At 49.9% G+C, this 72,089-nt stretch overlaps 1 pseudogene; it reads right to left on the bottom strand.

Moving 5' to 3' along the window:
• Nucleotides 1-11,969: 11,969 nt before the first annotated feature.
• On the bottom strand, nt 11,970-22,019 carry LOC147738050 (uncharacterized; annotated as a pseudogene).
• Between the last annotated feature and the right edge of the window lie 50,070 nt (nt 22,020-72,089).

Raw genomic sequence — 72,089 nt, forward strand, 5'->3', positions numbered from 1 at the left:
CCACAGCATGAGGTACCATTACTGTGAGATCAGTATCAAGAACGAGCCCTGCCGATTGTCTGATAGAAACTGCAGCAGCCGCGGTAGCTCTCAGGAAGCTTGGGAGTGCACTGGCAACATTATCCAACACGACAGAGAAATAAGTACAGGGTCTCTGCTTAAAACCGAAACCCTGTGTTAACACAGAAAGCGAGCAACCATCCATCTCAGGCACATAGAGGACAAAGGGCTTTTGATAATCAGGGGTGCCAAGCACAGGAGCAGAGCAAAGCGCAACTTTTAATTGTTCAAAAGCATTCTGGCATTCAGGTGTCCAAGGCAGGGGTTCATGCACATCCTAGGTGGTCAGGTAAAGAAGGGGTTTCGTTAGTAAGGAGTAATTTGGAATCCAATGGCGACAATACGATGTTATCCCTATAACCGTGCGCACCTCACGTTGGGTCCTAGGAAAAGCCATACTGTTAATAGCAGCTATAGATTCAGGTGTTAGTCTGCGACCCTCTTTCGACAGTAGGTGACCTAAGTAGGTGACCTCCTGTTGACAATACTGAAATTTCAAAGGGAACTCCTTGTGTCCGTGGCGTGCCAAATGGTGCAATAATTTAACCGTGACCTCTTTGCAGCCCTCCTTAGCGTCTGATGCTACGAGGAGGTCATCAACATACTGCAACAAAACATTACCAAAAGCAAATTCCAGTAAATCCTATTGGGCTTTTGAAACTTGACTATAAATACTAGGGCTTTCTGTATAGCCCTGTGGAGCACGACATAATTTAAAACTTCGACCATCTATAGCAAAGCTGAAAAAGCAATCCGCTATCTGGATGTATTGGGATGCTGAAAAAAGCATTCTTTAAATCGATAACAGAAAATAATTTAGCCGAGGGCGGAATCATTGTCAGTATTGCAGTTATGTCTGGAACCACAGGATACTGAGGGATCACAATTTAATTAACCTCTCTCAGGTCAATCACAAAGCGGTACACATCTGGTTGGACATCAGAAGATTTCAAAGGGGCCTTTTTAAGAATTGGAAGAGTATGGCTATTGCATACATTAGACACTGTCTCTTCCACTACTCCAGTCTTAATCAAATCCTGTATAATCTGCAATAGGGCCTTTACTCCTGCTTGGGAAATCTTATACTGGGGAATACGGAGCAGTTTAACATTATCCTTCACACTGAGAGACACTGGTGGGATCTGGAGCAGCCCAGCATCTGTGTCTCCTCTGGCCTACTGCCTATGTGGGACACCCTCAAATTCTATTTGGAGGGGCACACCTTGTGAAAGACATTGTTTTGTAGGGGCCACTCTAGGTCAACTGTCCTAAAGACGCCGTCTGGAGAGCAAGATATTGTTGTGTGCAACCTTTTTAACAGATCCAGTCCCATTAAATTTTCACCACTGTTCATTGTCAATAAAAATGGTGAGTCGACAGTCAAAGCAAGCGGTTTAGAATTGGGGCTGATGACTGACACACCTGAAAACCCAACTGAAACATTATTTTGCCCAGACTGAGCTGCCCCAGGACCAGTGTACAGGAAGCAGAGCTATTCATAGACCCCGTATCCATCAAACATTTCTCCATGGTGCCCTGCAAATCAGCCGTGATATAAGGTCCACTCTGATTGACAGGCACCGGAACTGGCTGTCCTAGCTGTGAGACATCCCCGTCACCTCATCCATGTCGTAGTCCTCATTATAGTACTGTACTGTCTGCTCTGAGGGTCATCAAAATAATTCCCACTCTGTCTGTATCCTGAAGCATTCTCTGGCTTCATCTGTTCCCGGCCACCTCCTCCTGTTCCTATAAACCCACGACCTCCCGGTGCTGCATTGTTCTGCCACAATTCTGGGCAATCATTCTGCCAATGCCCCTCTTTTTTACAGTACGCACACTGGTCATACCCAATGGATGAGCCAGAACCACCATCTCTACCAGCCCCGTGACTGTTTGAGTGAGGTGGTCTCTGGACTAGCCCCTAACCCCTACCTCTTCCCCTCGCAATCTGTTGCAGCGACACCCTTGTCTTCAAAGGCTTTGTCTTTTTCTCCATTTTCTCCTTATCCTAATTGTCTCTATGTTCATAATACTGGGCCATACTCAAAATTACAGACGGGGATGCTGTTGTCCAAGTACTCTCCTAGGCCTGCAACCGCGATACAATTTCAGGAAGTAAATTAGTGACGAACCTGTTAACAACCGAAGCCACCCTCTAAAGATAGGTCCTACCCACTAAAATCCATAAACACCCCCTCAAACCTAGTAAAGAAGTCTGATATGCTCTCATCCTTTTTGTGACGACATGCAGTCAACTTATCCCAGTCCACCTTCCTCGGCGGGATAAGGGAGTGCATGTACGTTTTAATCCTGCCCGGCAATGCCATCAACTCTGTTTTTGGCTTGTCACCGAGCTTGCCCTCCTTGTCCCACGCCTTTATTTTGTCCCATGTCCCCCCCAGTTCCAGCGCATGATCCTGTGTATGTACCTGTGGCCAGGTATCTACCAGTAGCAACAGTCCAAAAAATAACTCTGTGTCAGCTAACGTCATAATTGTGGAGGAGGAAACTGGCTCTTTAGGGATATGACCTCATTCCTCTTCGAAGGAGTATATATCCATTGTTACTGAAATCAAACGTACACCCGCTGTCTAATTGTTGGTGGAATCACTCACTCTGGTACTTCGGGATAATATGGGATGAACTTCCCTCATATGGTGCTGCGTCCCTACTGTTGGAACCTTTTGAGGCAGCCATTCTCGATAACTTACTAATATCCTCACATTACTTAAAACTTCATCTGGGGCCATACCAGTAGCATACACCCTGTCTCGTTTGTCATAAATAGCTTGTGGTGCGGCACCCCTGTAACATTGTTCCCATAATGCTCGCAATGTGGCCGACATGTGCTTAAGAGCAATTTACTGCAAAAATGGCTCATAATCTTTCATCACACTCCACACGTCTTCCACAGTATAAATCGCATTCCAACCCCACTGGACCGCTTGATTCGCCACCATTGTCTTTTCTTCAGTACCCACAGCAGAACACACCAACACCTTCTCTATACGATCACGTGCTGCTGTCCAATCCCCCTCAAACATTCCACGCACAAGCGTATCCACATTCGGCAATGTATGGGGTGTCACATTCAAAGGAGAAAGAGCAGATGGAAAGACAGGTACCATGGCATGAGGGGATAGCACTACAGGGGTGAAAGGGATAGTAGTGGCCAAGGCAGCATCACCAGACAAGAGAGTAGGCAAAACAAGAGAACCGACTGCTCCCGCCCCTCCTGCGTGACAAGGCGGGGAGAGGGCGAGCTCAATCAGAGCTGATGCAACAGAGCTAGGTACTGGTGAGCCGGAGGGGGTGGACCCAGAGGTCAAGGACGAAGATGTCTGGACTAATGTATATATCTGTTCAGGGGCATAGGGGGTGGCGGACAAGAATCCAATACTTCTTCAAGAAAATCGTCCTTTTCTTCCATAGTAACATAATATTTTTCGGTCTGCAATCGAAACTTCCTGTCGGCCCATTCTATTTCTTACTTTATCTTCCCTCTCTCATATGCCACTGTTTTATGCGTAATTATTTGCGACTGTCACTTCCTTTCCTCCTTTTCTGCTCTCATACGTTTTTGTTTTGCTTCCTTCTGCCACACCCTTAACAAATCAAACATTGACTGCCTGCTTTTCTTAGCGAACAATTTATCTTGCAAGAAACCCAACTTTTGTTCATCAAGCAAGCCAGTAAGTGGCCATTGCAGGTCGGCATTGTCCCTCGTATAATTATGCCACAGCATGCTAAACATAATAGGGCCAATACCATGCATGACGTATATGTCAAGATTTGGGGTACCCTCCGGAGGTGCAGGCTGGCTCTCTTCCAATCGGGCATCAGAAGAACAGCATTGGCATCCAAACCACATACATTTACTAAAATAAGGCATCTTAACATAAGACACATACACCACCCCCAACAGGCAATAAAATCACCACTTTAACAAAAAAAGGTCTGAAAATCAGACCCATACTGTTCAAAAACTGTACCCCACAATCCAAAGACTATTCCAAGTTCAAGAGGACAGGCTCTACTCAAGACCTTTTCAAGCGCGGACCGAATACCCAGTTGGCCTGGCAGATTGTCTGCAAATGGTCCCAGACCTTTTCAAGAAGCCAATTACCAGTTGGCCCCGTAGACCACTCACAAGCACTCTGTGTCCCTCAAAGGACTGCAGACCCACCAAGTTCAAGACACTGCAAAATTCGGTTACTAATGTGCGACCCTTTACGAACACTTCCACACAAGCAAACAGCCTTCAAAAATAAACTCTCTGTGCCGAACAGGTCACTTTCGCACACTATCATCACACCTTTGGGTCATCCACAGACTGCCGTTCAAGGCACTCAGCCCATTGGCTGGTGTCGAACAAGTTACAGGGCACTCAGCACGCCGGCTGGTGTCATTCAAGACAGTCCGAAGACGTTACCAGGCACTGCCCACAGGCCCGTGTCGTTCAAATGTGGCACCACTTCCAAAGAACCAAAGGACAAAGAACCAAAGAACCAAACCACTCATCTGGTGCACTCAGAGTGAGGCAAAATATTCTCCACTGACAAATCTCTGGACCAAACAGTCAAATCCAGGGTTTGCTTTCTCAGGATCCCAGCTGGTGACCACTAGCCGTGGATAAGCCCGATCTGAAGGGCGGGGCAGCTGCGAGAACCAAGCTCGGTCTTCAGATGTGGGGCCACAATCCACCTAACCAACCAGACACCACCCTGGCCCCTGCGACCAGCTGATGGGTGAGGGGGCCACAAATGTGTGGGGTCCCTGTTTGGCCACCAACTGAAGGACAGGGACACCAAGGGCCCAATGGGTTATATGCACAACCACTTACTATGCCTTCCCAAATGAAGAGTTGGTCAGACAGTGGAGAATACAAACTTACTTTATTAGTATATCTCTGCAGAGCGAGCCCAGTCTGACCCACACCCTGTGGTGTTCGCCGAGGGACTGACCCCTAACGGTTAGTAATGCACAATTATCCCTCCTAAAAACCCCCAACCACGCCTACAATGGAAAACTAACAGCTCAGGCTGAACATGGAACAATGCGGGCACAGTAGGATGAGCTAACACCTTGCCAGATGGGCACACTATCAGGGGTTCAAGGCCAGGGTGCTGGGTCTCAGCATCCCCTTAACGTGGGAGCAGAAACCTCCCTACAGATAAACATTACACACATAATGGCTTATTCATTAGTACATCAGATAGCGGCCTCGGAAAGGCAGACAGAAAATAATAACGAAATGCAGTATACTGCTGAGGCAAGCAACGTGAACATTTTGCGGCCTTCTTTATGCCTAGTTAAAACAACCTAATAGGAACTGCAAAAGCTAATGGAGTCACAAGTATACATAGGGGTCTACTCATTACTCAAGATAGCTCAGTGGGTTGTACAACATGAAATGTGAATCTATTTAGTCACGCAATGCTAACCTAACATAATTATGACGTCATGTGACAGGAAGGATTACGCAAATGAGGATTTTAAGACTAACAGGACCAGTATCAAGAACACACTAGGAGAGACAAGGGACTAAAACTACTCTGGCTCCCTTACTGTCAATATCAACTCACTCAGCAGAGAAGTACTAATAAACACACTATACTCCCATCTATACAGAGTCTAGGACAAGTTGGAACTTATAGATCGAATAATGATCCACATAGGAACAGTACCTACTTGGACCTACAACAAAACAAGGGAAGACAATACATGTCTTAATACTGCCCTCACACACTTTGCAGTGTCATGCTTCATCATTGGGCCGCATCATACATCCAGGGGCAGACCAACACACTGGATGGAGCGCAATCTTTTTTGACCATGAATAGTGGTGAGATCAGAGAAGGAAAGAAAGTGTGATAGTGCACATACAACACGTAAAATGACGTGACGTACCAAAAACAAAGAACCAGAAGGGCCAGTAGCCTGTTCCCTAATAACCATGGGTTGCGTCCTGCACTTCAATATCCTGTCACAACACGCACATTCAGCGCATTCACGCACATGTACATCCATGGCAGCCCACCAATATGCTTCCCTGTTCCTTTCATTTGTCTTGGCAATGGCCATGTGCGAGGAGTGAGCACTATTTACTAGCTTATCCCTTAGTGCAAGGGGTGCAACCAACTAACTACCGCGCATGAGGAGACCATCCTCCACCACTGCCAGATCTTCCCTAACTTGCTAAAAGCCTTTGCCGCCCTCTTCATAGTCCTTCTTCTCACATCAACCACCTGTGACCATGGTTAGGACTTTCTGCAAGTCTAAATCGATCATGTGATGTTTCCTCCACTCACTCTCAGAAATCAACCCTTCACTAATCACACACACACATAAATTCCTTCCTCCAGTTCTTCACCTCCAAACCACTCAAAATCATCTGTCATTTCACACTCCTCACCCCCGAGCCTTGACAGACAGTCTGCCAGGATATTATTGGACCCAGCTATGTATGAGATGTTAAAGTCAAATTCATGTAGAGCAACAACCCACTTCCGTATCCTATGGGAGACAAAGTCAATGCCTTTCTTGGAGAAGACCTCCCTTAGAGGTTTGTGGTCAGTAAGAATTCTGAATCTTTTCCCCCACAAAACCTTTCTCAGCTTGGCACCGCCCAGAAAACTCCCAGCGCTTCTTTTTCCACAACAGAATAGTTGCATTCAGCACCCCTCAAGGGCTAGAGAAGAAAATAATTGTTGTATCCTCCATATCAACCTTCTGCAAAAGAACTGCCCCTAACTCCTTTGAGTTGGCATCAGTCATGAGATAAGATACCTTTGTGGGGTCAAAACTGTCTAGACAAGGTGCTTCATTCAGATGTTTCTTAATGCACTCAAACTCTTCAGCACAGCCCTTGGACCAAACAAATGTGTTTCCTTTCTGGAGGAGAGACCTCAAACAAGAGGTTTTCCCTGCAAAGTTCAGAACAAATTTTTGATAAAATTCAGCCATGCCCAGAAACTTTACAAACTCTTCTTTGTTTAAAGGGGTGCGCAAATTACAAAGGGTGTTTACCAATGAGTCATTGGAATTGATGCCTGCAGCGGACACAAAATGCCCTACGTACTCTAAATCTTTAACATCAAATTTGCACTTGTCAGCAATAAGGGTGAGGTAAGCATCACATAACTTCTTCAATACTGACCTCAGCCTCCCATCATGCTCCTCAAGATCCACACCAAAGATGAGCACATCATCTGGGTACACCTTGATATCCTGAAGGCTTCCAAGAATGCCCTCCCTCGCCCTCTGAAAAACTGAGGCTGCAGAAATCAGTCTGAAAGGCATTCTTAGAAATCTAAAGGTACCAATGTGTTACAAAGGAGGTAAGGTCCTGGGAAGAGGAGTGAGTGTTCTGAATGTTCTGAAGAGGAGTGAAGCCAGGCCAAGTGAAAGGCAGAGGTCAAGTCCAAGGATGAAAAATGCTTTGCCCCCTCAAGAGAACACAGCATTTTAGTTATGTTGTGTAAAGGGTAATGATCAACAATAACTGCTTTGTTGAGCTTCCTCGAGCCGACACAAAGCCTGGCCTCCGCATTGGCTTTGCGGGCCATAACAATAGGAGAGACCCACTCCGTTGCTCCAACTTCTTGAATGAAGCACTTGACTATGATATTGTCTAATTGAACTGTCATGCTCTCCCTTACTAACAGAGGTGCATTCCTAACCTTAGATGTTTTTGGAACAGCGTTAGATTTGACCTTTATCCGATGTACATTTTGAGACACACCCAGCTCACCAGCAAAGACCTCAGGGAATTCCTTGATCCAATCTCAATTAGCATTACTAGCAACCCTAACTGGTGGTAATTCCTTTAGGCAGACAGAGGGATTCTCATGAGGATCAAGGCAGATATGTAGATCACATTGATGGGACCAACTTATGAGCGAGTCCCGCTTCATCGAGACATAGATTTTACCAGGGATGACTCTCCCTTTGAAGTCAATTGTGTCCCAGAACTAACCCAGCAACTCAATAGTCAATTCCACCTTAACCTTTTGGTCTAATGTCTGGCTTCAACAGGGTGACCTTGCACAGCAGATAACATTCATAAAATGTTTTGGGGACTAGCAGTATCCTGGCCCCAGAGTCGAAGAGCATGCTCACGGGAGCATCATTGATTAAAACTAGCTCCTGAGGGCCATCACTAGCATTCCCTGTGATAGGGAGAATATTGATTCCTTCCAATTCTTCTTCATAGAGTTCAACTTCCCTGACTTTTTTATGCTTGTTGCCCGTTCTGCAGCTCTTTGAGACGGGACCATTTCTCTCAAAACTTTTTCACAAGGCCTTCCAGCCTGGGCGATCTTTAAAGTTGGCCATATGGCCAGGGTTGCCACATCTGAAGCACTTCACCTGAAAATTCTTTTTGTTAAAGGGCTTTGAAGTGGTGCTCGATTTGGGTTTAACAAATCTATCCACCACCACCTTGACATCAATGTTCTCCTTTTTATCACCTGAACTGTCTTTGCGTATAATATCAACACAAGCTTTTGAATGCTAGTGACTTTTGGTTATGGTCAGCACTTTTTGAAGCGATGGCTTTTCTTCTTGCCACAGGGCGTCTATCGTTTTGTCGAGGGCACATCCCAACATGAACTGATCTCTTAAACGCTCCTCTAAAGCTGCAACAAAATTGCATGTGGAAGCCAATTTGGGCATAGTAGTTATGTACTGTTCGACTGACTCATCATGCCTTTGCATCCTTCTCCCAAAGTGATATCGTTCAAGGACAGTACTCACTTTGGGGAGGTGCTGCAAGTCCAACTTTTTAAAGCAGATCTCGTATTCATTAAGAGTGGTAGAGTCACTATCAGAGAGTTCAGGAAGATGTTCAAAGAATTCTTGGTCCTCAGAGCTCAAACAATGCATTAACAATGAGGCTTTCCTCTCTGCGCTTAAGGAAGTGCCTCAGACACTAGCATAATGTGTGAAAACCTTCTTTCACTTCAGCCGCGAGAGAGGAGGAACTCCTGGAGATGTCAACAAGAAGGGAGGGGCAGTGACATTTTATATGATGTACGTACTACGTTTTGACCTAATTACTACTTAAGGGTGAACTTCAGTGATCTGCTTACAGTTTGCAATATCCACAAAGCTGTGCGCATCAGCGAAACTGTGTGAAACTTCAGAAATTAAAATTTAGGCCAATGAGCGCAATCCCAGAAACTGTATTTGCTGTGAGCATCATCAGAACCATCAGCCCGATTACTGATGGCACATATTTATACAGGGAGGAGTCACTTTAGTCTGGTGTTCAATTACATGTGTAGATGTGAGTCTTGTGATGCCTGATAACTGAAAGGCACACATTTGTTTACATACAATGTCATATATGACTGATTTATTATTCCTATTACAGCGCCTTCTACCTTGAGAAGGTCCATCCTGGACCAGTGTGTGGACAAAACACATGCCGACAAAGGGATTGGGACATGGTCTAGGAACACTCACAACAAATCCTACATCAAACCTCACGTTTAACTGATAGAGCGCTATACAGCAATATACTGAGAAAAAGTAACCTGGAGAATTGATGCAAATTAAAGTAAATTTAAAAAAAACTAATAAAGAACTACATAACAATAGCTGTGTGACCTGGAAGCCGATTAGTTCTCAATGTAGCCCTTGTTTGTGATTACCTTACAGTGCTCACATTTATCATCCGCTCAAGAAGAGATGGGAGACTGGGGTGTCTGATTACAGAAGCTCATTTACATACAAAGGGGGGTGACAGCCTGTTCACAACGCACAGCACAATTTGTTTACGTACAATACTTGTACACAAAATAGGGTAAAGTCTTGCGTCTCTTTTTTTCATTTTCTTTAATACATCCTGCACCTCGCTCTCTTCTTCTCTTCCTCTCATTTCAATTCATCGTAAAGTACTCAAAATCACCATTGCTTTATCAGCACGGCACTTGTCGGGGGTCGACAAAGTTTGATGGGGTCCCCCTACTATTATCTAGAAAAGGGACTCAGTTGCACCTAGCTCCTTAGCCTGCGACTGGGAAATGTTACTTTGCTTCTTGCATCTGCAAACACAGGCCTCAGAGTGTTTGTAACTATCTGTTCCACTAGCAGTGTTCCCTTTATTTATTTGTGTGAGTGGCGCAAGAGAGGAACAGAGAACTAAACAAAATTAGCCCTTCTATTGCTTAATACACTGTAAATGTGAAACACTTTGGGGCTTAGGGGCTGGATAAAGAACGTTAGTAAACAAACGCAAATTAAAAGCACATTTCATTTATTCGCTGAAAACTGTTTAAAAATGTAATTTCCAAGTTCCACATGTCTGTTTAAAAATATTTACACTTTCAGTCAATTCCGAGTTTAGTTAGAAACTGATAGTGGGAAAAACACATGATGTATAAAAACGGAAACCCAAAGCTTCTTTTTACATTATTTTATGTTTCTTGTTTTTTGTTTTTAAAACAGGCCGTCGACCTTTTCCGTGAAAATTATTATGAGGGCCTGACATCACTTCTTGTGACGTCACTACATGTGACGTCATTGTGATTTGCATATGATAATGGGCTCGATCACTATTTTCCTTACTTGTTCCCTGTTTATTTGCATGACAAGGGTCTATAGGTATTAAAAAGAAATATATAAATTCACAGGCATTCAGCCCGTTTCTCTGGTGATATCACACATTGACATGTATTCGGATGCTTCTTCCTTTTCTCTTTCTTTTTCTCTTTCTTTTTCTCCCCCTTTCTTTGTCTCTCTTGCTCTCTTGCTCTCTTTATCTCTCCCCCTCTCTATCTCCCACACTCTCCTGTTAACTTTAGCTTCATGAATGTCAATGCCACTTATGGCATTCATACGACAAATCATTCAGAATATTTGAGGACAAGGGACAATCAAGTGTGGAAGATGAGTTGCTGTGAGTGCAACTGATTGTCCTGGCACATATATGCTTTTCATGTGGGATTTCGCTATTTCACCACATTCTTCAAACAGAGTCTGCTGCTTACAATGACTAAATTCTGGTAAAAAGTAGAGTTTGGCAAGTCACAAAATGAATAGGGAGAGCCAAGTCAGAGAGGAGCCACGGGTCACACCTAGTAATCAGGCGTGAGGCACGAGCTGATCCATCAACCGATAACAGTCTGTGAAAGATGCACCAAACGTTACTTAAAAACAAGGTATATGCTCTTTTATATCTGAAAATAGGTTATTTCTTGAACACATGTGCTTCGCTTTAGTTCATTATATATGCTGCAGTGGCATTTGTTAATAGTAATACATGCATTTTACCAATGAAGCTTCCATCTCTAGAGCCCTGACAACATGTCCACTCTGGGTGTGTTGGGTTTATAGGTTCTATCACTAATCTGACAAGTTAGCTGAAAATACCGTTGTTAGTTCCAGTATTGTTCAGTGTTGCTTTTACAGGAAGTGTGATCAGGTGCGATTGAATGTTTTTCTTTGTATCTCTTCTTCAGCAAATAAAAATCAACAATGTTTCTTTTCTTTTAATCCACATTTTGCTTGTCTCCCACTGTGTATCCTGGTGCATCATGTCACTTTGCTATGTGTACGGAAGTGAACAATCACTTGAAACAAACACTTTTATAATTCTGCAAATACTGTTATCTATTTTTCTTCTTTACTGCTATTCAGGTCTTCTATCATTGGTATTTCAATGTCATACATAATTTGAATTTTATCTATTTCCGTAATTTATTCCTCTGACTATAACTGCACTGTTCTGCTCTTGTCTATGTCCTTAGACGGGTCAATATTATTTTTGATGTTCTTAAATTCTTTCCGGAATCTCTGCATCTCTAGGATTATTTCCATGTGAGTTAAATGAAGGAGTGTATTCACTGAGGGCTGTGTGGGATCGAAAATTGACAAAAGCCCTTCTCACTTTCAGTGCCCTTCTATGTTTTCCCCCTGTGTGTTCGCTGATGACTTTGTAACTCTGATCGTCGACTAAAGCTCTTCCCACATTCATTGCGCTTGAGTGGCTTTCCCCCTGTGTGTGTTCGCTGACGACTTTGAATGTGTGATAACCGACTAAAGCACTTTGCACATTCATTGCATTTGAATGGTTTTGTAAATGTAACTGTATTTGAGCTTGTAAAGCGCACTGCTACCCGTAGGTTTCCTGGCGATGTATAAAGCGCTGGGGAACCCGTCCTGGCTTTCCCTGTGGGATGGTCCCTGCTGGGAGTCCCCAAGGTGGAGCCAGGCATCCCCGGCGTTGATGGGGCCGTTGTGGAGATTAGGCAAGCTAATGCCCAGAGTTGCCGAGTGGGACCCCTGATTAGAATAGGCACCAAAGCGAGAATTATCGAGTCCGCTGACCCAAGTCCACAACCCCTGAGTGTGTTTGTTGATGTTTTCGTAGAGTTGTTAACTGACTAAAGCTCTTCAAACATTCACAGCAATAATATAGTTTTCCCTGTGTGTATTCGCTGATGTGTTTGTAGGTCTGATAATCGACTAAAGATCTTCCCACATTCATTGCACTTGAATGGTTTTTCTCCTGTGTGAGTTCGCTGATGATACCTTAATACTGAAGAGAAGCAAAAACTACTGTCACAAGCACCGCAATGATAGGGTTTTTCCCCTCTGTGTGTTCGCTGATGTGTTTGGAGGTTTGATAATCGACGAAGGCTCTTCCCACATTCATTGCACTTGAGTGGCTTTCCCCCTGTGTGTGTTTGTTGATGTTTTCGTAGGATTGATAATTGACTAATGCTCTTCCCATAATCATTGCACTTGAATGGTTTTTCTCCTGTGTGAGTTCGCTGATTATACCTTAATGCTGAAGAGTTGCGAAACTACTGTCACATTCACTACAATGATAAGGTTTTTCCCCCGTGTGTGTTCGCTGATGACTTTTTAGGTCTGATAGCTGGCTAAAGCTCTTCCCACATTCACTGCACTTGAATGGTTTTCCCCCGTGTGTGTTAGATTATGACTTTTTAGGTCTGATAACTGACTAAAGCTCTTTACACATTCATTGCACTTGAACGGTTTTTCTCCTGTGTGAGTTCGCTGATAAACCCTTAATGCTGAAGAGTCACAAAAACTACTGTCACATTCACTACAATGATAAGGGTTTTCCACGTGTGTGTTCACTGATGAAGTTTTAGGACTGATAACTGACTAAATCCCTTTTCATCAAGACATAGATTTTAACAGGCATGGCTCTCCCTTTGAAGTCAAGTGTGCCCCAGAAATAACCCAGCAACTCAATAGTCACCCCACCTTAACCTATTGGTCTAATGTCTGGCTTCAACAGGGTGACTTTGCCCAGTAAATTACGCTCATAAAATGTTTTTGGGACTAGAGTCTTGAATACTAGTGACTTTTAGCTATGGTCAGCACTTCTTGAAGCAATGGCTTTTCTTTTTGCGACAGGGTGTCTCTCGTTTTGTCGAGTACGCATCCCAACATGAACTGATATCTTAACCGCTCCTCTAAGCTGCACCAAAATTGAACGTGGAAGCCAATTTGTGCAAGTTAGTTATGTACTGTTTGACTGACTCATCGTGCCTTTGCATCCTTCTCCCAAAGTGATATCGTACAAGGACAGTACTCACTTTGGGGAGATAGTGCAAGTCCAACTTTCTGATGCAGATCTCATATTCATTAAGAGTGGCAGAGTCACTATCAGAGAGTTCAGGAAGGTGTTCAAAGAATTCTTGTCCCTCAGAGCAAAAACAATGCATTAACCATGAGGCTTTCCTCTGTGCAATTAAGGAAGTGCCAAAGACACCAGCATAATGTGTGAAAACCTTCTTTCACAAGAGAGGAGGAACTCCTGGAGATGTCAAAAAGAAGGGAGGGGCAGTAACATTTTGCATTATGTACGTACTATGTTTTAACCTAGTTTGAACTTCAGTGATCTGGTTACAGTGCACAATATCCACAAACCTTATAAGCTGAGCACATCAGCGACATTGTGTGAAACTTCAACAATTAAAATGTTGTCCAATGCGCACAGTCCCAGAAACTTTATTTGCTGTGAGCATCAGCGGAACCATCAGCCCGATTACTGATGGAACATATTTGTATAGGGAGGAGTCACTTTAGTCCGGTGCTCAATTCCATGTGTAGATGTGAGTCTGGTGGTGCCTGATAACTAAAAGGCACATATTTGTTTACATATAATTTCATAAATATATGATTTATTATTCCTATTACAGTGTCTTCTACCTTGAGAAGGTCCATCCTAGACCAGTGTGTGGACAAAACACATGCCGACAAATCGAGGACAAAGGGATTGAGACCTGGTCTAGGAACACTAAAAACAAATCCTACATCGAACCTCACCTTTAACTGATGGAACGCAAAGAGCGATATAAAGCAATATACTGAGAAAAAGTAACCTGGAGAATTGCTGCACATTAAAGTAAATTAACTAATAATGAACTACATAACCACAGCTGTGTGACCTGGAAGCCAATTATTTCTCAGTAGAGCCCTTGTTTGTGATCACCTTACAGTGCTCACATTATCATCCGCGCTAGAAGAGATGGGAGCCTGGGGTGTCTGGTTACAGAAGCTCATTTACATACAAAGGGGGTGACAGCCTGTTCACAACGCACAGCACAACTTGCTTACGTAAAGTGCTTGTACACAGAACAGGGTAAAATCTTGTGTCTCTTTTTTCTTTTTCTTCAATATGTCCTGCACCTCGCTCTCTTCTTCTCTTTCTCTCATTTAAATTCATCATAAATTACTCAAATTCACTATTGCTTTTTCAGCACGGCACAAGTCGGGGGTTGACACAGTTTGAAGGGGTCCCCCCACTATTATCTTGAAAAGGGACACAGTTCCACCTAGCTCTTTAGCCTGCGACTTGGAATTGTTACTTTGTTTCTTGCATCTGCAGACACAGGCCTCAGAGTGTTTGTAGCTGTCTGTCCCAGTAGCAGTGATCCCTTTATTTATTTGTGTGAGTGGCGCAAGAGAGGAACAGAGAAATCAGCCCCTCTATTGCTTAATACACTGTAAATGTGAAACACTTTGGGGCTTAGGGGCTGGATAAAGAACGTCAGGAAACAAACACAAATTAAGAGCACTTTTGATTTATTCGCTGAAAACTGTTTAAAAATGTAAGTTACAAGTTCCACATATCTGTTTAAAAATATTTACACTTTCAGTCATTTCCGAGTTTAGTTACAAACTGATAGTGGGAAAAACACATCATGTATAAAACCTGATACCAAAATCTTCTTTTTACAATATTTTATGTTTCTTACTTTTTGTTTTTAAAACAGGCCGTCGATCTTTCATGTGAAAATTATTAAAAGGGCCTGATATCACTTCTTGTGACGTCACTACTGGTGACATCAGTGTGATTTGCATATGATAATGGGCTCCTTCACTATTTTCCTTATTTGTGCCCTGTTTATTAAATGACATGGGTCTATAGATATTAAAAATAATTATATAAATTCACAGGTATTCAGCCCGTTTCTATGGTGATGTCACACATTGACAAGTTTTCGGCTGCTTCTTCTATTTGAATACAAATCACCTGCCGTTCCCCCTCCTTCCATTTCTTTTATACCCCCTTTCTTTGTCTCTCTCGCTCTCCGTATCTTTCCCACTCTCTATCTCCCACACACTCCTGTTAGTTTTAGCTTCATGAATGTCACTGCTGGCATTCATATGACAAATCCTGAGGCACATTTCAGGACAAAGGACAATCAGTGTGGAAGACGATTTGCTCGGAGTGTAACAGATTGTCCTGGCACATATATGCTTTTGATGTGGAATTTCGCTATTTCACCACATTCTTCAAACAGAGTCTGCTGCTAACAGTGGCTCAATTCTGGTAAAAAGTTGAGTTTGGCACAGCCGAAAATGAATAGGGAGAGCCAAGTCGGAGAGGAGCCATGGGTCACACTTAGTTATAAGACCTGAGACACGAACCGATCCATTTATTTATTTATTTATTTATTTATTTCAATTTTTAAAAGCGCGGCAATTACCCGTGGGTGTCTCGGCGCTAACAGCTAAAAGCTAACTAACCAGAGGTTAGACACTGAAACAGTGAATAAAAGTGATCTACGAAGAGTGTCATTGAGAAAACAGCCAGGTCTTTAGCTGCTTTCTGAAGACAATCAAAGATGGACTAATCTTTATGTTAAGGGGAAGGGAGTTCCACAATTTTGCCGCTGCTATGGTGAAACATCTGTCTCCCCAGGTCACTTTCCTTGTTCTAGGAATCTGAAGCATGTGAGCCGTGTTAGAACGCAACGTTCTAGGGGTTGCCAAAGGTTTAAAGGAACTTCTCAGAAATTTAGGGCCCGTGTTATTTATTGCCTTATAGACAATACAAAGGGTCTTGAACTTCGTGCGACTTCTGACTGGAAGCCAGTGCAGTTGGTCCAGATGTCCAGAAACAGAGCTATATTTGGGAATGCCTAATAGAATTCTGGCGGAGGCATTTTGTATTAGTTGCAGTTTGGAAATAACCTTTTTTTGAGCATTGAGGAAGAGGGCATTGCAGTAGTCAGTGCGAGAAAACACCAGTGTGGATATAAGTGTTTTTCCCAAAGCTATGGGAAGATACGGTAAAAGTTTCTTTATTTTCCTTAAGATGTTAAAGGAAGATGAAACTACCGAATTCGCATGATGATGGAAAAGGAGCTTGTTGTCAAATATCACTCCGAGGTTTCTGACTTTACTAACAGGTTGGGGTGGAATTCCCAATTCCTCAGGCCACCATGAAGGGGACCACAAAGGTTGAATATTTCCAAACAGCATAACTTCCGTCTTAGATGAGTTGAGTTTTAAGCAGTTGGAAGCCATCCAACTGCTAATGGCCCTCATACCATTCTTGAAATTTGCTGCGACCGTGGGTCCATCTTTGTGTATAGATAACACCAACTGAGTGTCGTCAGCGTAAGTTGTCAAATTGATGTTATGCTCTTTTATTACCCTCGCTAAGTCCGAGACATAGATATTGAAAAGGGTCGGACTTAGCGAGGAACCCTGAGGGACTCCACAGGGAAGGCTGAAAGTAGGTGAAGTAAAAATGCCCAGCTTGACGGCTTGTCTACGATCAGCCAAGAATGATGTAATGAGGTCCCTAGCTCTATGTTTGATGCCGATGACCTCGACACAGCCGATCAGAGTTGCATGATCGACCGTGTCGAATGCCGCCGACAGGTCCAGCAGGATCAAGACAGCCTGTCCACCCTTATCCATTGTGGCCCTGATTTCATCTGCCGCCTTGATCAGGGCAGTCTCTGTTCCATGACCTTGCCGGAAACCGAACTAGGTTTCGTCTAACAGGTCATTAATATGAATATAGTCCGATAGTTGTTTATTCATGACCGATTCAAAGATCTTGGCTGGAAACGGCAGAGAGGCAATGGGACGATAACTGGAAGATAGTGTGGGGTCCAGGGATGGTTTTTTGAGAAGCGGCCTGATAATGGTGTTTTTCCAGATGGTAGGATAAGAACCTGTAGCAAACATATTATTGCAGATATGTGTAAGTGGCATGGAAATAATGTCTGGAATGTTGTTGAGTATGGATGGATATATCACAACAACTAATATCTGGGGGTCAAAATTAGAAAAGCAAGTTTGACAGTAAGAACCACTATACCGGATGCACACAGAACAGTAACAGTGAGAGATGATAGTTGGAGAGTGGTCGAGTCAAGACTCAAGGGTACCAGGAGGGAAATATTGTTCCCATCAGAAGCCACACTGTACCGCCCTTGTTATCATCACATGGGATCTCCTTACCCAGGAGACAAGACGGCCGGTAAACATTACCGTGACCGAGATGTAGTATGAGGTATGAGAGCAGAACAGAGGAGTGTGGTAGTGGCTAATGAAAAAAGCAGTGTATAGTGATTTGGAGTGGAAAAGTGAAGGGTACTAAAATTAGGTGAATGGGTGGTAAAAAGAATTTTAATAATAAAGCCCAAACCCTAAGGTTAAAAGGCAGGTGTAGGTGCAGGTTTTAAATAATAACCGCACTTATTGGTGGTCGACATGTTTCAGCATATTATAAGATTTTCTTAATGCATTCCTCAGGACCTATATATAGTACACTACTGCTTTCGAAAAAATGAATTAAAAGATGTCACCTGAAAATCCAGGCGTGCTCAACCGTATACCTTACGTGTAGGCTGAGGAGCTTCACCCCACCTGGCTGCAGCGCAGGTAAAAGGAGCACCGCTCTAACCGTCGGCGTCTCCAGGCAGTCTTCAGTACTGCTCGGGGGGTCACAATCACCTAAGAAGCTCTCCCCGGTGATTGCGACTGGGGCTGCGAGCTAATCGCTCTATACCAGTGACATAATACTGAGATTGTTTTAATTGTGTTCTTCAGCGTTTCTGCACCAGGCTGAGACAAAAATTGCACTTAGTTCGTCAATTTAATTTGGGGGCTTTTAAATCAGAGATTGTAATGGGAATTTTTGTAGGCACTCTGACACCCTTGACACGCTCTTTTTAATACTTCCCTACCTCTGTCTGTGGCGATTTTATCACGCGTCTGGCAGCGGTGGGCGCCATCTTGGGGATAGCGGGGTCAGCGCTCTAGTCGCGCAGGACTCCCGCCCTCCCAGTACATTTAAGCCAGCCTCCCGGTGGCCGCGTTGCCTAAGAAGCTCTCCCCGGTGATTGCGACTGGGGCTGCGAGCTAATCACTCTATACCAGTGACATAATACTGAGATTGTTTTAATTGTGTTCTTCAGCGTTTCTGCACCAGGCTGAGACAAAAATTGCACTTAGTTCGTCAATTTAATTTGGGGGCTTTTAAATCAGAGATTGTAATGGGAATTTTTGTAGGCACTCTGACACCCTTGACACGCTCTTTTTAATACTTCCCTACCTCTGTCTGTGGCGATTTTATCACGCGTCTGGCAGCGGTGGGCGCCATCTTGGGGATAGCGGGGTCAGCGCTCTAGTCGCGCAGGACTCCCGCCCTCCCAGTACATTTAAGCCAGCCTCCCGGTGGCCGCGTTGCCTAAGAAGCTCTCCCCGGTGATCCATCAACCAAAAACAGTGTGTAAAAGATGCAGCAAACGTTACTTAAAAACAAGGTATATGCTCTGTTATATCTAAAAATAGGTTATTTCTTGAACACCTGTGCTTCACTTGAGTTCATTACATATACTGCAGTGGCATTTGTTAATAGTAATACATACATTTTACCAATGAAGCTTCCATCTCCATAGCCCTGACAACATGCCTACTTTGGGTGTGTTGGGTTTATAGATTTTATCACTAATCCTACAAGATAGCTGAAAATACAGTGGTTAGTCCCTGTATTGTTCAGTGTTGCTTTTACAGGAAGTGTGATCAGGTGTGATTGAAATTTTTTCTTTGTATCTCTTCTTCATCAAATAAAAATCAAGAATGTTTCTTTTCTTTTAATCCACATTGTGCTCGCTTCCCACTGTGTATCCTGGTGTATCATATTGTGTACGGAAGTGAACAATCTCTGGAAACAAACACTTTTATTACTCTGCAAATACTGTTATCTGTTTTTCTTCTTTACTGCTAGTCGGGTCTTCTATCAAAAGCCCTTCACACTTTCAGCGCCCTTCTATGTTTTCTCCCTGTGTGTTCGATGATGACTTTGTAGCTCTGATAATCGACTAAAGCTCTTCCCACATTCATTGCACTTAAATGGCTTTTCTCCTGTGTGAGTTCGCTGATGATACCTTAATGCTGAAGAGAAGCGAAAACAACTGTCACTTTCACTACAATGATAGGGGTTTTTCCCCGTGTGTGTTCGCTGATAACTCCGAAGTTGTGATAACCGACTAAAGCACTTTGCACATTCATTGCACTTGAATGTTTTTTCTCCTGTGTGAGTTCGCTGATGATACCTTAATGCTGAAGAGCTGAGAAAACTACTGTCACATTAGCTACAATTATAGGGTTTTTCCCCGTGTGTGTTCGCTGATGACTTTGTAGGTCTGATAACTGACTAATGCTCATCACACATTCACTGCACTTGAATGGTTTTTCCTCAGAGTGTGTTCGCTGATTTCTTTGTAGGTCTGATAATTGACTGAAGCTCTTCACACATTCACTGCATTTAAATGGCGTTTCTCCTGTGTGTGTTCGGTGGTGTCTTTGACGGCTTTATAATTGACTAAAGCTCTTCACACATTCATTGCAATGGTATGGCTTTTCCCGTGTGTGTTCGCTGATGTCTTTGTAGGTCTGATAATCGATTAAAAATGCTCTTCATACATTCATTGCACTTGAATTGTTTTTCTCCTGTGTGAGTCTGCTGATGATTCCTTTATGCTGAAGAGTCGCGAAAACTACTGTCACATTCACTACAATGATAGGGATTTTTCCCCCATGTGTGTTCGCTGATGACTTTGTAGGTCTGATAATCGACTATAGCTCTTCACACATTCACTGCATTTAAATTGTTTTTCCCCCATGTGTGTTCGATTATGTCTTTGAAGGTTTGATAATTGACTAAAGCACTTTGCACATTCACTGCACTTGAATGGCTTTTCCCCAGTGTGTGTTCGCAGATGTCTTTGAAGGTCTAATAACAGACTAAAGCTCTTCAAACATTCACTGCACTTGAATGGCTTTTCCCCTGTGTGTGTTCCTTGATGACGTTGAAGGTGTGATGACTGACTAAAGCTCTTTACACATTCACTGCACTTGAATGGCTTTTCCCCTGTGTGTGTTCGCAGATGTCTTTGAAGGTCTGATAACTGACTAAAGCTCTTCAAACATTCACTGCACTTGAATGGCTTTTCCCCTGTGTGTGTTCGCTGATGAAATTGAAGGTGTGATGACTGACTAAAGCTCTTTACACATTCACTGCACTTGAGTGGCTTTTCTCCTGTGTGAGTTTGCTGATGACTTTGAAGGTTTGATAACTGACTAAAGCTCTTCAAACATTCACTGCACTTGAATGGCTTTTCCCCTGTGTGTGTTCGCTGATGTTTTCGAAGGCTTGATAACTGACTAAAGCTCTTCAAACATTCACTGCACTTGAATGGCTTTTCCCCTGTGTGTGTTCGCTGGTGTTTTTGTAGGTCTGATAAGTGACTAAAGCTCTTTACACATTCACTGCACTTGAATCGCTTTTCCCCTGTGTGTGTTCGCTGATGTCTTCGAAAACTTGATAACTCACTAAAGCACTTTGCACATTCAGTGCACTTGAATGGTTTTTCCCCTGTGTGTGTTCGCTGATGAATTTTGAGGTTTGATAAGCAACTAAAGCTCTTTACACATTCACTGCACTTGAATGGCTTTTCTCCGGTGTGTGTTCGCAGATGAATTTGGAGGTTTGATAAGTGACTAAAGCTCTTTACACATTCATTGCACTTGAAGGGCTTTTCCCCTGTGTGTGTTCGCTGATGAATTTGGAGGTTTGATAAGTGACTAAAGCTCTTTACACATTCACTGCACTTGAATGGCTTTTCTCCTGTGTGTGTTCGCTGATGAAATTGAAGGTGTGATGACTGACTGAAGCTCTTTACACATTCACTGCACTTGAATGGCTTTTCTCCGGTGTGTGTTCGCAGATGAATTTGGAGGTTTGATAAGTGACTAAAGCTCTTTACACATTCATTGCACTTGAATGGCTTTTCCCCTGTGTGTGTTTGCTGATGAATTTGGAGGTTTGATAAGTGACTAAAGCACTTTGCACATTCACTGCACTTGAATGGCTTTTCCCCTGTGTGTGTTCGCTGGTGTCTTTGTAGTTCTGATAACCTAATAAAGCTCTTGACACATTCACTGCACTTGAATGGTTTTTCTCCTGTGTACGTGTGCTGATTAAGCTTGAGTAGTGATGACAAACGAAAGCTCTCGCTGTATGTGTATGATTCTTCTTTCTTGGTTAGTGTCTGTGGGTCGGGTATATATTTGTCTACATCCCATGACTGTATTTCCTGATGGGCCAACATGACTGATGAAGCACTTGGTTTTTTTTCACACACTTTATATGTGTGCAGTATTTTACATGTTTGATTTCTGTTTTAATAATAAAATGCAATAGCCACCAAATATTTGCTACACTCCTAATACGTAGAAGGTGTCTTTGTAGGTGATTGTGCCTTTAGATTGGATTATGGCTATGCACGCTTGCGGGTAAAGATGTATCTTCCTTCTGGCCGGTACAAATTGGGACAGTCTGTTGTATTGTAGATTGAAGAACTCCTCTTTCCTTTACCCATCAGTTTTCCGGCTCCACTCTGTTGTGCTCTTCTCTGGTTGCTGTGGTTTGTCCAGAGGGAGTTTACAATTCACCTAGAACACGGAATGATGGCTCGTCTTCATTTTAGAAAACAGAGCACTGCGGTAATCACATCATACCGATCCCATGATCAAAGCTGGTGTTGGACACTTGTTTATACAGGAGGAGGTTTGTTATTGATGTTTACTTAATTTTCCTAAGGTCATTTCTTCATCTTGTGGGTGGAGGAGCACAGCTCAGGCTCTTACAATCACTGAAATGCCCTTGATGCTTCATCCGGGATCTGTCAATTTGTGTGCAGGTTCCTCTGTCGCCGACTGCGCTGATGTTTTCCTGAATACTGTAGCTCAATATTTCTGCTATCATTGAAGATTTACAGCATTAGCTTCTTTCTTGATGGTCATTTCATACATTCAAGGCTTGTTTTCTGCAGGATGTAAAGATATTTAACATTACTAAATTGAAACGTAATGGAATGAGAATTCACAATGTTTAACTGGTTGTAAAAGTCATTTTGGGGGAGATTTACCAAATCTCCATGCAATGCAACGCAGCCCCACCGCGTGAGGCCACGCTGCATTGCGCGACAGGGAGGGAGCAGGAGAGCACCATATTTTCAAAGATATGGCTCTCTCCTTCCCTTTCCCTTGCGCCAGCACTGATTAAAGTGGCCCTGCGCCATGCACACACCTTAGCACCAGAGCGCTAGGGTGTGTGTGTGTCAAAGCCCAGCATAGGTTTTGTACAGGAAGTCCACTCTTCCTGTACAAAATACTATACCTAGACATGAGGGAAGGATTTTCCCATTTTGTATACGTGTTGCACAGTGCAGCATGCATGCAAAGTTAGAAAAGGAAGGACAAACTAAAGCATTTCTCCTTCCTTGCACCTAGGTTAAAAGGGTGCAGGTTTCTCACACTAAACCGAATCTACTGTATTTGGTAAATTGGGTTTAGCGTGAGAAACCAATGGTGGTTGCATGGGAACGCCCATGCACCCCCCTTTCCAGATTTGAGAAAAAGAGATGGATGAGGCTGGGTTGCAAAATGTCCAGTAACTCTTTGCACAGTATACAACAAAAGTAACTCCAGTCACACACTTCTTCTTATTCCTTTCCTATTCACTTAAGATCATCTCACATACCAACTCCTGTCTTTACCTTGCTGTTCATAAGTCACCTTCGACACTTTCAACAGCTCCCTTGGTTCAAGCATTTCTGGTTTCTTCTAACCTGGAAGATTGGAACATTATTGTGAGTTGAGGGGGGTTTCCTATCGCTATAACATCTGTCCATCTCCCTGAAACTAGTGCAGATAAAAGAGCCTGGTTCTGGCCTTGGAAGACAACTTTAAAAAGCAGGTCTTTAGTTCTTCCTAAAGTAGATAAAGTTCTGTAAGATGCACCTCCTTCCAGGGCTTTTGTGCCAAACAGAGCAAGGGGTTCACTGTAAGGCCTGTCCTTTACATTATAAGCGCAGATAAGGCAAACAGACGTTGATTCATATAATTTAATATTCAACGAGATCAGTCATTTAGTACTTATAGAGAATCCATCACAACCAATAATTTACCTGACATATCCCTGCAGCAGATGTGGGCATATTACTCTTTTCCCGCCTTTTCCAACATTACATGGCATCTGGCATGGCGTTGTCCGTTTGGGGCCAATTTCAGATACCGCCGGGATTACAACGCTACCGGTCTGCTCTTTTGATACAAATCACGATAAAAGACGCCGGGAACCTTCGGCAGCCGGTTTGTCTTAACCGACATCTATACAGTAAAGACGATCGCATCTGGGACGTTTAATTAAACTACCAACACGTGGCATCTCATAACAACCATACCGCTGAAGATTTTTAAACTTGGATCTAGAGAAAAGCTTCCAACCAGGGACGTTCGTTCCAACAAGTGCCTTTCAGTGCCTTACAGAAACCATTACCGCAGAGAACAGAGTCATTTTTATTTGGTAATTTAATCATCTGCTTCTACCTATATATCGGCACAATCCTTTCCCATGCTAGTATCTGATGTTAACCGTTATAATTAGTCCACCTAGAGATATGATGGTACAGTCCTGAGGAAGACACACCTGTGTCGAAACGCGTAGACAGGAAACCATCTTTTAATATACTTAAAGTGTATTTAATATATGTCTGAATTTATGCATATGCTATAATGCAGAAATATTTTTATCATGTATGTACCAATTTTATTTAATTATGTTTTACAAAAGGAATTAAAATGTATCCTATGTGCAAAATCGTTTGTTGATTACTGTTATTTTGGTTGGCAAATGCCATTTTTAATGTGCTAGTGGTTATAAGAGATTTGCCTGGGTATTATATTCACACAAAACAAGTTGTCCGTTTGGGGCCCAGGATGCCACTTTGTGACCGGATGGGCATTTGGAAGAGCGGGAGGAGGTGTCAGTTATCCACAGGTGATGCAGCATTTCCAGCTTTCCATATTTCTCATATTCAAGTTGACCTAATTTCATGTCCTTCGGCCCCCCAACTGCCTTCTGACTGCACACTCACTCTGTGGGGTTCATCAGAAGTCAGATAACTGCCTCATACTCACACGGCCATGGATCTCACTTCTTCTACAACACTTATTGCAGACAACGGGCCTAGTTAGGAGTTTGTCCAACAGATTATTGTCTCAAAACTAGGGGTGGGTGAAGAATTCCGCTCTGCCGGTGGAGCTCGCGAAGTTTTGCCCACTCCGCACTCTGTGCAGATTTGGTCCAAAAAACCCGATGCAGAACGGAGTTCTTTTATCAAGCGGTTCGCCAACGGTAAGGTGACGAGCGCTTGTGAGAAAATATAACATGCTAGACCTCCTCCTGGTGAGATTTCTCATTGCGGGAGGTCACGGCAGGTCGCGATCACTCAAGTGTTAAAATCTGCCATTCTTGTTGATGAAGCTGCCATTAGATTAGAATATCAATTAGAGCGGCAGAAAGCAGCAGTGCCCTACGACGTGTAGTGCTGTTCGTGCTGATTTTACAGTGGGGGTTAAACTCTTGGCACTAAAAATCGGTATGAGAAGTGCAACTTACACTCTAACACTGGCGGAAGTCTGCAGAGTACGCCGGAGTTTCCCTGACACTTCATGGAGTTCCGCGGGGTAAACTCTGCAAACTACACCAAGGCATTATCAAAACGTGACAGATATCCTGTCTGGCTTATTATAATTGTTAGACATGGGATCTCTGGCTGGCCAAAGGCTTGCGCCAAAGTCAGTCAGAGACCACCACTCTAAGTCAGGGCAAGGGAGTTACACACCAAGATAACCCCTGCTCACCCCCTTGGTAACGTGACACGAGCAGTAAGGCTAAACTCGGAGGCTATGGAAGTGAGGCGTTTGCGCGCGCACCCAGCAACAACACCCAAGGCCCACCACAAAGGAAACTCCACACAAGGTTATGTATAAAAATAGCCTTTGTATTGTAGCAAACACATTAGAAAAAAACACACACTTTGCAATGTGCCAACAGGCACGGGCAGAATTTACAGGGGATATATGTACAGGACAGGGCCACATGGACCACTGTCAGGAATAGGCACTTTTAGAACTAGAATACTTGTTAGAATTAGCACTTAGGCATAGAATATAAAATCACTGTAGCACAAAATAGAACATAGAGCACACAACCAGTAATCACTGGTAACAGTTAATTACCACCTACGCAACCATAACCACCTTAGGAGAATCACGCAGGGAACCAGGACCTCACTAGCAACACCTGTACTAGGAAGAACAACCACCTAAGTATCACCATACATTTAGGGGTATAGGAATAAAAGCATTACACATGATGCATAAAAATACATTCAGAGGTGCAGGAAAAACACATGCGCAGTAATCACATAGGCCACAAGCCGTGGCTGTCCCCAGGCCAACTGGCCTCTCTGGGGCTAGGACGCCCTGTGTCCCAAATGTCAGGGCAGGCTGCGCAGGCAGCCAAAAGAAGAAACGCGCAAGAGTTCCTAAACGAAGCAGCTGCCCACTAAGTGCTGGGCAGCTGTAGAACTTGAGGCTGGCACCATCGTGCCTCCTGGCTCTCCTCGGGGTGCAGATCAAGCAATGGGGCCCAAGAGCACATGGGAGCCTTGTGGGGTCTGGGACCAAACAACTGGGCCCTTAGGAGCCTTGTGGGCACGGAAAACACTGTGCCCCCTTTGAGCCTCGTGGGCTCTGATCAATTAAATGCCCCTGGAGCCTCTCCGGGCTCTCAACAATATTGGGCCTTCGTTGGAGTCCCCCTTCTGGAGACTCGAAATAGAGAAATGCCCCCTGAGCCTTTCGGGGCTCTGAAAGAAATGTGCACCGTCGTTGGGAGTCCCTCCCTGGGGGACTCGAGATAGCAAAATGCTCAGGAGCCTCTCGTGGGCTCGAACAAAGGTGCAGCAATTTTGGGGGAGTGGCCCTCTGCCAACCGGGGCTGCTCTCAGTTACTGAGGATCTAGTGGAGCCTCTCAGACTCTGTGGACATGCCAGGAGCTCTCCCCTGCCCTTCAACACTCACCGGGCTCTGCTGCGGGGAGGCTCTGACGTCGCGCTGCATTTCCCTGCTGCCGGGATTCCTACGCTGGTCACCATGGGGCTCTCCCTCACTCATGGGAGCCCCGTGGGAGAGTCCAAATACCGGCTTCTGGCTTCTTCTCGAGTCGAGTGGAGGCGGGGTGAGCTCCCGTCCTCCCGGGCTATCAGGACGCCTCTCCTCACCACCTTGCACCGGAGCGCAGGGTGGGCTCCCGTCGACTTCCGGTTTTGGCACCAAGTACTTCCGGGTCACGGCTGCGGCCAATAGCAGCGCGGCCCTGGGGTGTGGAGGTGGGACAGCGCCTCACAGAGGATCCCCAGGCCGGCGGCGGTGATCTCAGGGGTCAAAGCGAGGGGTAGGTACCCTCAAAATCAATAATAAAGCGAGGTGGGCACTCGCTTGGGGGGAACAAAACAGCACCAGGTCCGTGGCGGGGTGGGCACCTGCCAGGGGCTTAACTTGGCAATTAAGCGAGGAAAATGCAGGGTGGGCACCGACTATGAACAGAGAGCACTCCCAAGGCGCTAGGGGGATAATTACAGCGCTCCCAAGCGCTAGTGGCAAAATAAAGCTCTCCCAAGCGCTTGATGCCCAGAAGTCCAGGGCAAGTCACAGCCAAAAAGTAATTTAGGAGGTGGGGGGACAAGAGCCAGCTCACAGGGTCCTCCTAGGCAGGGAGGCAATCCCCAGTGGCGGTCCTCCTGGCACCCAGCAGCAGCAGCCTTCCTCAAGAAAGGATCCAGCAAGAGAACCCCTTGTAAGAGGTCACAGCCTCTTTTTATACAGTAAATCCCTTTGTCTCAGGGTGCAGGGTGGGGGAAAAACCAGTCGCAGCTGGTTTTGGAGCACTTTGTTTTCCTCAGCCACCCTTTCCTTTCACTGGCTTGGCTAGGGACTTTAGACGCACCACAGGGGGCGGAGCCAGCATTGTGTGGGGAAAGCCCATCCCTATTCATGTCCCAGGTGTACTCTTCCCTCCCATCACTCATTCTAATCTCAACACTCACCACCGGGGCAGACCCATCATGACTTATGGAGCCTAGCTCACCAGCCAGCTCCTGCCAATCACAAGCCAGACACAAATTACACCAACTTCTAGAAGTGGCACTTCCACACTAGACACAATCACGCCGCATACATCATTGCGCGGCATTTAATCACACAAGTCTGCACATACCAAACTCGAGCCTGCACACCCCACGCATCAGTAACTACCAGGGTCACAGACATTCCACATGCATTCCTATGGGAGGGCATGCCAATCTCACCACACGCACGCAGAGTGCGCACGCACTTTCCACTGGGACACAGTGAAAGTGCGCAGAAGCTAAAAATCATTATCACAAGGTCACATACCAAAAGGAAAAAGTTCAGGGGTGAACGTGCCAGAAGGGCCAAGTCCAACAAATTGCCACAGAATGTAATGCAATTTTAATGGGGCGGGCAGGATACCTGTCACATTTGTGATGGAATAAACCATCCGCTGAAATATAAATCAGGCATTTGGTGTACATTGCGTCCAGCGTGGCTAGCTGGGCTTGAAGCATCTTGTGGTTTGTGGGGTTCACACTGCGTTGAGGTCACCGCCAGGCAGACCTTCCGTCAACTGTGCCCTGTGCAGATCTTCCTTCCAGGCAGACCTTCTGTCAGCTGCGCCCTGTGCGAATCTTCCTTCCAGGCAGGACCTCCGTCAGCTGCACCTTGTGCAGATCTTCCTTCTTGGGAGGACTTCTTTCAGCTGCGTCCTCTGCAGATCTTCCATCCAGGCAGGACCTCCGTCAGCTGAGCCTTGTGCAGATCTTCATTCCAGGCAGGGACTTCGGTCAGCTGTGCCTTGTCGTGCAGATCTTCCTTCCAGGAAGGGGCTTCTGTCAGCTGTGCCTTGTGCAGATCTTTCTTCCAGGAAGGGGGTTCGGTCAGCTGTGCTTGTGCAGATCTTTCTCCAGGCAGGACATTTGTCAGCTGTGCCTTGTGTAGATCTGCTTTCCAGACAAGGGCTTCTTTCCTCAATGATCAGTTCAAAGGTCGGGAGAGGTAGAACTGGTCTATGTCATCTTCTTTATTGAAGTACAACTGGTCAAGCCACAGAGCTCGTGCTCTGAGAGGACAGGTTTTCTGAGCTCCATGGAACATTAAGACAGTTCTACCGCATCCAGCACATACTACAAGACTCCAAGAGTCAACGCTACAAGTGCTGCTCCAAGGTTTGATTCAACCACTGTATCTGAACATCCCCTGGTACATGCCAACTAGAGAATAAACATCCTGCCTGCACCAGCAGAGTGCAGAAAGCTTTTCAAGCAACTCGAGGTAAATGGACTTTCTCTATCTGTCGTAACTGAAGATGTTAATCCTTGGTAACATCAATCCCCTTTCCGCAGACACGAACCATGAAGTCCGTATTGCATGAAGCTCTGTGGTTCTCCCCCAAAAGAAGGCCCTCCACAAATTGCTGACATTTTCTTACACCCCCTGAAAAGCCATGGCAACACACAGACCAACTACACCCCCTCAGGGATCACCCATCTATCTGCCAGGATCAAGACTCAGATCTTTCAACCTTCTCTGGTACCGTCTTTGGAACGGCTCATCTCTGGGATTCATGGAAGCTCCACACTCAGTGAACTCAGAGTTGCCATTTAAAACCATCTCATGAGAGTGGGAGAAAAGAACATTAAGTGACACGCACTGCACAGAAGTGTAAATAAATCTACTATTATCGTTCCATGTACCATTGTCCTACTGCTGATGTTTCGACATGGATGTTTTGCCATCTATCACAGCAGCTTCTTCATTTCAGTATCAGTATTAAAATTCTTTATTTGGCACTTCAAGAGATACCATAAAAGTACATAGAAATCATTTAAAAACCACATTAAACAGATAAAAACCGTTACATTCGTACATTTCAAGGGTTTCCTAATGTCCCGTCTCCATTTGCAGGGTATTACAATCATTTATTTCTCTCGTATTCCTTAATCTCATTGCCACCTTAATAAAACTCAATATACAAGACAGTGTGTAAGCATCTGAGGCCTTCTTCAGAAACAATAGGGCTACTTTGGCGTGTTTAAATTTAGCTCGTTTCAGAATTCCCACTAGGAACTTGCGCCTGGGGTATGAATAAAATGGGCATAACAGTACAAAGTGAAGGGTATCCTGCGGAGACCTATTGTCGCAGCCGCAGGTACCCTTCTGCTCCACCGTTAAAGTAAAACCAGAAGGAACAGACAATAAATGGTGCAACGTGTTAAATCTAAAATGGGTCAAATAAAATCTGTCCTGTGCAATATGAATCACTGATAAATAGCGTTCCGTTCCACTTTCCGTTTTCAATAGTCTGTAAGACACAACCGTGGATTTACGCTCTTCTGTAACACCCCTACTCCTGGTTGTCCATTCCCCAAACAGTTTTTTGACCATTGTCTTGTTCTGGGCATTAAGGGCTTCAGGCGCGGTGAAAACGTTCTTACATCCAATGGCCTCTAAGGTGTCTTTCACATATTTTATCCATGGGATGGAACTCCCTTTGTCACGATTCAGGCAGTCTTTGATGATTTGCCTGCTCAGTCCGGCCTCAGGGTTGGACCAGATTCTAACTCATGCCAGGAGCGGCCTGATCTTAATTTGGTCTTCAATGTAGGATTCACCCAATTCCTCATGTATAATATAAGATGGGGTACTTTGTGGTACTTTCAAGATCCTTCTAAAAAACTTTTTTTCTTCTGCTTGGACCTGGTGTGTGTTTGCGAAGCCCCAAACTTCCGACCCATAGGCAGCCTTTGCGCAGCATATTGATCTGTACAGATTCATCACTCGGTCAGGGGACCATCTACCCAGTCTTCTTCCATAGCCCATTATAGCCCCTGTCGAGGCCACCAATTTTGCAGCATGTTTGTCTACCAGGGATTTAAACTTTAGGAGCCCATCAAAAAGTACCCCTAGGTAAGGGAAGGACTGGACCAGGCCTATTTTATGGGGGCCAATCTTAAAAACAAATTTCTTATTTGGTCTTGCCCCCGCTAGCATAACATGTGACTTGTCCAGATTTGCTGACAGATCGAGTGTGGCCATAAAACTTACAAAGCCATCAATCAGCCCCTGGAGCCCCTGCGGTGTTCGGGCTAGCAACACCGCGTCATCTGCGTAAAGCAGGACGGGAATAGGGCGGGAGCCTATTTGCGGGGAATTCACTCCAAGTTTACAAAGTTCCCTATCCAGGTTGCTGATATACAAAGAGAACAGAAATGGAGCTAAAATGCAGCCCTGCCGCACTCCACTCGTACATGGGAATGGTTGGGTCTTGCTTCCATCTTGGTTATAGCGGACAGACGCTGATGTGTTCCAATGTAGGGCCTTAAGGATGTCAACTAGGTCTGGTTCCACCCCTAGGTCTATCATCAGGGCCCATAGTTTCTCCCTATTCACGTGATCGAAAGCCGCCGAGAGATCCATCAACCCTAGATAGACCGCCTCCTTGCTAGCTATGGTGTACTTTGCAGTCAAGAGGTATAGGTTCAGGCACTGATCCGTGGTTGACCTTCCTTCCCTGAACCCATATTGGATGTCTGTTATTTGTTGGTTGCTATCTGCCCATTCTGAGAGGCGTTTTAGGATAACGCGACCCAACACCTTTGCCGTAACATCAATAAGGGATATTGGGCGATAGCATTGGGGGTCATCCCGGTTCCCTTTCTTAAAAATAGGTACGATCGTTGCCGAAGACCAAGAGCGCGGAAGACCTGCCTCTACTGCCGCATTCAAGACCCTCGTGAGAATCGGAGCCCACAGTTCCACATTGCTAAGGTAGAGGTCGGGGGGTATGCCGTCAGGGCCAGGTGCTTTGTTTTTAGTAAGCCCAAGAATTGCCCCTTCTACTTTTACCAGGTTAATCTCTAGCCGTGCAGTTAGCTTTAGCCTCTGCCCTTCATCGCAATTTGTTTCACCTGTATGATTATACAGGTTCTGGAAGTGTGCCTGCCACTGCTCGGGTAGGATGGTGTTCAGGATTTGTGGGGAGTCTGAGTCTTGGAAGCAAGGATTATTTATAATTTTCCAAAACTTGGACTGGTCTCTTCTCTCTGCCGCCTCCCTTAAATACTCCCAAGCTTGACTTTGGAGGCTAGCTTTGTGAGTTTTTAGCGTCTTTTTATATGTCAGTCTGCTTTGGGCTAATCGAGTGTTCCCTGGGACGCTGTTTAGGCTATTTTTGAGGTCTTTATGAGCCTTTGAGCATTCTTTATCGAACCATCGAGGTGTAGTGGCTCGTGCCCTGGTATTGGTGGTCTTTAAAAGCCCATCGATGAGGTGTGCCATCTCCTCGAAAGCGGTCACTACCGCTACTCCCTCTTTATTTAGGTCGAGGCATGTATTTATTGCCTCTGACCCTGTAGTTATTAGATATTTATAAAACTTATCCCCGTCTATTTTGGATCATCTAAGCCTTCTCCCTTTGTCTGTTATCCTTTCTGTCTTATCTACTCTGGGTAGTGCGTTCCTAAGTTTTAAACATTTTAGCTCCACCACCAATGGGTTATGGTCGCTAAATATACTATTTTCAATTGCCGCCCTACTAACCCATTTTTTAAGTGTAGAGGAAACCATAATACAATTTTTGTACGAGTGACATCCCCTTCCCTTAAAAGTTGGGCAGGGTTCTCCAGTGCTACTTATCTCGATCATGTCCATTGTGTGGGCCAAGTTGTATCTTTTCATTACCTTGTCTATATCCCGCCCCTCTGGGGAGTGTACAAAGTCAGGCCCATTCTCCACTGTGCATCGTGACCAATCTTTATTTATTGGTCTTAAATTCCCACAGAGGTGGCAATTGAAGTCACCGACAAGGATGACAAGTGGGGCGACTGCTGCTTTTGTCTCCAATAGCTGGGCATTTAGGAAAAAGTCTAATTCTTTTGTTACGTTTCCCCTGCTATTTACGCCCACAGCATTGTACCAGTTTACCAGCAAGATGTTTAACCCTTTAGAGCGAAGGCCTATTGCCTGTATGTTTTGCGATTTCTAGTTGTAATTGGACCATACCCCTTCTATCCGGAGATCTACATATATAAGTAGCCCTCCCACCGCTCTCACTGAAGAAGACCTTTGTGCAGGAACTGGGAAGCAGTTATACCCTTCCATGGTAAAGTGGTTAGAATCAATCATCCAGGTCTCCTGTAGACATATAACTTGAAACCTGGTGATGTATTCTCTCCATTCCTGAACATTGTATTTGGCAGCAAGTCCTGCTATGTTCCAGAGAACGATTTTGAGTCCATCCTGCCCGCCTGGTATGTTTACCCCAGACCCAGATGGGTAATTGGTCCTGTCTCCCTCAGCTATAGTTGTACCATTTGGGACAAATACAGTGTCTAGCTTGGTCCCTTCTATTAACTCTGCGCTGAACGCGTCCCTCATATCTTTCCTCGGTGCCTCAGTATCTGTGAGCTGGGTTTCCCATTTTTTCTCTTGTTTGCCCTTCTCACTACATCCCTCTCTCAATGTGAGCTTTTTTATAAGTTTTTCTTTGGGAGATTGAGATGGAGACTTTCCATCCCATAGGAGTCAATCCACCTCCTCCAGTACGCTGAACCTGTTCTAGTGGGCTTGTAATGGATTTATGAATTTGTGTGGGAAGGGGCCCTCTCTCAGTGCTCGCCACTTTTCCATTCTGTTTGGTGGACCATAGTGGCCCCTCCTACAAGGAGCCCTGTTAGGGTGAGCTAATCTCCAGGGTGGGGTGGAATAGAAGTATGACAGGTGTAGTGGATGTATCTGAGTGCCGGGTCCACCCGTGGGGGCATTGCAGATGTAACTCACAGCAGAAGGATCCCTAAAGTTTATTACTATAACGTCTCCTGCCACGGTTTTTGGTCCCTCCCCAATCCACTCCACTCTTCTGACAGTAAGCATTTCCCCTGAGATGTTTGAGGGTACTGGTCTGTTTGCACTTAGCCATTGCATGCACTTATTTTTTAAGTCGGAGTGATTTTCTCTTCTCCCTTCCTCTAAGGGCGGGACTCCTGTAAGTGCAACAACGAAGGGCAGAGCCTCCGGGGGGAGGTTGATGGTCGGCCATCGTGCTGGACCAGTTTTAACTGGTACATTTCTTGTTTTGGGCAAATTGTTTTTGATGTAATTTCTGCCCTCCTTGGGGTTGGGACCAAATTTGTCAGTGTTGGGGTTAGGGTTTCCTGCTACCTGAAGGATCTGGCCCTGAGGGGAGGTTGTGGGACGCGGGGTGGTGGAGCTCTAGTGGGCTTAGTGGTGATTGAGGATGTTCCTATATTTGTGTTTGGTGTAGGAGAATTTACTGGTAGAGCTACCTTATCCCTATGTGTAGTTCTTGCTGTGCCATTCTGCTCTGATGGAGCTAGATTGCTTGGGGGATTCGTGGGCTTTGTACTTCCTACCCCCCTATTATTTAGAATGGAAGCTAATCTGTCAATCTTAGACACCAAAGGTTTGATGTGGGTGACAATAGTCTGTTCCAGGCATGCCTGTAGGTCAGCCACCATATTAGTGACCCAACAAGGTATGCCTGGTGTCAATTGGTGCGTGTTGGTTGTTGGCGTCACCAAGTTATGATTTGTTATATTTTTTTCCCCATTTTCTTTTTTGGAAAGCTGTCTTTTCTCCTTCTGGGACATGATTTGCTTATTTGGGGGATTTCCGGACTGGGGGATGGGTTCAGATCTATAGGGGTGTCCTCCACCACTATGGGGAGCTCTGTGGGTGCCTGTGCGCAAGGGAGCTCATCATGGGATGATGTTAAATATGAGCTTAAATCAGGGCCGTCTGTTACAATAGCTGAGCAGTCCCCTCCTAGGTCTTGAATGCCAACAGTAGGTGTGAGTGAGAACCTTCTCCCGGTGTTTTCAATTGCCGTTGCAACCACCCCTATGGTTTGTTGTAGCATCCTGTCTATTGCAGTTAAACTAGGCAAGGGCTGCGGCATGGCCGCTTGCAACCTAGTGTTTGGACGCTTTATAGCACTTTTCTCTCTTTTACCCGTGTTACTCATTTTTTACAGGTGATTGCTGTTTCAGTGGTGGGAATAGCAGACGTCCCCCGCCGATTCAGTATTTATTTCTGCTAGGTTAGGACCTGGGCGTGAGGAGCCAAGGGGTTGTATAAGTTAGTTGACAATACCTTTAGTTGGAAATGTAGGTGTCATCGGTATCCACTGCAGATGAAAGGGGGAATGCCCGGCCTCATCCAGCCTCCGAGGGCCACAGAGGACCCGTCCTTTGCCCGGGCTTAGCCCAGCGCTGCCCGCGCACGTCCCGCGAGACTCTCCGTGGTCTTATGGAGACAGCAGGCGTAGCGGGAGCGTCACAGGAGTGGCGGGCTGCTGGGAGATGTAGTCCCCGGTGTTCGCGGTGGCCGTTTCCCTCATGGCAGGGCCTTAAAGCTGGCCATTTCCCTCACGGCTCGTCGGCGCCCTCGATGTTTCAAAACCGCTCCCCACTGGCCGCTCGACCCTCTGTGGTCTTATGGAGGCAGCAGGCGCAGCAGGACGGTCACAGGAGTGGCGGGGCTGCTGGGGGATATAGTCCCCAGTGTTCGCGGTGGCCGTTTCCCTCACGGCAGGGCTTTAAAGCTGGCTGTTTCCCTCACGGCTCGTCGGCGCCCTCAATGTTTTAAAACCGCTCCCCACTGGCAGCTCGACCCTCCGTGGTCTTATGGAGGCAGCAGGCGCAGCGGGAGCGTCACAGGAGTGGCGGGGCTGCTGGGCGATTTAGTCCCCGGTGTTCGCGGTGGACGTTTCCCTCACGGCAGGGCTTTAAAGTTGGCTGTTTTCCTCACGGCTCGTTGGCGCCCTCGATGTTTCAAAACCGCTCCTTCATTTAAAATCTTACTCAACACTTTTGCATCATACCTATTTACCTATGTACAGTTTCTGACCCTACGACATCTCTGGCAGACATGCTGGACTGACTGTTGCTACATAAATAGGAAGTAGATTGCTACTGCAGGGAGAGAGCAGTGTCATTGCAGTCAGATGCACTTGATTGGGATAAAAGGTACCATGTTTGTTAGAAAAGCTGCAACTATTAGAATAATAACATACCAAAAGCAGCGCACATAATGCAATAACAGACCAGGTACTAGAAAAACGTGACGCAAACAATGAAATAACACAGGCCAGGAACAAGGAAAATCTGATGTAAACAATGCAATCACACAGGACAAGCGTTGGGAGAATCTGACGCAAACAATGCAATAACACGGGCCAGACACTAGGAGAATCTGATGTAAACAAAGCAATAACACAGGCCAGGCACGAGGAGAATCTGATGCAAACAATTCAATGACACAGCAGACACTAGGAGAATCTGATGTAAACAATGCAATAACACAGGCCAGGCACTAGGTGAATCGGAAGGAAACAATGCAATAACACTGGCCAGGCACTAGGTGAATCTGAGGCAAACAATGCAATAACACAGTCCAGGTGGAGACCTGGGCCTTATGGGTCGGGCGGCGCAGGGCACGCCTAAAATCTCCGGGTTCACCTGCCTTGTCAAACAGAGACACAAGACACTCTGTTGGGCGTAGAAAATCAGGTTTATTAGCTGCAGCTAAGCACAGTTATCCAAGAAGTACACCAGTGGTAGGTTCTCAGGAGACTGCCACTTAACTCGGTGGCGTACATTCTTATATAGTACACATATTTACAATGCCTACTCCCAAAACATACAAAACTGACAAATAGGAAAAGTTTGAAAACAAGCTATCGAGTATCTCGAAAACGCCATTCTTTCAGACCCCGTGTTCTCTCCTCCCCTCAAGTTAATTAATGCTAGTACATGTAATCCAATTTGCAGGTGGCAGGACGTATTTGCATGCCTCAAAGGATAGTTTGTGTAATAGGAGAATACAAGGAGAGAATAGCGAAGGCCAGTCAAATAAGATAAAGTAAGGAAAGAATGGTGGGACCCAAACAGTCAACTACGACAAGGATCAATCCGTCTAGACATGGATTAGCAAACTCGGCCAGACCCTGACATCGGTTTCGTAAGCAAGGACAAAGGGTTACTTTTTAACAGAAGAAATACATAGCAGCTGGAAAGGCAAAATCACTCCGTTCGCCGTGCAGCCTGAGTAAAAGGCAACACAAAATGGCACCAGACACAAAATGGCGGCTGGATACGAAGCGAAGTCGAAAACCACAGAACCTCAGACCCTCCTTTTGCCATTACTCAGGCAAAAGTGGTACAAAAGGGGGTGGTGGTGATGGACGGATCATCTGAATTAATCAAACACTCACACCCAGTCAAAAGATCTGGGTTTAATCCATCACCGTTCTTTAGCCCACTCTGCCACCCCAGTTCAGACATGACTATATGCAAATCAGTCTGACCCTGTGCCTCATGGGAACAGTCCAGCCCGAACTGCCAAGCCATGTCTTCCCTGGACTGGAAACAAGCATCCTGGGACCAGTTTCTAGCTAATCAGCCGTCATCAGCCAGGCTAGCTTGAATTCAGTGGCAAAGTGAGCACGGGAGCCACGTCTGGGCATACCCTGCGAACATACGGCCACCAAAGCGATACCAAAGGGGATGATGGACGGAGTGATGATGAACATTGCAAGCACTCACCCCCAGTCAACTGATCTGGGTTTAATCCATCATCATTCTTTAGCTCAGTCCGCCACCCGAGTTCAGACATGGCCATAGGCCCTGAAGGCATGCCAAAGGCAAGCCAGTCTGCGCCCATCCATGCATGGACGATGCCCAGTGTCAGTAACCCTGGTCCCTCCACTCCCACTACTACCTACTGCGACCCTCCGCGCCATCAATCCCAGCCACCCTTCCACATGCTGGCGCCTCACTGCCCCACACAACATCGAGGGAGAGTTCTCTTGGGCTTCCTGCAAATTTTCATGGACTTACCCATACCCAATCCTCACCGCATCCGCACCAGCAGCACCCAAAACCCCACTCTTTCGCACACACAGTCTCGCAACTACTCACACAACACTCCGCACTCCAATGCAAGTTCATCAACATCCAGCTCACTCACCAACCAAGCCACAGAGATCTGGAACCCACTGCACAACGACACCCTGACCTACTTTTGCTCACGGAAACCTGACTGAACCCTGCATCAGCACCTGACATCACCACAGCCACCTCCCCCTACCAGGTGTCAGATCACCAGGCAAGACAGACTTCACAAGCTCAGAGGCGGAATCACCATCATCCACAAGAACCCCATTAGCGGCACCACCTCCAAAGACACAACATCACAGCCAACTTCAACCTAAGCGGCATTTTCATCTGCAGATCACCAGGACAGCACACAAACTTCACTGGCTCCATAACGGACATCATCACACCACTAACCCTGGGCACTAGCAATTACATCCAACTCGGAGACGAGAAGTTCTATCTGGAAGGCCACGCCAACTCCAACTAAAATTAAGACTTTGCAAAAGTGAAGGGACCAAACTAAGTCGCTGGACACCTCTTGAATCCTATTTTCAGCACCTTTGACAACATCAGATTCAAGGAGCCCTCACCAGTCTCCTGGACAGACCAAACCCTCATCAAGTTCAGCATACTGGTCTAACACCCCCACCCCCACCAGGCCAGCTCGCAAAAACAAGAACAGCCTCACTGACAAGGACTGGAACATTGCTCTCAACACCCTCTGGCCTGAACACAGCAACCAGCCTCTCCCAAGTGGAGGCCCGACTCAGCCCTTACCAGGGGTTTCACTCTCTCTCGAGTGGACGCCAGCCTCCCCAAAGCCATGAAGAATTTCAACCATTCGATCACGTCCTGTGCCGGCTCCCTTGCTCCCTCTAAAACTGCAATATAACAAGATCTAGATGCAAACTAGTTGGTACACAGGGGAACCAGAATGATGAAACGTCACTGCAAACAACTAGAGCACAAATGAAGAATTAGCCAGGAAAATAAAGAGAGGAGCATGGTCCAATTCGCCCTGAGACCCTCCCACCAAATGATCCAGACCACAAAACGGGCCACCCTGACAAACTATATTGAAGGCAGCACCAACAGACGTAAACAAATCTTCACAATTGTGAAGGATTTCACCTCACCATCAGCCGCCTCGAACTCGATCACCCCCTCGCAGGACCGCTCTCAATTCTTCAGCCACAAAATCACCGCCATTTACAGCAGCTTTAACCTGCTACCGGACCGGACAGGCCCAGTCCAACACTTCCCGATCTCATCCAAAGAACCAAAGCCAATCCAATGGTCTGCCACCACCATGAAGTTCATCCTCTCAGGGGGCCCATCGGACCCCTGCCCCAGCAAGCATACTCCAGAGCACTGCAACACATCAGCGCTATGCTCACAATCATTCCACCTTTTCCGCAACCTTTAGAATCCCGGTTGTCAGCACTCTAGGACCCGTACTCAGGCGAAGAACAACTATCTTGTGGAAAAGCCCACTAGCTTGCAAAGACCGCCGAATGCGGTCCTGTTGCAAACTCCGCTGTGTTAGGTAATCGCTGCCTGAAATGACCTCTGCATGAATGCAATCAGTATTGCCCGTGATGATTCTGTGGTTTAATATGGGACAAATATTGCCAATTATTACGTCCCAGAGAACGACCACGCATCTGCGCTGCGATTCCCAAAAGCAGCGATTGTTGACCATGCTGGGTATGGTTAGTGTATAAAAGGGTGCCGGTTCAGAACCGCGTGATTACTATTCCAGGAAATGATTGAAGTAACCCCTTCCTTCCTGAGCTTCCACGATAAACTGGATCACTCAGTTTTGTTGACGGAGTTTGTTGTCCAACGTTTCTTCAGCTGAGCGCATTGGTGGTGAATACGCTCGCCCTGCCACACTTCCGGCCTCAGGAGAGTGTGAAACCCCTGGTAAGGGCTGAGTACGGCCTCCACTCGGGAGAGAGTGAAACCCCTGGTAAGGGCTGAGTCCGGTCTCTACTCGGGAGAGAATGAAACCCCTGGTAAGGGCTGAGTCCGGCCTCTACTCAGGAGAGAGTGAAGCCTCTGGTAAGGGCTGAGTCAGGCCTCAACTTGGGAGAGAGTAAACCCCAGGTAAGGGCTGAGTCCGGCTCCCACTCGGGAAAGAGTGAAACCCCTGGTAAGGGTTGAGTCCGGCTTCCACTCAGGAGAGAGTGAAACCCCTGGTAAGGGCTGAGTCCAGCATCAACTCGGGAGAGAGTGAAACCCCTGGTAAGGGCTGAGTCGGGCCTCCACTCGGGAGAGAGTGAAACCCCTGGTAGGGGCTGAGTCTGGCGTCCACTCGAGAGAGAGTGAAACCCCTGGTAAGGGCTGAGTCGGGCCTCCACTTGGGAGAGAGTAACATCATTTTTATTGCAACACCAATATAATTGTACAGTCAAGATAAGCAGCAATATTAATTCACTGTATACAAGAGTAGTATTAACCAGTCTTTCAGTTATCCGGGAGGCCCACCCTTCCTCCGGTGTGGGTGGCCTTATCCATGAGTGCTTCTCGTAGCATCTTACATTGTCTGTCAGTGGTATTAGACAAGCATTTCTGGGTTGCTTTTATGATTTTCACCCCTCCCCCTCCCCCGATTTCGGTACCCCAACAGCCCGCCAATTCCAGCTTCCTTCCCACCCTCCCCCGTGGTCGCTCTGCGCCGTATCAGTAGTATAAAAGTGCCTGGTGCGTTGTAGGAGGAACAGACATTCGCTAAGGTGTGCTCTCCTGTACAGTGACAGGGCCTGCTCCATCTAGCTCACCCTCGCCCTCCAGCTCCTCAGCGTCCATGTCACGGAGCGCCTGCACCATCATTTCCCATGCAGTTGCCCTCTCCAGAGCCTTCTCGTCATTCATCCTCCATGCCACCTGGTATCTCAAGGTACTTTCACATGCGGCCCACCTCAGGCATTCCCCATACCATCGTTTATATGTGGGCCCCACTCTCGACTTCCAGTTCCTCGTAATCTCCCGCTTGGCCAGAAAAAGTCCCAAGTCTATAAATTTGCTAGTAGTCTTGTTTCTGGGCGTGTGCGGGAACCAATGGAGGACGCCAACCGCTTTAGTGTACTGGATATCTCTGTCCGTCGCACTGTTAAGGGCCCGCCCAACTTCCTGCCAGTAGTCTCCCAGAGAGGGGCAATCCCATAACATGTGACCCAGGTCCGCCCCGACTGTGTTACATCTGGGGCAGGCAGCGTTGTCTACCCCAAAATACTGTTGTATTTTCCCCGGTGTGAGGTATGCCCTGTGAATGACATAAAAGTGGATTAATTGAAACCTGGCGTTTCTCGAGCTCTTCCGTGCTCGCCTTAGTAACTGGCCCCAGGTCGTGTCAGGTATCTCCACTTGCAGGTCCAGCTCCCACTTGGCCTTCAGGGCCGTCAATGGTTGCAAGGCTTCCCGCTGCATCCTAGAGTACAAGCAAGTGACAGCCCTATAGGTCCCCGCTGCCATCATTGTATATTGACAGGCCATAGAGATGCCCGGCTCCTGCAACCCTTCCCCCCAGTGGGCTTGCATAGCGCCTGTCACCGCTGCATGCAACAAGTAGTCGCCCCTCGGCAGGCCGAAACGCTCCTGCAAGTCCTGGAACTGCAGCAACACCCCATCCTCATATAGATCACCCAACATTTGTATCCCCGCCTCCTCCCAACCTAGCAAGCGCGACCAGTCCCCTCCATGCGGGAGGGCCGTGACCATTCCCAACGGAATTTCAGGGGCATACATAAGGCGGACTCCCGCCCGCTTACGGGCCCGGTCCCAGCAGAGTCGAAACGTCTGCTCCTCGACTGTCAAGTCTCCCACCCGGAGCTTCTGGTGCAGCGTGATGTACGCCAGAACATGCCGCGGGGTGCCATCTACTCTCGCGTCTTCAGGGCCTCTATACACTCTTGCAACCTCCTGAGTAAAAATCTGCAGCTGCGCAGCCAGGTAATACTCTTCAAAATCCGGCACCGCCATCCCTCCTTCATCCTTGGGGCGCAGCAGAGTGTCGAGCGCTATGCGCCTCCTTCCCGTGCCCCACAAGAACGCTATGACCAGAGATCTCAGGCGTTTAAAGATAGAGCTCGGGATCCACACCGGAAGCGTCCTAAAATAATACAAAAGCCTGGGCAGGGCTACCATTTTGAGCAGGGAGATCCTACCAGCCAGGGATAACGGCAGGGTCGACCAGAAGTCCATGGACCCCCGCAGGGCATTAATACAGCGGGTGATGTTGCCTTCCAGTAAATCAGCCGGGGTATGATAAACATAGACCCCCAAATAATGCAGACAGCGCGACTCCCATCTAAGTTCTTGCGCAGTGAGTGGGCACGGTTCTCCTGACCTCAGGGGGAACAGGCAGGATTTAGGCCAGTTGACTCTCAGGCCCGACAACCGGCCGAACCGCCCTAGTAGCCGCCGTGCCCCCTCGAGCTCGGGGCCCGCGTCGGCCAGAAACATCAACAGGTCGTCTGCGTATAAAGAAATGAAGTGCGGTTTGCCCCTAAACGATAAACCGGCATAGTGGCGGCCCAGCCTGGCTTCCACAGCGAAGGGTTCCATCGCCAAAGCGAACAGGAGCAGGGATAGGGAACATCCTTGTCTGGTGCCACGCCTGACCTGGAATTGCCTCGAGATCAGAGTACCCACTCGAACTCTCGCTACCGCGTCAGTGTACAGGACCTTAGTCCAGTTTATGTATCCGTCCCCCAGTCCGAAGCGTCGCATCACTTCATACAGGTAACCCCACTCAAGGCTGTCAAAGGCCTTCTCTAAGTCAATAGAAAGGACAAATGGGGAAACGGCGCTCGGCCAGTCCGCACCCATCAGTCTCGTAAGTCTACGAATATTGTGTGTAGTGTTGCGTGTCGGAATAAAACCGCACTGGTCTCTATGGACAAGGCCCGTCATGTGCACCAGCAGTCTGTTGGCAAGAATTTTACTCAGGATCTTGTAGTCCGTCGTCAACATGGACAGCGGACGGTACGAGGACAAAGCCGCCCCCTCTCTGCCCGGTTTTAAGAGCGGGATCATGAGGGCCTCACTCATGGAGGTCGGGAGCCTACCCTTCGTTTGAGCTTCATTGTATACCTCGCGCAGCCGCGGAGCAAGGTACTCTAGATATTTACTGTAGAATTCGATCGGGAGCCCGTCAAGTCCCGGGGTCTTGTTCCTGGCCATTTGCTTTACTGCACACCCTATCTCTCCAAGAGTGATGGGCCGGCCCAGCTCTTCCGCCTCTGAGTCCTGCACCCTTGGCAGTTGTAAGCCGTCCAAGAACTCTCCTAGCTCATCCGCCCCTCCTGTCTCACCACTTTCATAGAGCCCCTCGTAATAAGTACGAAACTTATTCAGGATCCCGGGTTGAGTATGGCAGGGCTCCTCCCCCACCTCCTGGATCATCATGATCGGCATGCCCCTCCTGACTGGGTTAGTGAGCCATGCCAGCATAGACCCCGCCTTATCGCCCTCCGCATGTGCCCTCGTCATGTACACCTTATGGTCAAAGCTGCGCAGCCGTTCCAGTTCTACAGCCAGCCCCTCCCGTGCTCCACTAAGCCCCTCCTGCAACTCAGGGTGATTCGGGCGACTCTTCTCCAGTTCCCTCAGCCGCGTTTCAGCCTTATCCAAATCGTCCATCAAAGTCTTGCGAGCCCCAGCCGTGTGCCCAATACAGTGTCCCCGCACCACCACCTTAAACGCATCCCACTCTACCGCCCTCGTGGAGGCCGAGCCACTGTTCTCCTCAAAGTAACTCTCAATGCGTTCTCCCAGAGCCTCCCTAAACAGCAGATCATCCAGGGTGTCGGGTTGCAGGCGCCATGTTGGCACGCAGTTAACAGTCACCATCCAGTTCAGAGATATCAACAATGGGTTGTGGTCCGACAGCGTCCTGGCCAAGTATTCCGCCCCACCCACTGCAGGGAGCACACAAGGCGAACAAAGAAACGCATTTAGCCTTACGTGCAGATCATGCAGGTGCGAGTGAAAGGAGTAGTCCCTAGTAGTGGGGTGTAACGCCCTCCATGCATCCCTGAGGGCCCAGCTCTCCTGCCATTCCAACCTGCGCTTGGCGACTCTATGCACTGGGGACGCGCGCAGTGGGGGATGGGACCTATCCAATAACACATCCTCGACTGAGTTGAAATCCCCCCCCAGGAGGACCGGCCCTGCTAAATAACCCGCCAGTTTGCCCGAGATTGTAGACAGAAATGCGGGCAGATCTACATTAGGGGCGTACACATTGCAGAGAGATATTACCCTGCCTCTCAGCCTCCCCTCCACCGCCACATACCTGCCCTCCGGGTCCACCAATGCTTTCGTCACCTGGAAGGGGACCCCCGCCCGTATCCAAATCAGTGTCCCCCTTGCAAAAGTTGAGAACGTCGTGTAAAACAGCTGCCCCCTCCAGCGTCTCTGCAGAGCAGCCCCCTCTTGCTTATTAAGATGCGTTTCTTGCAGGAACGCTATATGAACATCCCTACTCTTGAGGTATGCCTGAACTTTATGCCTGCGTGTCATTGACTGCATACCCCGCACATTCCAGGACACACATTTCAATGCCCCGGTACTAGCCATCCCTCCCCACACAACTGGACCAGACAACAAAGAACAATGTCCCCGCATGTTCCGCGACCACGGGCCACCCCACCCACCCTCTCCAAACAGGAAGCCAAACCCCACCAACAACAACTACCCCCTGAGCAACCCCAACTGCTCGCAACACCCACCCCCCCAGGACAGGCCCCCCCGCAACTGGAAGTACCCCCATCCAAACCAACACTCCCAACTACCCCTCAAGGAAAGGCAGCAATGGCCGCAGTCTCCACTGCGGTGACCTTAGGGGCCAGTAAGGTGTGGCTCGATGCGCTAGTTCCTCAAAGCAAATCAACCCCGCGCACTCCACCCCACAATCCCCGCATTACAGCGCCCCAAGACCTCAAGTAACAGCGTCCCACTGCCACGGGCCCAGTGCCCCAGTGTCCAACCAGCGAGTCCACTCCACTAGTTCAGTTCAACACGCCTCAAGTATCTCCTCCAAAGTCTGCGGCGTCACAATAGGGCCCCGGGCTCCACCAAATTCCGATTGTCCCGTCTCCGAGCCCCTGCCCGGGTCCTCTGAGCCCGTACCCTTCCCGGACTGGCTTCTGGTAGTCCTGGATAAGTCCACTACCGCCTGTAGGGCCGCCTGCCTCTCCGCCTCAGTCTGCGACACCGAAGGTTTGCCGGTCCTCCTGCGGTTCCTCCTGATCCGTTGGGATTTCCTGACCGGTTGCGCCACCTTGGCCTCCTCCTCCCTGGCCTTAGCACCGTCCGTTCCCGCTTTATAGGTGTCCCACCAGGTCCAAGCGTCCGCAGAGGACGCGAAGAAGAGAGATTGTTCATCCACCACCACTCTCAACTTGGCGGGGAACAACAGAGAGTACTTGATGCCTTCATCGCGGAGCTCCCGCTTAAGGGACAGAAAGTTTGCCCTGAGCCGCTGCGTCTCAAACGTATAGTCCGGGAACATAGTGACCCTGCTGTTGTCCACTTGAAAGGGCCCTGTCTCTCTCGCCCTCTGCAAAAGCCAGTCCCTGTCCCGGTAGTGGAGCAACTTGAACACCACTGGGCGAGGTGGGAGGCCTAAGGCCGGCGGGCGCGCCGGAACCCTATGCGCCCGTTCCAGTGAGAAGAAGGGGGACAGTCCCTCCGGTGCCACCTCCGTTCGCAACCAGTTATCGAGGTAGCCCACCATGTCGTCGCCTTCAATTTTTTCCGGCAGGCCCACGAGGCGTACGTTGTTGCGCCTATTCCGGTTTTCCGCATCTTCGGCCCTCCGTTCCAGCACCTTCAAGCGGTCCATCACCTCCGACATCTGCGCCTTCACCGCTGCATGGCCCGGGGCTAATTCCTTAACCGTGATCTCCACGGACTTCACTCTGTCCTTAAGTTTATCATGGTCGGCCTTCAGGAGGCCCAATCCCGTCGCCACCTGAGCTATATCTTGTTGCAAAGCGTCCCTTGTGGTGGCGATGGCCTCCAGGATACGGTCCTGCATCCGCTGTAATGCCGATTGGTCTCGATCCGCTCCTTCCGCAGCCTCTGTGTCGGTCGCACCTTCTCCCTTCTTATTTGGCTTCCCCATCTGGGCCGGCTCGAGCGGTGGTCTCCAACTCTGTCCCTGCTCTCTCTCCGCACGTCGCCGGGCTCCGCCCTCAGGATGGGTCCCTGCAGCCGCAGCGGAAAAGTCTGTCCTTTTCGTGCACGGGGCGCTGCTCAGGCCTCCGGATCCAAGGCTGTCTCTAGGGATCAAAGTCTCCGATCAACCGCTAGCCCGGATGGCGCCAGTCGTGCTCAGAGGCCCGGGGTCACCGTCACTGGGTCACAACCACCCTGTCGCCTCCACTACCAAGGGGCGGATCTCAACCGCCCGGGGTTCGCCCAAGGTCCACTCCAACACCCAGGGAGCGGTGCGATGCAACCGCTAGCTCCTCCGACCTGTAGGGGTAGCAGCTCCTAGGGGGGCTCCAGCCCGGCGACTCCGTCGTCTCCGTGTCTCATGCCACCGCCGCCATTTTAGGTCGAGGACTTCGCGCCTGAGTCCAACTTTCAGAGTCGGATAACTGGCTTGGAATGGCCCGGTGTCGTCCTCCGTGGGCACCGGACCCTCCGTGGTACCTTCCAGTGTCGGATGATATCGATCACGTCGGGGTCCGATCAGATTTTCAGGATATTTTCCGGGATCGGGCGCGGAGCTCCGAGCTCACGCTGCCTACCTCCTCGGCATCCAAGCCACGCCCCCCGCGCCCCCTGATCCCCTTTATCATGCAGCCTAATTTTAAGAGAGCCGGTATAGAAGCAGACACCCTCAAAAAAGCAGAATAGAGAGAGAGAGAGAGTTCTAAGTTCACCAAACAGGGTAAAAAACCTAATCCTTCAAAAGCGGGGGATGTTTTATGCGGAACTCAAAACTTAGGTTCCATCTGAATATTATGTATGCTTTCTTTTTGAAATCTCGCTCCTCGCAGTTCCTATCCCCTAAGCCCCTTTCCCTTGCCTGGCCACTCCAATACTCTGTGCTAATACAGCATTCAGAGTTGGTGGTGCCTGGGGGTGGATCTCTCATTCTTACTACAGACCCCAAGGAAGAACTGATTGAGAGAAAGACACCACTGTCCTCCCACTGCTGAAGAAACCCCTCAAACCCTTAAACGCTCGCCAAGCACAGGGCGATCTCCCTGCTACCATTCCCACCAGTTTACATCCTGGAGAAAATGGTCAACAGACACTTTGTTGAATACCTCAAGGACCACCAGCTCCTCAAAACCACTCAGTCTGGTTTGAGCCCCAACCACAGCTTGGAAACTGTCCACATCCCAGCCATGGATGACATCCGCATGACTCTGGACACAAGAGACATGGTGATCTCATTCTCCTGGTCCTCTCTGTAGAGTTTGAGACAGTCTCCCACCCCATCCTTATCCAACGCCTCAGGAGATCAGAATCCAATGAGACGCACTCCGATAGATCTGCTTCTTCCTGACTGGAAGAGCCAAGTCAGTCATCCTGTCACCGTACACATTGCATGCCGGTGACCTTGTCTGCTGAGTTCCACGCAGATCTTCCCGGAGCCCGACCTTCTTCGACGCATACATGATCCCTTTAGCTAGAATCACCACTCTCATAACATCAACGTCCTCTCCGATACTGACACACAACTGTCTCTCATGGTCAAGACGCCCAGTACCCGGATGAAGTTTTATTCCTGTGTGACTGGAATTGCCCACTGGATGAAGATCAACTGTCTAAAAGACTGACAGACTTACCCCATGATCTTCGGGAAAAGAACGTCAGCGTGGGACTCCACCTGGTGGCTACTAACGATAGGACGAACATCTACCCTCACCACCCATGCCAAGAATCTCAGGATCGTCATAGACAGCAAACCTTGACCCGCCAGATCAACGCAATTGCCTCCAAATGCTTCAACTCCCTTCACGTCCTCTGCAAGACCTTAAAGTGGATCCTCACCAGAAAGACCATCACCCGTGCACTCATAACGAGCAGACTGGACTACGGCAACGCCCTCGATGCCGGAATCAACAAAACCCTGCTACACAAACTCCAGACCAACCAGAACACCTCAGCCAGACTCGTCTTCTGAATCATATTCTAGTATGGGCACCCTCAAATTTAGAGATGTACAAATAACAGTTTTGTAAATTGGCCATTGTGACGGCAATTCACAGATGAAAACGTTGTCACAAACGGCATTTTTGTCCTCCTCATTTTCATTATTTTGTTATTTCAACAGTCATCTTGAGGGATCTACACATATGACCCCTTTCTGAATTCTGAGTTGTGTCTACTTTCAGAAATCTGCAGCTTTCCTGGATCCCCCCCGGGGTTTCACAGTGGATTATACCAAAAACTGGAAGACAGTTGAGAGCACAAAAAATAGGCAAAATGGGCTAAAACTGTTGTAAAAAACTGTTTTTGTCCCTACAAGCTGGGAAGATGGTGACCTAAGCACAGCAAATGTACAACAATGTCATTTATAGGAAAAAAACTGTTTTCTCTGGAGCAACATTTTGCTATATTTTGCCTATTTTCTGGGTCCCCTCCAGGGGAATCCAAAAACCCTGGGTACCTTTACAATCCCCTGGATGTTAGACATAAGAGGGTGCCAAATTTGCCATGGGTACCTTTTGTGAAAAAAAGTTATGTACCCTAAGCACAAACTACCCAAAATACGTTAAAAGAAAGTGCTCAGCACGTGGGGGAGGGGAGAGAGAATGGCCAGCATTTAAGGGGTCAATGTGAGCACTTAACAAACATTTCAGGTAGATTTTTTTTCCAGAGCGAACAATTAGGGGAAATTTTCAGCACAAAACTACTAATCCAAACAAATCTGTGGTATTTGCACATTGGATCGTTCGTTAGTTGAAATGGTTCTTTAAACATGAAGCTCCTGGTTTGATCGGAGTCAATTACAGGGCAGAAGTTACACAACATTGTGAAGACAGAGGCAACATTGAGCACAGGGGGGCAGTAACATTTGTTGTACAAGCACATGCAGTGTATGCCTTTAGAAATGTTTTAATCATGGGTGAACTTTGATCCTATAGATGCCGGTACTCAGCTTTCCACTCCTACAAAGATGCAGCCGTTCCTACTCAGCCCCTAGCATATCACGACCCGGTGGACCCTTTCACCTGTCCAGTTCACAAGATTGGTTTGTTGGTCACTTAGCCCCCACATACCTCAGAATGTCAGACTGGGTTCCCAAAAGTGGGGTCACCTGATACCGTACTGGCTCGGTACACACAGTGTCCTATATAGGTGACTCAGACAGTATGTATTGCAGAACAAAGCAGGCAGAGCGGGTCGAGGGGGACCTGTACCACAGACACAGGGTTCCATACAAGCAATCGGTCCACGGACTATAAGCGCAACTATGGGCAAAGTGCCCGTAAAAAGCAACAAAACTGCCTTCTGGATCGCTTGCAACACCAACCAGAGGAGCAGCATTGTGGCGATGAGACGTCCCCTTAGAATGGTGCCATCTTCAGAGGCGTACAACACCTGGGAAAGTATCTACACTGCTACGCATGGCATACCCTCATTGGTGGTACCACCTGATGTACTAAGGAAAGTACAAATGAGTACAAGGCTGCACCCTCCTTAGATCTAGGAATGAGATGAGGTATCAACCGTACTACCCATGGCACGCCGTCATGGGCGGTACTACCCGATGTACTAAGGCAAGAAGAAATGAGTACAAGACTGCACCCTCCCTCGATCTAGGAATGAGATGAAGTATCAACCGTACTACCCATGGCACGCCGTCATGGGAAGTACTACCCGATGTACTAAGGCAAGAACAAATGAGTACAAGGCTGTACCAGCCCTAGATCTACGAATGAGATGAAGTATCAACCGTACCACCCATGGCACGCTGTCATGGGCGGTTCTACCTGATGTACTAAGGCAAGAACAGCCCGGATAGAAGAGCCCTGCTCAGAGCCGGGGTCCCCGGATAGAAGAGCCAAGCTCAGCCCCAGGGCCCCCAGATAGAAGAGCCCAGCTCAGCCCCAGGGGCCCCGGATAGAAGAGCCCAGCTCAGCTCCAGGTGCCATCGGATAGAAGAGCCTAGCTCAGCCCCAGTACCCTTGGATAGAAGAGCCCTGCTCAGCCCCAGGGGCCCCGGATAGAAGAGCTCAGCTCAGCCCCAGGACCCCCGAATCGAAGAGCCCAGCTCAGCCCCAGGGCCCCCCGGATAGAAAAGCCCAGATCAGCCCCAGGTGGCCCCGGATAGAAGAGCCCAGCTCAGCTCAGCCCCAGGGGCCTCCCGCATAGAAGAGCCCAGCTCAGCCCCCGGACCAGATAAAAGAGCCCAGCTCAGTCCCAGGGGCCCCCGGATAGTAGGGCCCAGCTCAGCCCCAGGGGCCCCCGGATAGAAGAGCCCAGCTCAGCCCCTGAGGCCCCGGATAGAAGAGTCCAGCTCAGCCCCAGGGGCCCGAGATAGAAGAGCCCAGCTCAGCCCCAGGGGCCCCAGATAAAAGAGCCCAGCTCAGCCCCAAGGCCCCCGGATAGAAGAGCAAAGCTCAGCCCCAGGTGCCCCAGATAGAAGAGCCCAGCTCAGCCCCAGGGGCCTCGGGATAGAAGAGCCAAGCTCAGCCCCAGGGGCACCTGGATAGAAGAGCCCAGCTCAACCCCAGGGCCCCCAGATAGAAGAGCCCAGCTCAGCCTCAGGGGCCCCGGATAGAAGAGCCCAGCTCAGCTCCAGGTGCCACCGGATAGAAGAGCCCAGCTCAGCCCCAGGACCATTTGATAGAAGAGCCCTGCTCAGCCCCAGGGGCCCCGGATAGAAGAGCCCAGCTCAGTCCCAGGACCCCCGGATAGAAAAGCCCAGCTCAGCCCCAGGGGCCCCCCAAATAGTAGAGCCCAACTCACCCCAGGGCCCCCAGATAGAAGAGTCCAGCTCAGCCCCAGGGGCCTCCGAATAGAAGGGCCCAGATCAGCCCCAGGGGCCCCCAGATAGAAAAGCCCAGCTCAGCTCAGCCCTAGGGCCCCCAGATAGAAGAGTCCAGCTAAGCCCCAGGGGCCTCCGGATAGAAGGGCCCAGATCAGACCCAGGAGGCCCCAGATACAATAGCCCAGCTCAGCTCAGCCCCAGGGGCCCCCCGGATAGAAGAGCCCAGCTCAGCCCCTGGACTCCCAGATAAAAGAGTCCAGCTCAGCCCCAGGGGCCCCCGGATAGAAGGGCCCAGCTCAGCCCCAGGGGCCCCCGGGTAGAAGAGCCCAGCTCAGCCCCAGGGGCCCCGGATAGAAGAGACCAGCTCAGCCCCAGGGCCCCCCCTGATAGAGGAGCCCAGCTCAGCCCCAGGGCCCTCAGATAGAAGAGTCCAGCTCAGCCTCAGGGGCCGAAGATAGAAGAGCCCAGCTCAGCCCCAGGGGCCCCGGATAAAAGAGCCCAGCTCAGCCCAAAGGCCCCTGGATAGTAGAGCCCAGCTCAGCCCCAGGGGCCCCCAGATAGAAGAGCCCAGTTCAGCCCCAGGGGCCTCGGGATAGAAGAGCAAAGCTCAGCCCCAGGGGCACCTGGATAGAAGAGCCCAGCTCAACCCCAGGGGCCCCGGATAGAAGAGCCCAGCTCAACCTCAGGGACCCCGGATAGAAGAGCCCAGCTCAGCCCCAGGACCCCCGGATAGAAGAGCCCAGCTCAGCCCCAGGGGCTCCGGATAGAATAGCCCATCTCAGCCCCAGGGGCCCGCGGATAGAAGAGCCCAGCTCATCCCCAGGGCCCCGGAAAGAAGAGCCCAGCTCAGCCCCAAGGCCCCCGGATAGAAGAGCAAAGCTCAGCCCCAGGTGCCCCAGATAGAAGAGCCCAGCTCAGCCCCAGGGGCCTCGGGATAGAAGAGCCAAGCTCAGCCCCAGGGGCACCTGGATAGAAGAGCCCAGCTCAACCCCAGGGCCCCCAGATAGAAGAGCCCAGCTCAGCCTCAGGGGCCCCGGATAGAAGAGCCCAGCTCAGCTCCAGGTGCCACCGGATAGAAGAGCCCAGCTCAGCCCCAGGACCATTTGATAGAAGAGCCCTGCTCAGCCCCAGGGGCCCCGGATAGAAGAGCCCAGCTCAGTCCCAGGACCCCCGGATAGAAAAGCCCAGCTCAGCCCCAGGGGCCCCCCAAATAGTAGAGCCCAACTCACCCCAGGGCCCCCAGATAGAAGAGTCCAGCTCAGCCCCAGGGGCCTCCGAATAGAAGGGCCCAGATCAGCCCCAGGGGCCCCCAGATAGAAAAGCCCAGCTCAGCTCAGCCCTAGGGCCCCCAGATAGAAGAGTCCAGCTAAGCCCCAGGGGCCTCCGGATAGAAGGGCCCAGATCAGCCCCAGGAGGCCCCAGATACAAGAGCCCAGCTCAGCTCAGCCCCAGGGGCCCCCCGGATAGAAGAGCCCAGCTCAGCCCCTGGACTCCCAGATAAAAGAGCCCAGCTCAGCCCCAGGGGCCCCCAGATAGAAGGGCCCAGCTCAGCCCAGGGGCCCCCGGATAGAAGAGCCCAGCTCAGCCCCAGGGGCCCCGGATAGAAGAGACCAGCTCAGCCCCAGGGCCCCCCCTGATAGAGGAGCCCAGCTCAGCCCCAGGGCCCTCAGATAGAAGAGTCCAGCTCAGCCTCAGGGGCCGAAGATAGAAGAGCCCAGCTCAGCCCCAGGGGCCCCGGATAAAAGAGCCCAGCTCAGCCCAAAGGCCCCTGGATAGTAGAGCCCAGCTCAGCCCCAGGGGCCCCCAGATAGAAGAGCCCAGTTCAGCCCCAGGGGCCTCGGGATAGAAGAGCAAAGCTCAGCCCCAGGGGCACCTGGATAGAAGAGCCCAGCTCAACCCCAGGGGCCCCGGATAGAAGAGCCCAGCTCAACCTCAGGGACCCCGGATAGAAGAGCCCAGCTCAGCCCCAGGACCCCCGGATAGAAGAGCCCAGCTCAGCCCCAGGGGCTCCGGATAGAATAGCCCATCTCAGCCCCAGGGGCCCGCGGATAGAAGAGCCCAGCTCATCCCCAGGGCCCCGGAAAGAAGAGCCCAGCTCAGCCCCAGAGGCCTCTGGATAGACAAGCCCAGCTCAGCCCCAGGGGCCCCCGGATAGAAGAGCCCAGCTCAGCCTCAGGACCCCCGGATAGAAGGGCCCAGCTCAACCCCAGGACCCCAGGATAGAAGAGCCCTGCTCAGCCTCAGGGGCCCCGGATAGAAGAGCCCAGCTCAGCCCCCGGACCAGATAAAAGAGCCCAGCTCAGTCCCAGGGGCCCCCGGATAGTAGGGCCCAGCTCAGCCCCAGGGGCCCCCGGATAGAAGAGCCCAGCTCAGCCCCTGAGGCCCCGGATAGAAGAGTCCAGCTCAGCCCCAGGGGCCCGAGATAGAAGAGCCCAGCTCAGCCCCAGGGGCCCCAGATAAAAGAGCCCAGCTCAGCCCCAAGGCCCCCGGATAGAAGAGCCCAGCTCAGCCCCAGGTGCCCCAGATAGAAGAGCCCAGCTCAGCCCCAGGGGCCTCGGGATAGAAGAGCCAAGCTCAGCCCCAGGGGCACCTGGATAGAAGAGCCCAGCTCAACCCCAGGGCCCCCAGATAGAAGAGCCCAGCTCAGCCCCAGGGGCCCCGGATAGAAGAGCCCAGCTCAGCTCCAGGTGCCACCGGATAGAAGAGCCCAGCTCAGCCCCAGGACCATTTGATAGAAGAGCCCTGCTCAGCCCCAGGGGCCCCGGATAGAAGAGCCCAGCTCAGTCCCAGGACCCCCGGATAGAAAAGCCCAGCTCAGCCCCAGGGGCCCCCCAAATAGTAGAGCCCAACTCACCCCAGGGCCCCCAGATAGAAGAGTCCAGCTCAGCCCCAGGGGCCTCCGAATAGAAGGGCCCAGATCAGCCCCAGGGGCCCCCAGATAGAAAAGCCCAGCTCAGCTCAGCCCTAGGGCCCCCAGATAGAAGAGTCCAGCTAAGCCCCAGGGGCCTCCGGATAGAAGGGCCCAGATCAGCCCCAGGAGGCCCCAGATACAAGAGCCCAGCTCAGCTCAGCCCCAGGGGCCCCCCGGATAGAAGAGCCCAGCTCAGCCCCTGGACTCCCAGATAAAAGAGCCCAGCTCAGCCCCAGGGGCCCCCGGATAGAAGGGCCCAGCTCAGCCCCAGGGGCCCCCGGATAGAAGGGCCCAGCTCAGCCCCAGGGGCCCCCGGATAGAAGAGCCCAGCTCAGCCCCAGGGGCCCCCAGATAGAAGAGCCCAGTTCAGCCCCAGGGGCCTCGGGATAGAAGAGCAAAGCTCAGCCCCAGGGGCACCTGGATAGAAGAGCCCAGCTCAACCCCAGGGGCCCCGGATAGAAGAGCCCAGCTCAACCTCAGGGACCCCGGATAGAAGAGCCCAGCTCAGCCCCAGGACCCCCGGATAGAAGAGCCCAGCTCAGCCCCAGGGGCTCCGGATAGAATAGCCCATCTCAGCCCCAGGGGCCCGCGGATAGAAGAGCCCAGCTCATCCCCAGGGCCCCGGAAAGAAGAGCCCAGCTCAGCCCCAGAGGACTCTGGATAGACAAGCCCAGCTCAGCCCCAGGGGCCCCCGGATAGAAGAGCCCAGCTCAGCCTCAGGACCCCCGGATAGAAGGGCCCAGCTCAACCCCAGGACCCCAGGATAGAAGAGCCCTGCTCAGCCTCAGGTGCCCCGGATAGAAGAGCCCAGCTCAGCCTCAGAGGCATCCGGATAGACGAGCCCAGCTCAGCCCCAGGGGCCCCAGATAGAAGGGCCCAGCTCAGCCCCCCAGGGCCCCTGGATAGAAGAGCCCAGCTCAGCCCCAGAGGACTCTGGATAGACGAGCCCAGCTCAGCCCCAGGGCCCCGGATAGAAGAGCCCAGCTCCGCCCCAGGACCCCCGGATAGAAGAGCCCAGCTCAGCCCCAGGGCCCCCGGATAGAAGAGCCAAGTTCAGCCCACCAGGGCCCCCGGATAGAGGAGCCCAGCACAGCCCCGGAGGCCCCCAGATAGATAAGCCCAGTTCAACCCCAGGGGCCCCGGATAGAAGAGCCCAGCTCAGCCCGGCTCCTGCAAAGATTCCCTCCAGGATTATTCAGTCTATTTCTACAAACACAGCAGAAGGTGCTGACAATCTCCTACCTGAGCAGAAACCTGTGCAGACGTGTCCAGGCTCTCTCCCCCTCCTGGGGGCCGGGGGGGAGGGGCAGATCTGGGGTCTGAGGGGGGTAGATCTGGTGTCTGAGGGTCTGTAGATGAAGGTCGCTGCACAGACAGACAGGGCTCCTTCCTCCTCTGCTCCAGGCTGCACACACAAAGAGAGGCAGGAAGTGATGTCAGCATTTGCTGCTGGTGCTGTCTCTGCCACCCCTGACCCAGAAGAGGAAACCCTTCTCCTCCCATCCAATGTGCAGCTCGGAGGTTTCATCAGCAGGCGAGGAGCACCATCTGGTGGCCGCTGACGGAACCGCCGCCTCTAGCAGGGAAACAAGCATTGGCTCCTGTAAACACACAGACATGGGTGTTATGGGAAACAAGCTTTGGCTCCTGTAAACACACAGACATGGATGTTATGGGAAACAAGCATTGCCGCCTGTAAACACACAGACATGGGTGTTATGGGAAACAAGCATTGGCTCCTGTAAACACACAGACATGGGTATTATGGGAAACAAGCATTGGCGCCTGTAAACACACAGACGTGGGTGTTATGGCAAACAAACATTGGCGCCTGCAAAGACACAGACATGGGTGTTTGAGTCCATGACAGGTTCTCGTATGAGAAACAAGCATTGGTGGTGGCAAAGACACAGACTTGGGTGTTAAGACACTCACAGTCGGAATACTTCTACTTCCTGGTTAAGCAAACACCAAACAGGGTCCATCTTCGACTACTTTTGAGAAATGTCACTCGAGGGGATTTAATGCAGTGTAATCTCACGCATCCTTAGCTCTTTCAAATTTTAGTTTTTGTTTCTGTTTTGTTTCTTGTGCATCGAGGTCTGTGCATGAGACTGGCTTCTCTGAGCCAAAGCAGGGACCAGAGCTGCACACCTGTGTGTGTGTGTCTGTGTGTGTGTGTGTGCGTGTGTCTGTGTGTGCGTGTGTGTCTTTGTGTGTCTGTCTGTCTGTGTATGTGTGGGTCTGTCTGTGTGCGTGTGTGTGTGTGTCTGTCTGTGTGTGTGTGTCTGTCTGTCTGTGTGTGCGTGTCTGTGTGTGTTTGTCTGTGTGTGCGTGTGTGTGTGTGTGTGTGTGTGTCTGTGTGTGTGTGTGTGACCTCGTCAGTGCTGGTCGCTCTAACCGCCGTGTGGCCCTTCCAGGAGGTCACCGGTTCCCTGCTGCTGCCGCCGCCGCTCGCATCGCTGCCCTGATTGTGCCCCCACTGTGGTCTGTACTATCGCCCTGATTTGTTTGAATTGTATTTTGCTGTTGTCCTGATTGTCCTGCTCAGCCTGCCCCGTGTACTGCCCTGCCCCCGTTCGCCGTAGTCTTGCTCTGTTGGTATTGTGCCCTGTTGGTATTGTCTCTGTTCTGTTGCCCTAGCGCTTCCGTCCCAGCAGCTGCCCACCCGCTCCCTGCCGCTGCTCCCCGCGGCCCTGCCCCCACTCCTGCCGGTTCCCTCGACCCTCCCCACTCGCCACCCCGCTCCCGCCTCCCAGCTGCTCCTCCCTCCCACGGATTACTTAAGGGAGAGACCGGGCGACGGGGAGCTGTGACCCAGTCGGACCTCGTCAGTGCTGGTCGCTCTACCCGCCGCGTGGCCCCTCCAGGAAGTCACTGGTTCCCTGCTGCTGCCGCCGCCGCTCGCATCGCTGCCCTGATTGTGCCCCCACTGTGGTCTGTACTATCGCCCTGATTTGTTTGAATTGTATTGTGCTGTTGTCCTGATTGTCCTGTTCAGCCTGCCCCGTGTACTGCCCTGCCCCCGTTCGCCGTAGTCTTGCCCTGTTGGTATTGTGCCCTGTTGGTATTGTCTCTGTTCTGTTGCCCTAGCGCTTCTGTCCCCGCTGCTGCCCACCCCGATCCCTGCCGCTGCTCCCCCGCGGCCCCGCCCCCACTCCTGCCGGTCCCCTCGACCCCCCCCATTTGCCACCCTGCTCCTGCCTCCCAGCTGCTCCTCCCTCGGTCGGCCCCTCCCACTACGCCATTTATGGCAGAGTCCACGCGTATGCGCGCACGCCGATTGTGTGCCGAAGGCACGCCAAAGGTAAGCCCGTCTGCACCCGTCCGTACCTGGCCCGTGCCCAGCGCTATACCCCCTGGCCCCCGAGGACGCAAGCCCTCCTGACGGACCTACAACTACGTTACTCTCATCGCACTCAACACCGGCCGAATCCCCGGCTGCCACCGAGCCACCCCAGGACGCACCCACGAACCCTTCACCTGCCAAACCTGCATGTTCTCCTGCAGCCGGACCTGCACCGCACCCACCGAGAAGAGCACCGGCAGCAACCACCTGAAGTGCATCCTGCTCACCACCCGCTCCGTCCACAGACACGCCATAGAACTCTGGAACCTCCTCGACACCACAGCTCCAGACGTCGCATTCCTCACGGAAACCTGTATCAGCGCCAGACATCGCCATCGCCATCCCGATGGATACAAGATCACCCGGAGGGACCGCGCCAACCAGATAGGAGGAGGTATCGCCATCGTCCACAAGAGCACCATCCGCATCACCACCAACTCCGCCGACACCCTCACAGCCGCCGAATACCTACACTTCCACATCCACACCGACCCTAAGACCACCCTCAGAGTCACCCTCATCTACAGACCCCCGGGACCACGCACACAATTCAGGGAAGACTTCGTCGACTTCATCAGCCAGCACGCCCTCCCCTCTGATGACTACATCCTCCTCGGGGACCTCACCTTCCACCTGGAGAACAACAACGACAGCAACACCACCACCCTGCTCGACAACCTCTCCAACCTTGGACTCAAGCAACTGGTGACCACCCCCACCACCTACGCCGGCAACACGCTCGACCCCGTCTTCTCCTCCAGCAAGGACATCTTCTTCAGCCACGCCACCGGACTCCACTGGACGGACCACAGCTGCGTCCACTTTAGCTTCAGAAGGACCACGCTCCACCACCAGCAGCAACAGGGTCCCCGCAGAAGCTGGAACAAGATCACAGCCGACCAACTCGCCGCATCCCTGAGCCAGAACCCTCCCGCCAGCTCAGCGAACCCCAACCAAGACGCCAACAACCTCACTAGGTGGATCAGCAACTGAGCAGACGACCTCACTCCACTGAAGACCCCTCCCAGCAGACCCGGCAACAAGAAAACAGCCTGGTTCACCGACTAAATCAAGAGCTCCAAGAAGAACTGCCGAGCCCTCGAGAAAGCCTGGCGCAGAGACCAGACACCAGACAACATGACCACCCTCAAGCTCGCCACTCGAAAACACCACCAACTGATCCGCGCCACCAAGAAAACCGCATTCAAGGAACGACTGGACAACAACGCCCACAACAGCAAGGAGCTCTTCAACATCGTCAAAGAGCTCTCCAACCCCAGCGCCGGAAACAACGACATCACCCCATCGCAAGACCTCTGCAACTCGCTTGCCTTGTTCTTCCACAGCAAGATCGCAGACATACATAACAGCTTCAGCACACAGCCGACGCACCCTACGACCGCACCAGCATCCCCCACCACCCTCCGCGCCTGGACCCCGTTCAACACCGAAGACATCATACGCACGATTAACTCCATCCACTCCGGATCACCAACGACCCCTGCCCTCACCACGTCTTAACAAAGGCTGACTCCGTCATCGCTCCCCATCTACGGGTCATCATCAACGCCTCCTTCGACACCGCAACCTTCCCAGAGAGCTGGAAGCAAGCCGAACTCAGCGCCCTACTGAAGAAACCATCAGCGGACCCCACCGACCTCAAAAACTACCGCCCCATCTCGCTCCTCCCGTTTCCGGCCAAAGTCATGGAGAAGACCGTCAACAGACAGCTGGCCGCCTTCCTCGAGACGAATGGATCACTCGACCACTCGCAGTCCAGCTTCCGGGCCAACCACAGTACCGAGACCGCCCTCATCGCAGCCACCGACGACATCCGAGCCCTGCTTGACAACGGGGAAACGGCGGCCCTCATTCTCCTGGACCTCTATGCGGCGTTCGACACAGTCTGCCACCGCACCCTAGTACAGTGCCTGCACAACATCGGAATCCAGGAGAAGGCACTGGAGTGGATCATCTCCTTCCTCGCCGGAAGGACACAGAGAGTCCGCCTCCCCCCGTTCAGATCAGAAGCCACCGAAGTCATCTGCGGCGTACCACAAGGATCTTCACTCAGCCCCACGCTGTTTAACATCTACATGAGCCCCCTCGTGGCCATCGAACGCCAACACAACCTCAACATCATCTCCTACGCCGACGACACCCAGCTGATCCTCTCCCTTACCAATGATCCCGCCACCGCCAGAACCAACCTACACGAAGGGATGAAAGACGTAGCCGAGTGGATGAAGAACAGCAGCCTGAAACTGAACACAGATAAGACGGAAGTCCTCATCCTGGGATCGTCGCCCTCCGCCTAGGATGACTCCTGGTGGCCCCCTGTCCTGGGCAGCGCACCCAAACCAACAGACCACACACGCAACCTGGGCTTCATCCTGGACTCCTCCCTCTCCATGACCAGACAAGTCAACGCCGTCTCCTCGTCATGCTTTAACATCCTACGCATGCTACGTAAGATCTTCCGGTGGATCCCCACTGAAACCAGGAAGACGGTCACCCAGGCCCTTGTCACCAGCCGACTGGACTACGGCAACTCCCTCTACGCCGGAACTACCGCAAAACTCCAGAAAAGACTCCAGCGCATTCAGAACGCCTCAGCACGACTCATCCTGGACATCCCCCGACACAGCCACCTCTCCGCACACCTGAGAACCCTGCACTGGCTCCCCGTCAACAAGAGAATCACGTTCCAACTCCTCACCCACGCACACAAAGCTCTCCACAACCAAGGCCCAAGATACCTGAACTTCTACACTCCCACCCGCCGGCTTCGATCGACCAGCCACGCCCTCGCCGCCATCCCCTGCATCCGAAGAGCCACAACGGGAGGAAGATCCTTCTCCTACCTGGCCGCCAAGATGTGGAACTCCCTCCCCACCCACCTCCGCCTGACCCAAGACCACCTCGCCTTCAGGAAGCAACTCAAGACCTGGCTGTTCGAGCAGTAGCGGACCCCCTACCCCAAGCGCCTTGAGACCCTCCGGGTGAGTAGTGCGCTATACAAATGCTTGATTGATTGATTGATTGATTGAACTCAATGGCCAAATCTGCCAGATTCCACCTGAGCTACCTATGGAAACTGAAATCCTTTCATGATTCTCCCGACCTAAAACTTGCAGTCCAAGCACTAGTCATCTCTAGGCTGGAATATGGCTGCTCCACCCTCTCTGGTTTACCCAAGATCTCTCTAGCACCCTTAAAAGCCTGCCGCAATGCAGCCGCCAGACTGCTTACCAGCTCAAGGAAATGTGATCACATTACTCCCCATCTGAAAGTGCTGAACTGGCTTCCTCTTGAGGCCAGAATTCAACTCAAGCTGGCATGCATCACGCACAAGGCCCTACACTCAAACTCCCCTTCGTATCTTGCACAGAAACTTGTGATTTCCGGAGTAAGCAGAAACTCACGATCAGCCAGTGCCCTCGTACTCCAGCCTGCACGCTTTCAGGAAAAAAAACTATAACCGGGCGTTCACTGGGACTGCACCAAGAATATGGAACTCCTTCCCACCCACCATTAGAAGAATCCCCTCTCTTGCACGCTTCAAAAAAGAGGCTAAATTCTTCATCATGGGTAAACTCCTCTAGCTAACACTGTCCCACAACCACCTCAAAGACTATTGCCATCCTTCTTCGACCTCGCCCAACCAAGAAACCGGGGGCCTGTCTTCAGCAACTGTAATATTGACTACCCTTGTATACTCCCATTCCTCTTGTATTCAGCACCTCCCTCCTTAATGTACAGTATATTCTTGTATGACTTTTTGACTCTGTAAAGCGCTCTGATACCCTAACGGTTCAAGTTCGCGCTCTATAAAACACTAAAATAAATAAATAAATAAATATTCATGTTGAATGTAACTATTTTATCAGAATATGAATAGTTTCAGATGTAAACTCTGCCGACAGTATTTTCTACTCCTATAATTGTGTTGCCAAATATAAAACTTGTAAAAAAACAGAAAATTCCCATAAAAACAAACTGCAATTGTTAAAAATACATGGAAAAGTCAAAATCAAAAATAATTTCAAGACTGACATTTGATTTAGGTAGATGCCACAAATTATAAATACTGGGATCTTGTCCTGTTTAACCTTTTAACCTTACTTGTAAGTTGGAAATTGTTGGACAGGCCCCAGAAAAGGGCTCGCTCCCTCCCCGCATGACAGAGCCAGGATACCGACCCTCCAGAAGCTACCCACAGAAGCCACCCGTGACCCGTCCCACACGGGACGCCTGCCCCCGAACATCTCTGTATCCCTGGCCCGGGCCACCGCCAGCACCATTGCCCGGGCCCAGCCGCCATCTTGGACACTGCACCACGAGGCCGCTTGGCCTCAGCTCGACCCTAACCCTGGGCCTGGCCAGGCCCCGACATCCCGGCACCACCATCCACCCAGGAGGTGAATGGACCACTTGGCAGCTCAATGGGAGAGAGGAGTTTCGATGGCTCTCCCCCGCCAGGTGCCGATCGCCCCCAGCCTCCCCGGGCGCTGGCTCCACCCCCCTGCTGGATGTCTGGACTCCCTCATCCCGGACCTCCCGACCTCCAAGTGCGAGGGTCCGGACATCAAAGGGGGCCAGACCTATAACTGGGGCAGCTCCAGAGCAGGAAGGCAGTTGTATCCTGGAGTTGAGAGACACTGTGAAGAACTCATCCTTGACGGATTGCTGGCGCTGCCGCAGCCCTGCCTTGTGAACTGTCGTCCTGCCTGCTGGCACTGCCGCGGCCTTCTGCAACCTTCATCCTCGTCGGGACCTGCTGGCACTGCCGCGGCCCCTTGCAACCACCATCCTCGTCGGGACCTGCTGGCGCTGCTGCGGCCCGTTGCAACCACCATCTTCGTCGGGACCTGCTGGCGCTGCCGCGGCCCGTTGCCACCTACGATCTCCTCGGGACATGCTGGCGCTGCCGCTGCCCGACCTCCTAGAACGCCAAGCTCGAGGATTGTGAGCTAACCATCATTTCATCCACTACCAGTTCGGTAACAAGACTGTCCCGCTACCCCCTTTTCCTTCAAAGAGACTACAATCGAGGGGACCCCTGAGTCCTGACCTCCTTGTACCATACTACCGTACTTCAAGATTTGCTTATAAAGAACGTTAAACCTTATCTTTGTGTGGTGTCCATCTGTGGGGGGGGGAGTTACTTGTCTGTACGATCGCTGGAGACGGCTCTCCCTGGAGACTTCTCCCCTTGTCCTCGGCCGACCCTTCAGGTCCCATCTAACATTGGTGGCCAGCGGCGCGATCCGAACCAACGCGTACCGTACAGAGAGTAACTCACCCCACGACTAAACCACAATGTCAACCAAAGAGAGCGGATCCACAGAGAAATTCCAGATGGAGAAATTAGAAGAGTACAGCCATCGAGAGCTAAAACAATTTTGCATAGATCTAGGCATTGCTACCACCGGTCTGAGCACGAAAGACGACTTCAAACACGCCCTAGAATCTTGGGCGGAAACCGGTGCCGTCAGACCCCGGGACCAAGACGTCGAAGCACCAGAGACAAACACCACTTCTCCCGAAGAAAGGAGAGCGGGTCTCTCCCGGGAAGAGATCCAAGAACGAGAAAAAAACAGACTCCACGAATTAGAGTTGGCACGGCTCAAGTTGGACGGAGAGCTGAAACTAGCGGAACAAAAACTGAACTTAGAACACTTACGGCTCCGAGAAGAGCGGGAAGAAAAGCAAAGACAAAGAGAACTCGAAGAGAAAAGACTGGCATACGAACACGAGCGCAAGCTAGCTGAAATCGAACTGCGAAAACAAAACAAAGAACTAGGGGTGCCCGAGCAACCGCGCACCCCAGGCGCTACAGAACAAAAAGTCCACATCCCCAAAGACGTCGTCCGAGAATATTATCGGAACGACGACATACAACAGTGGTTCAAGGCCTATGAGATCGCCATGACCTCCCACCGGATCGATCGAAGTGACTGGGGAGCCGGCCTATGGGGGAGGTTCGTCAATGAAGGACGCGATGCCCTGTTACAGCTCCCGGACCATCAGATGACGTCCTATGATCACATGAAGGCCGCCCTCCTCACTCGATATGGGATCACGCCCGAGATGTACCGCCAGAGGTTCAGCGACTGCACCCGGATCCCGGGTACAACTTGGGTGGAATATGTGAACTATTTCAGCCGAGCCTTCGAGGGAAGGATCAAGGGTAGCCGCGTAACCACCTACGAGCAACTCTTCAACCTCATTGTATGGGAGCACCTCTCCAACAACTGCTTCGTCGAGCTCAGGCAGCACCTCCTCGACAGTAAATTGACTGACCCTCGGCAGCTCGCCGCTGAGGCTGACAGTTGGGAGAGCACCCGAGTGGCCCGGAGTGGGCCAAACGAGCAGAACCGAAACAACCAAGGTCACCATCGTCTCCGAGGAGGAGGAGGCCAGGGCCGGGGCAGAGATGCCGTCCCGGCAGCTCCCGCCAACAACACCCCGCCCCCGGCTGGGCGGGGGAACCCTCCGATGCGCCCAATGTTCAGAGCCAATGTTACTTGCCATCGGTTCCAGCGGGTCGGCCACTATGCCAGCGACCCGAACTGCCCAAAGAACCAGACTCCCCGGCCCCGCCAGGTCGCGGCCGCCGCCCTAGGAGAAGAACAAACTTCCGAAGAGCATGAAGAATACGAGCAAGAGCAGCCCGAGTGGGAACCTGCCGCCATGGTCCTGGCTTGCCTAGGGGGAAGAGACATGATCCCGCGGGTCCCCCTACCCGCAAACACCAGAAAATATAGCCAGTGGGTGAACATAAATGGATGCAAGGCCGAAGCCCTGCGTGACACAGGGGCCAGTGTGACGGCCGTCCGCTGTCACCTGGTGACCCCAGAACAAATTCTGCCAAACGTTCTTTGCCCCGTCCGATCGGCCGACAATTCTGAGAGCCTGTGTCGGATGGCCTGTGTCCCCTTCGAATGGGGAGGAGTGTCCGGCATGCTAAAAGTGACTGTCCGCGATGATGCCCCCGTGGACTGCCTCCTGGGAAACGACCTCGAGAGTTCCCCGTGGGCGGCCGTTGAGAGGAGAGAACACCTGGGGATGTTGGGCCTCCCGGACTGGGCGTGCGTAACAACCCGGTCCATGGCCGCCCGTGCCATCCCCAGACCCGAAGAACCCGAATGGCCAGCACCTCCTCCCCCGATCACTCCAGAGGAAGACACCGTCCATACTGACCCCCCAGAACAAGCCCAAGAAGAGCCCGCTCAGCCCCAGGACCTTCCAGACCTGGCTCAGTGGCGTAAAGAAGGGGGGCCCACCCAAGAACAATTCCGGCAGGAGCAAAAGACCTGTCCCTCCCTCGAGGGACTCCGACAGCAAGCCCTCGCCCAGTGCGCGGGAGACACCGCAGGGGCGCACTGGATCTACTGGGACAATGACTTACTGTACAGCGAGCAGAGAATCGCAGAATTGGGGGCCAGTCGGGTGCTGGTGGTGCCCCTCCGCTTCAGAGACTTCCTTTTGAACTTGGCACATGATGTCCCCCTGGCTGGGCACCTGGGGCAAGACAAAACCTACAACCGTCTGGTGACCCACTTTTACTGGCCAAAGATGCGAAATGACGTTTCCAACCACTGCCGGGCCTGCCCCACCTGCCAGGCCAGCGGAAAGAGCGGCCGAAAACTCAAGGCACCCCTGCAACCATTCCCCGTCGTCACCACCCCGTTCGAACGGGTGGGAATAGACATTGTGGGGCCCCTGGACCCCCGAACAGCACAAGGGCACCTATTCATTCTGGTCCTGGTGGACCACGCCACCCGCTATCCCGAGGCCATTCCCCTTCGAACAGTGACAGCACCAGTGGTAGGCCGAGCCTTGATGGGGATCTTCTCGCGAGTGGGCTTCCCCCGGGAGGTCGTCAGTGACCGGGGCACGAACTTTATTTCGAAATATATGAAATCCCTCTGGCAGCAGTGCGGAGTCACCTACCGATTCACAACCCCCTATCACCCGCAAGGAAACGGACTGGTCGAGCGGTTCAACCGCACACTCAAGGGGATGATCATGGGGCTGGAAGAACCCCTACGCCGCCAGTGGGACGTGCTACTCCCGTGCCTCCTCTTCGCCTACCGAGAAGTCCCCCAGAAGTCCCTCGGTTTCAGCCCCTTCGAGCTCCTGTACGGACACCCTGTCCGAGGGCCTCTCAGCCTAGTTAAAGAAGAATGGGAAATGGCCCCCTGAAAGCCCCTCCAGATGTCTATAAGTACCTCCTGACCCTCCGCAACCAGACCAGGCGATTCAGGGAGATCGCTAAAGCCAATCTTGAGGCCAGTCAGGAGGACATGAAGAAATGGTACGATCAACATGCCTCCTCCATTGAGTTCGAACCTGGTCAGCAGGTGTGGGTGATGTCCCCCACCGAACCTTGTGCCTTGCAAGATAAATGGACAGGACCCTTCAAGGTGGTCGAACGCAAGGGCCCTGTCACCTATCTCATCGACATGGAGTCCCCCTGAAACCCCCTCCGGGTCCTCCACGCCAACAGACTCAAACCGCACTTCGTGCGCTCGGAGCTCAGCCTACTGATGGCCACAGACAGTGGGGCGGAAGAAGACTCCGAGCCCCTCCCTGACCTACTGAGGACCCGTGAAAGAGATGGTTCCGTGGACGGGGTCCGACTCTCCGATGCCCTGACCCCGGAACAGCACCAGGACTGTCGGACCCTCCTGCTACAATTTGCAAACCTGTTTTCCCTCACCCCCGGGGTCACCCCCTAGTGCCTTCACGACGTGGACACCGGGGACAGTCCTCCTATCCGACACCGGGCGTACCGAGTCCCAGACCGGGTGCGCGCCTGCATCCAAGAAGAGGTCGCCAAAATGCTCACACTCGGAGTCATCGAGCCCTCAGACAGCCCCTGGGCCAGCCCAGTCGTACTGGTACCCAAAGCGGCTGCCCCGGGCACCACCCCCGAGCTCCGGTTCTGCGTCGACTATCGAGGTCACCCGAACCGACGCTCATCCTATCCCCCGAGCAGATGAACTGGTCGACCGCATGGGGACTGCCCGCTACCTAAGCATCTTCGGCCTGACAGCGGGCTACTGGCAGATCGGCCTCACCCCCAGGGCCCAAGAACGATCCGCTTTCTCCACCCCAGATGGGCACTACCAGTTCACGGTGATGCCCTTCGGTATGAAAAACGCTCCAGCCACTTTTCAACGACTTGTGAACCAGGTATTGGCGGGCCTCGAAGACTTCAGCGCCGCCTACCTGGACGATATCGCAGTATACAGCCGCCACTGGTCAGACCACCTCTGCCACCTCCGAGAGGTCCTGCAGGCCCTCCAGCGAGCTGGCCTCACCATTAAGGCCAGCAAATGCCAAATCGGCCAAGGGTCCGTGACCTACCTCGGACACCAAGTGGGGAGCGGTCTGGTGGCCCCTCTCCAACTCAAGATCGCTGCCATCCAGTCCTGGCAGCCCCCCGTCACCCAAACCGAGGTACGAGCCTTCTTGGGGCTGACCGGATACTACCGGCGGTTTGTGAAGGACTATGGCAGCATCGTGTGGCCCCTCACGGAACTCACATCCAAGAAGCATCCCAAAACGGTCAATTGGACCCCAGACTGTCAAGCGGCCTTCGAGAAGCTGAAGGCCGCCATGTGCACCGCCCCGGTGCTCCAGGCCCCCGACTACAGCCGTGAGTTTATTGTCCAGACTGATGCCTCAGACCATGGCATTGGGGCCGTCCTCTCCCAACTAAACCCCGAGGGAATCGACCAACCAGTGGCCTTCATAGAAATGTGTTATCATTGGAATTGGAATCTTCTCTATAATAAACCCCCAAATACCTCTGGTGACAGGAGCTATAGCGATTCTGTAGTAAAGGGAGGAGAGTTTCTTTTAAGGTATAAAATGATAGTACTTCCGTTTTTGGCTTATTAGTCTGGTAACCCCTAACTTAAAGTATTGCCTTATGTAAATGTGATGTAAAAGATAATGCTGTTAAAGTGCTAGATTCTCAAAGCTTTTTACTGCAAATTGGCGTGAATTATTCATAACAATGTAGGTGTAAGTCACACCTGAGTCTGGAACAATCTACACTTACTGGAAATGATTTGTGAAATGAGACTAAAATCATGAGCGGTGTGGTGCCTAGTGCCTTTAACTGTTTTTATGTGCTTCCTGTTTTTAATAGCTGGGTGCCTGGTGGAGTAGAGAGTTAGGGTCAAAATTAATGCACTTTTATTCAAAGGAAGCCAAAACCTAATTTCACATTTCCAGAAGCTTGCTTCTTCATTTGTTAGTTTGTAGACAATTGCTGTAGTCCATTCCACTTTGACTAGTGGAGAATAGTTTTGTCCATGCGGCAGCCTTTCCTCCAGTCTCCTATTGCGGCTCCTTCCATTGGTGACCTGTTAGTGCTGTGGTGGTTGCTAATTGTGCCCATGCTCTGGTATGCTTTGAGAATACTTTTGTACATGTGGGATTTCTTACCTAGAGCCTGTTATTGTGTTCAAAATTTCCTAGATGCTCCAGCTCAGCAGACATAATTTTTCGATTTGGGGTTGCATTTGAAGTCTGCCCCCCTCATTTAGAGTGTGGCTGGTGACCGGCCGACTGTCAAAGGAGCAAAGGTGATAACCATCCACCACATTTAGACATCTCCATAACCTGGCAATATCTAAGTCCTCTGATAAGCCACAGCAGCTCCTCTGAAAGTACTGAAAATGTGCTCAGTGGCCTCCATGTTTTACTCAGAAGCTCAGAAAATTGTTTGAAAAACTAAATAAATAGTGACTTTCACACCCTGGGAGTTTTTTTACGAGGGAGTGGGATTGACTTCGTTTATTTAGGGTTGGCGTCAGCCAAGACATTTTTGTTTTACAAACATGATATGTATAATACACTTACTTAATGGGGCTTTTCACCAGCTCTATTCATCCATTGGTCTACTGTTGTGTCAGTCACATTTTGCTTCCTCCCTTTACAGCATACTGCATGAGGCAGTGGGTCAGCCTACTTCAGCCACTGGTTAACGATACTTTGAGTGACTGAATTTAGTCCATTGTGTTTAGATCTGATGTGATAGCCGGATGCCCTCTACCCGCTCCTCATGTTTTTCCTTCTCTGCCTCACCAAGATCCTACACTGCTCATGCTTGCGTTCTCCATACCCTGCTCTACTCATCGCCTTCCCAGCTTCACTTTGCTCCTCTCCTCTGCACAAGTTGTTAGCTGCTTGTGGTAGTTTTTGTTGTTTGCTAAGAGGCAGCTGCCTAAGTTATGGTTCTCGCAAGTGCTGAGTATCTTGCGCTGTCTGTGACTTTCCTCTTGAAAGCGGAGTAAGTGTAATGGGAAGGAATTCATTGCAATCATTCTGGGTGCTTGTTTCGGTTTCCCTTTAGCAGCACATGTATGGACGTTTTTCTTTTAGTAAAGTTGTTGACATTTTTAAACACCTTCGTACCCCTAACGGAGCAAAGACAAGGAGATGATGGACGGAGCGCTGAAACTTTTCAGACACTCACCCACAGTCACAGATCTGGGTTGAATCAATCATCGTTCTTTAGCTCACTTTGCCACCCCAGTTCAGACACAGCTATATGCAAATCAGTCTTGACCCTGTGCCTCATGGGAACAGTCCAGACCGAGCTGCCAAGCTTTGTCTTCCCTGGACCGGGTATAAGCATCCTGGGACCGGTTTCGGGCTAACAGCTCTCATCAGCCAGGATAGCTTGATTCCAGGGGCAAAGTGAGCAAGGGACCCACGTCTGGGCATACCCTGCCTACTGATGGATTCAACCCAGATCTGTGTCTGGGGGCGAGTGTCTGAAAAGTTTTAGCGCTCCGTTACATCTCTTTGTGTTTGCTTTGTTCACCCTAAGTTGGCAGGGTATGCCTAGACGTGGGTCCCTTGCTATCTTTGCGTCTGTATTCAAGCTAGCCTGGCTGATGGAAGGCATTTGCTCTTTTTAGATGTTAGCTGCAAAGTTCTAACAGGTCTCATTGGGCATAATTTTCCTTGGAGCTCTGAAAGGAAACCTCTACTATCTAATAGTCATTCGCCAAGAGTGCCTTTATTTTTAAACATGAGGTCCTCAAAGCAAGGAGAGTTAGGCAGTTCGATAATAAAACTGGACCTGGATCACAACAGCCCAAAATCCTTTGTGTCACAGATAAAAAGCCTCCAGAATTGCAAGCTACAGGTACAGGTAGATATATTATGAATTTTCTCAGAGCTTTGCTTTTTACTTTCCATGGATGCATCTTTGTAATTTTAGTGAAATTATTCAGTACAATAAATGTAAAGTTGTGCATCTGCAGCCATCTGTTGCTAACGAAGTGCCTCTCAGGGTCCAATGAAAACATTGATTTGTATCATTATTTCTGAGCTTGTCTTTAATAATACTTGTTGTATATGGTGGCCAGGGTTAGCTAGAGGCAAATGTTCTTTCTTTATCTTTAGTTCGTTGGCACATGATTGAAATAATAACAACATTCCAACCATCACACCAGCATGCCAAGGACAGACATATTATCTTTGCTTGTTTTGCTTTTGTGTCTTGGGACCACCAGGCTTTTCCTCGTAGTTCTAAATAAAGGGTGGAATACATTTATAATCAGTGGTCTGACAAATTGCTTATTTTTTCTAAAGTTAACTCTCCTAAATAGAATTGAGCATTAATTGGAGCTTAGATGATGTTGTAAGTGAGTCACAGTGTAACAATGTATTCTATAATGGGTCCCTGATCAGAATTAGCCACATAGTGTTTCTTTTAAGGGATTGATTCGCACCTTCCTCATTGTCTTTGCTTCCGGGACTGGCTTAGATGGCATATAGGATAGTCCAAATGTCTCTGTGTTTGGAATCCATTCTTGCACTAAGTTTACCACTTTTGAGAGTTACCGGTCAGTAGCTTTGTTTTTATCTTTGATATTTTTGATGTTGGTAAGCTTTAGTTTAATTTCTTGAATTTGTTTGAGTGATTGCAGTCTCTGCAAAATGTTAATGTTGTCTACCAAATCAGATTTAAACTCAACTTGTTTTCTAGGGAGAGCGAGGTCAGGAACAAACATAGATAAGTCAAACAAAAGTTTGCAAGCCTATTACTCTAGGCAAAATATTTCATTCTCACTGAACCTGATAAAGTCTATGAAACCACGACAATCATGAATACAGGGCACTAGCTATCGAGTCTTGCTACAATTGGCTCACTTTACCACAATCCAGATGGAAATTACTCCTAAAGCAGATATAGCATCCATAAATTCCTTAACGGAGAAAGCAAAACCATCATCTGAATGAAAGGTATGAACTGCTTTCATTTCTACCATGCACTGCAAGTATTTTATGACTGCTCCAACACGGGCAGTCTTGTGCTGCCCCACCCATAGAAATCAAGAGCAAGAATGAAGCCCAATATGTAGTTATTCTACTTGGCTGCTGGCAGTGGGCCAAAATGGATTAGGAAATGACACCCAAGGCATATTGATTTATTTATAAAGCACAAGCTAATACCCAAAAGTGTCTAGATGCTGGAAACTGGATATCGTGATGGGAGTAGGTGCTGGACTTACTACGGAAGAGTAGTTTTTTGGCATTTGTAAGTAAACATGGCCACCACTATCATTTCTGTGGCACTGTAGTACTGATTTCAGAATGTGCACAAGCTAACTAAGTATGGGCGGAAAATCCGTTCCGCTCGCGGATTTTGCGGATTTTCGGTAAATTCGCAATCCGTGAGATTTGCGAATTTCCCGCGAAATCCGCAAATCCGCGAGCAGCGGATTTTATGGCTTGTTCGCACTGTTCGCGTGAGTTCGCGGCTTCCCAGTTCAACTTCGCGCCCCGCGAATAAGCGCTAAATTGCAGAAATACGATCTTAGCAAAACTGAAACTACTTACCAGGTTCAAAAGTTCAAGCTCATCATTAGTAGCCAATTGTAGTGCTTCCTGAGGGGCCCCTCCAAAGGGTTCAGTTGCCTACTTGCAACTATTATGTGACCCTGCTCTGACCCTCAGAATAGTTACACATATGCCACAAAGGTCCTGAATTACAGCTAAGGGAGACAAGCAGGAGCCAGGCTGGAAGTTCAAATCCAACAGTGACACATTAATCAGCCCCTAATTCATTATTGTCAGTTAGGGCAGGGCAGGTGTTGTAACTAATTTTGCAACAATGAAAGCACTTAGCAAGTGCAAAAGATCACTAATCAGGAAGCACTAAGGAAGCAGGTGCCAGCTAAAAAAATATTCTGTGACACATTAATCAGCCCCAAATTAATTCAGGTCACTTGAGGCAGGGAAGGTGTGCTTTGCTTTGCCACAATAATGTACACTGGACAACCAGAGGGTGCTGTGATGAAACAGAGGGTGGCATGGGTGGGCCAGCGAGTGGCATGAGTAGTCAGAGAGTGGCAGTGGTGACAGAGGGTGGCAGTGATGAAGAAGAGTGTCCCAAACAGGCTGGACACGTAGAAACAACAAGTTCGCAAAACTTGCGACCGGACAGGTAAGTTTGCGTTTGCGAAATTGTACAAAACCCTCGCGAACTGGCAGAAACCCGCGCGAACACAAAAAAAAAATCCGCAAATTCGCGAGAATTCGCGGATTTTGGCGGATTGCGAGTTCGCAAATCCGCAAAATTCGCGAACGCGAGATTCGCAAAATTCGCCCATGCTTAAAGCTAACCCTTCGTAAGCTGCTCTGAATTTATCAAAGCTATCTTTTATTTCTAGGTGTGTGCTTACTAACACTCCTGGAATGGTTTACATGGGCACTGTATCTTTAATAAACGTATATGTATACCTAGAAAGGAAACCACCAGGGGGCTTTCGCCTTTTAATATTGCCTCTATTACCATCAATGTGTTTTGTGATCCAGTTACATTAGCAACTGTGCATGTTTGATCCATTCTTTGCACTAAAGAGAGCTGCACTGTTCCATTCAGCATGGATTCTGCCACTTTTGTGACATTTTGCCTCTAAGGAGAGAACACCCAGTTTCATAGTCCACTCATTAAAATATGGTTTAGTGAGAAAGTTATGAATCCTTAAACAACACCTTTCTCTGCTTAATTGCCAGCATGTGATTGAGGTGGGCTTGGATCCTCAGGCCAAAACAAACTGAGCCTTTTGTCTGTCACC

The sequence above is a fragment of the Lissotriton vulgaris genome, chromosome 1_1 (genome assembly GCF_964263255.1).
Source record: "Lissotriton vulgaris chromosome 1_1, aLisVul1.2, whole genome shotgun sequence".
NCBI classification, from domain to species: Eukaryota; Metazoa; Chordata; class Amphibia; order Caudata; family Salamandridae; genus Lissotriton; species Lissotriton vulgaris.